The sequence below is a fragment of the Mauremys reevesii genome, linkage group 3, assembly GCF_016161935.1.
Source record: "Mauremys reevesii isolate NIE-2019 linkage group 3, ASM1616193v1, whole genome shotgun sequence".
Lineage (NCBI taxonomy): Eukaryota > Metazoa > Chordata > Testudines > Geoemydidae > Mauremys > Mauremys reevesii.
The window spans coordinates 182779377-182851465 of NC_052625.1; the positions used below are offsets into that span (position 1 = coordinate 182779377).

The following is a 72089-nucleotide window of genomic DNA, read 5'->3' on the forward strand; positions in this document are numbered from 1 at the left end:
ATGTCAACATGAATTATCTGTGAATCATGGTTGCATCTCATGGGAAGTGATCATTCCAAATTCACTTCAATCTCGGGTTTTGGAAGCTCTTCACAAAAGTTATTTTGGCATTATGTATGTAAGCAGAGTCAGGATGAGCTCTACCCTGACATCTGGTGGTAAATTATAAGGAGTGGGCAAAGGAATTTCAAGAATGTGCATTGGAGTGGGGAAAGGAATTTCAGGAATGTGCATTTGCATTGGCAAACCCACGCCACTTAGCATAGTACACAGCAGCCTGGGATGGTTATTTTCACAGCTGTGGGATCCCCAATTTCTTTGTTATTGGGGCAGGAGGAATAAAACGTTGTCACCCTGATTAAGTAAATGAGGAACTACAAAACTGTCTTATGATAAAGGGTTTCATTATCAACTAAATAGTACTTGCTAGACAAGGGACATGGGTTCCAAAACCCAGTGAATTGAGAGAGGCTGGGGACAGGTATCTGTACTTGTTGGTGCAGGCTCCTTGTGTGAGCTGGAAGCATCAGCCCCACCTATGTCTCTCTCCATTGTGGAATATCAAAGTTGATTTTTGATTCCTTTAAAGAATCTAGGTACAGGTTACTGAGCTGAACTCACTTTGGGCTAAATGGTGTACTAGCACTGGGGCTCCCCTACTGTGAGCTGAAATCACTAAAGAGCTGGAATTACTGAGCTGAGAGCACTGAGTACTGTGCTAACTAGTGGGGGAGCCTGAAGCTATACTGCAGAGCGGAGTGAGTGGAGCTGAGCAGTTTGTGGGGATGGCTGGTGGACCAGAGCAGCTGGCAGAGCGGAGCAGCTGTGGGATGGGTGGAGCGGCCCACAGAGCGAGCGGAGCGGAGCAGTTTGTGAGGACGGCTGGAGGAGCGGCACAGCTGGTGGAGTGGAGCCAGTCGTGGTGAAGGCTGCAGCAGAACTCCACAAAGAGGCAGAGCAGTCGGCTCTGGCCCACGTAAGGTGCCCCTTAACACCCTGTGTGTGCCCCCCCCATTTTCACCCACGCTGGGGGGGTAAAACTCTGCAGATAAACTTGTGAACTCTGGGGTGGCACTGACCAGAGACAGAGACTTTTGGGTTGTTGGACTTTGGGGTGATTGGACTTAAGACCCTAAGGGGTAAGGACAGTGCCAAATGTACTTGGAGGTGGGTTTTTTGCTTATGGTTTGTGTATAATCCTGTTTGTGGTGTCTCTCCAACGTGATGCCGCATTGTTTCCCTCCTTTATTAAAAGGATTTTGCTACACTCGGACTCTGTGCTTGCGAGTGGGGAAGTATTGCCTCCTAGAGGCGCCCAGGGGGGTGGTATGTAATCGTCCCAGGTCACTGGGTGGGGGCTCAAGCCGGTTTTGCATTGTGTTATTGACACGGAACCCCTGGATACTGAACCCGGCCCTTGTTGCTGCCAACTCAGGGGCAGAAGGGTTACATGTAGATGAAGGCCATAGCCTGGAGTCATGTCTAGTGTTCAGGGATCAACATAGACATTGAAAGGAAGGTGCAGTGCTGTATTACATGTCAGCAAATTTAGCATAATTCTGGCCCAGCTTAACTACACTGTTGGTCATGGCCTCAGACTCCATGGACACATATTCATGTGCACTTTGCTGGACCTTTAGAATGTTATTCGGTTTTGGTCATAGTTGATGCCCATTCAAAATAGCCAGAAGTTTTCAGAATGACTTCTACTACATTTGACCATTAGATAGAGAATAAAATGGAGAATATTTTATTGCCCTTATATAAATCCATGTTACACCCGCATCTTGAATACTGCTTACAGATGTGGTCTCCTCATCTCAAAAAAGATATACTGGCACTAGAAAAGGTTCAGAGAAGGGCAACTAAAATGATTAGGGGTTTGGAATGCATCCCATATGAGAAGAGAGTAAAGAGGCTAGGACTTTTCAGCTTGGAAAAGAGGAGATTAAGGGGGGATATGATAGAGATATACAAAATCATGAGTGATGTGGAGAAAGTGAATAAGGAAAAGTTATTTACTTGTTCCCATAATATAAGAACTAGGGGCCACCAAATGAAATTAATGGGAAGCAGGTTTAAAACAAATAAAAGGAAGTTCTTCTTCACACAGCACACAGTCAATCTGTGGAACTCCTTGCTTGAGGAGGTTGTGAAGGCTAGGAATATAACAGGGTTTAAAAGAGAACTAGATAAATTCATGGTGGTTAAGTCCATTAATGGCTATTAGCCAGGATGGGTAAGGAATGGTGTCCCTAGCCCCTGTTTGTCAGAGGGTGGAGATGGATGGCAGGAGAGAGATCACTTGATCATTGCCTGTTGGGTTCACTCCCTCTGGGGCACCTGGCATTGGCCACTGTCGGCAGACAGGATACTGGGCTGGATGGACCCTTGGTCTGACCCAGTATGGCCATTCTTATGTTCTTATGTTCATTGGACATCTTCATACCTTGCTTAGTCAGTTTGGTTTACTGTTACAGTAGGAGAGTGAGAGTGGACCTCAATTCTGTTCTGAGAAATTTCTGAAGTTCCTAGCTTCAAATGGAACTCAGCACGTATGTTCGGCTCTGTACCATCCTGTTACACAGAGACTAGCAGAACACTTTGTACAAACACTTAAGCATGACTTAGCTAACAAGTCTATTTTGAGTCATCAGCAGAAATTGGACAATGTTTTGCTTGTCTATAGAAACACACCACATGCTACTCCCCAGGAGTCAACTACAACTCTTCTTGAAGTGATCTTTGCATACTGGTTGGGTCCTTACATCCTTATATTGCTTCGCGAGTGGCCAAATCCCATGCTATGCAAACTGATTGACGTGAGTCTCGTTGTCCGTCTTTTCAAGTAGGAAACTTAGTGTGGACTCACAACTACAGCTGTGTAGTGAAATGGGTACCTGGAGAACTTGTAAAATGGACGGGACCTTTTCATTTGTGATAAAACTGTCGAATGATATTTTAAGGAAATGACACATGGATCAGTTGCAGCCTTGACAAGTGCCAGAGTGCAGGGATGCTCCAGTAGGACATTCTGTTCCTCTGGTTGAACCTCCTTCTGTTATAACTGATTTTGAAACTTGTTGGGAAAAACTGGTATTGGATTCCAGGGCAGACTAATCTCTTGCAATTCAAGGATCTGCAGGAGTCTACCCACAGCTTTTAGTTAAATTATGTAGTGGTTTTGGTAGCTGTGTAAATGATATGGAAAGTTTTTTTAAATAGGCTGGAGGAATGGGATGTCCTGTCCCTTTACATGTTTGAGCACTCCCCTCTCCCCAGTGCATAGATTTATTTTTGTGTTGCTTTCAGTTTTGATGCCTGAACAATAAAGCCAGCACAGCTGACAGCTGTGTTTCTATCAGTTCCCTCTGTGTCTGTCTCTCTGCTGGCTCCCAGTATAACAATCAGGCTCTTATGGAGCCTCAGCAGAGATTCAACCTTCCTTCCCCTAGCAAATGCCCTGGGGAAGCTCTCTCCAATCCCACCTCTAAATACCTGAGTCCTTTTTTGGCACAGCGAGGTTACAAGGGCATCTCCTTGCACAAATTGTGTGAATCTGATTCAAAATCTACTACACATTGGGGTGCATCTCAGTACATACCCAGCCCTAAAAGATATAGTTGTTTACCACCGTAATGAGCAATATCTATTAATATTACCGTATATTATGTGATTATCTAATACAGAAAATTCAAAACAAAACATTGGTTTATTAAAAATATATCTATAGTACAAATAGAAAATATGTAAATGAGGAATTTACAGTTAGTAAAGGATACTAGAGAAATTAAAATAAATGTCATCTAATCCAAATATCCAACAGGATCTGATTCATTTCTCATATTCCTGGAGAATTTGAATGTCTGAATATGTCATTATCCATCTACGTATACTGCCAAACTATACCTTAAAAATATATACATATAAATAAAAGATATGTACATTTTGAAATGTTCCATTTTAGCAGAAAGGATTTTCCCATTTTAGGACTGCTTATTGCATCTGGATTCCAAATACAGCAAGATACAAATTGGCCAAGTTGGTGACCTTTAACATGTTCATTTTGTAAGTAAATTAAAATAAAAAAGCATCTTAAAATGTTCTTTTAAATTATAATAGCGTCACACTCATAAATATCATTGCTAATGAAAAATAAGGGCAACTTGTAAAGCTGATAGTTAATCCTTTATCTGCTATAAATCCAATTCTCTTTTTCATATCTATCCACAGTGACATTTCTCCAATACAGCAAAAAATAATCTGGCAATTCAGGACTGGCAATTACACTAGACTAACCACCACTATTAAAACCATGGGGAAAAGTTTATAATACAGTAGTTACCACACACTGTTAGTTCTTGACATTTTATCACAGGAGATTAATTGATGTATCATTCTTACACCTTGGATGCATATTGCTGAGGTCAGCATCCACAATATTTGCCGTAACATCTTCAGGAGTACTTTGAAACTGCAAACTTTTACAACATGAAACAAAAACTCATGCTGAACTGATTCTGATCTCACTTCTGTCTCTTTTACTTTGATGTAACCCCACTAATTTCAATGGCCCTGATTTACGCCTATGTGAGATCAGAATCAGGGCATTATTATTTCTCATCATCCCATATGAACTAACCTAAGTTGAAATCCAGGCTAACTACTGGAGTCTTATTTTATTTACAGATTTACTATATTTTGAGCCATCTAGAAGCTACCGTCAAGCCATGAAGAACATGCCTTGCTGGGTTTCTACCATACAGGTGATGGTATATAACCACTTAGTTGATGTCAGACTTGGAAAAGACCTGCAGATATTTGTTCATCTAGTACAATCTTATGCCAATTTTTCTTACTTTGTACACCTGGTTTTCTAGGATTTTATGCAGTCTAGTTTTAAAGGTCACAAATGATGGGGGCTTTCATTTCTGCTTTTGGACTGTGGAATAACCTTCCAAAGGACCCAAACACTTCCAATGGAGCTTAGCACTTTGAAGATTTTCCTAAACTTATTAATTTCATTCCATTATTCTTTATTTTTCCCCACTGTGCCACCCCAAGAAATTCCTCTTCATCTTTAGTGTGCACACACTTGAAAAATGTTTTGTTCCCCCTTAAGACCATGTGGCCTCTTGGTTTTTGCAGCATAGAGTTCAGTGGTCTAAATCTCAGAGAAAGCGGGGAGGTTTAAACTACATTAATGGAAAAAGAAGCCTACATAGGAAAGACAGCTACCCCTTTGCCACAAGTTGGAGGCAGATATAGCAAGGGGCACCAGCAATAGCTCTTTCTTGAAAGTGCCCATTTATGACCAGGTGCACCCTCTGCTGGCCAAAGTATTCACCCACAGCTGCCCTCAGCAGGACTATTCTCTCTGTTGGTATCCTAGTAACCACCTCACAAACGCATACCAATGCTTCAAGCAATTCTGTTGCTGATTTTCATTTATTTATGCCACTCTATTTCTTCTGGCATAGGCTATTCAGGTCTTTAGTCACCTTTCCAGGGTGCAGTCCTCAGTTTTCTAGGATTAGCACAATCTTTTCAGCATTCATGTCTCAGTCCTCTCTAGGTCTATCTGGCCATCTCCTAGGGCTTACCCCTAGGGCAGAGTTTGTAATTCTACCCTTCCCAGTCCTACCTTCTTTGCAAAGGATTCAATTCCACTTCTCATTGCTGATTCTACTTCTTCTGCCCTCCCGTGACCTACCTCCCCGCTGAATGGTTTTGTCCTGCTTTTCTGTCCTCCCTAAGCCTACCTCCTTCCTGAAGGGTTTTGTGCTGTTTCAAACAGCTACAGCTTTTCACAGAGCCTTTCTTCCGGGCTCTTTTTCCCAGCTCACTCCGAGTTGTCTTTCTGGACTTTCATAGAGAAGGCAGAATTTCCCACCTCCTTCTCATGGACTCCCCCTAACTGAGTTCTCCCCTTTGTTTATGTAGTCATCTGTTACTCCCCCCATCCCCATCCCCAGAGCAGGCACCAGACATTATCCATATCACATTAATCAGCTACCCAGGTTACAGGAGGGTTGAGCCCGGCTCACCTTAAAGGGCCAGCCAGTCTGTGACATCTCTCCATAGATTTTATGCACATTGGAAGGGGTATTATTATTCCTATCATTCTATACAGCTACTGGGGGCCTTTTGGTATGGGTCTGAGGTGACATCTGGAAGGCTCACTAAGTGAGGTCCATTTATATTGAAAACATGAGGACCACAGTTTTCTCTAGGGCAGGTCTCAGCTTCCACAACTTTTGCTGACAATGCTCCCACTTTCAACCATTTTGCCATAAGCTCCACCTCTCATGTGGCACAATGTGTCCTTAGAGCTGCATCTGTGGACCTCAGCAAGTCTCTGAACATAGAATATGGAGAGTTTGCCCCACACTGGCTGTGATTTTCCTGATCCTGAAAAACTCACTTGCTGTTTTCTGAAAAAGCAAAAAGACAAAACCAACCAACCAAACACACAAACAAACAGCAACAAAAATACTGAAAACAGTGAAAAAAAGAACAAATAAAAAGGAAAAGGGGTTTTATGCAATAAACAAACCACACACTGTGTGGGTCACTTGTAACTCAAAATGGCACATGCATGCAAACTGTAATGCAAAACACCAGAACATACTAACTGAGTCTCCCATCTGCTAGCTCGTTAGGCTTACTATTCTTTTAAAGACCTTTAAAGACCACTACAATTTTATAAATGTATTTGGTTTTTTTCAGCACCTGCTACGCAGTTATGGCCAGAGCAATTTAAATGTGCTAAAAATACATTCACTTGAGGTTGAGCTGACTGGGCAGGAGTACAGACCTTTTAAAAATTGAAAACATTCTGAATTCAACTATTCTGTCTTCTGGGATTTTACTTCTGCAATTTCTCACCATTTTGATGCAACAAATTACAATGACATAAGCTCCCTTGCAAACATAGTCTTGGGAGAAAAATCTGAATTTTAAATGTTTGAAGAAAAAGGAGGAACTCTGGGTTATATTCCATCAGTCACATTTCAGCTTCTTCTTCCAGCTGTGGGCTCAGCCTATGACCTTTGTATGTAGAAACTGTTGGGTTGCCTAAATAATGGAAAATTTCCATAGCTACTCTGAATCATATTTTGTTTTTACTGCTTGTATGGCTTCACTTCTTTGTTGCTAATTAGATCAAACCAGATTTCCTCTGAGATTGTGACAGTAGTGCCATCAGCTTTTTAATCTGTCAAGTCCCCATGAAACTTCTTTCAATTGCTTTTGTAAGTTTAGTATCTTTTTTGTAGAAGCCTTTATTATGTAAATGCGTATTATGTTTTCATCAAAGTCCATTCATGCTCCATGCAAATTTCAACATGTCTATGGTTGTTGTATGCAAATGTACAGATGGGCCAAATTCTCTGCTAGTGTAAATTGGCACAGCTCCACAGTTTGGCCCACAATTTGTCAGTTTGACTAAATGTCACTGTGAACTTGGGACAGCAATCTTTTTTCAATCTACCGCCCGTGAGACTTCATACTATACTAGGTGTTACTATTTTCTCAACAGACTTTAAGTAGTGTGCCAAACACTATCAGACGTTTAGGATGATTGTACCTTTAAAATACTGGCATCTTTTTCACTCTGCTTTTGTTCTTGGACCAAAGGACAAAAGATTTCTTTGTGATACATCTCAAGATTTTTCTACTCTTTGCCATGTTAGCCTACAAAGGCACAATGGACCAAATTTTCAGCAGACGTCCATAACTGTGCCAACAAAATGTATGACTGTATCAATTGACTATTGTACAGGTATATAGCATTTTGCACATGCAATCTTGGTGCATAAAAAAAGCTGCATTCATGAATATATGACACAGAAGCAATTATGTAGACTTGCCTGAAAATTTGGGCTCCGACGATTAGGGTGATAATGAAGCCAGAGTCTATATTCCCAGACAAAAACTGAGAGTCCATATCAGTAATTTAGTGTAAAATACATTACAAAAATGTTGCAATTATCCCATAACCACATTATAATTCCAGGAAACTTATAATTAATGTTAAATGTAAAAGAAATCAAAATATGTTAAAATATGGAAATGCATAATTAGGGCACCCAAACAACCCTAACTCTGCCTGATAGTGACACCATATAATACCACATGGTTAAAATTTTAGCATTTGCTATCCCAGATTAAATTAAACTGATTTTTTTAAAGACTCATTAAAAATCGTCTCCTCCTCATTGTGTCATTCAGGAGGTTGCTTAAAACAGGTGTTTTTCTATTACAGGTGGAGAAGAACTGTATTCAATGCCTCTAAGATTATATTAAGATGGTATTTTAAGTCAGGAGGTTGGCTCATGAGAAATGGCTCCTCTACAAATGTCACTGTATTATACAATTGAAAGATGGGCCAGACAGATACTAAATTCTAAAAGGCTCTGCTGCCTTCCTTGCATTGTTATATACCATATTGTACAACATATATTCTGCCTTTAATATAGAATGCAATGCCTTCACAATTTTCTGTGTTTAATCCAAATGTATGTATTTGTAAATTTATAAATTTCTATTCCCAGCTCTGCCACTGACCTGCTGGATAACCTTGGGCCAGTTACATCCCTTGTGGGTGCATTAGTTTTTCCTTCTGTCAAACGGGGATAATGATCCTGACTGACCTCCTTTGTAAAGTACTTTGAGATCTATTGGTGAAAAGCACTATAATCGGAGCCAGGTAACATTATTATTAATAGTACTACAAAACAGTAACAAGCAATGAACAATTCTACATATACTGCAAATATGTATTCATTTTGGAGATTTTAACTCCTCTCCAGCTAACCTTATCTAACCTCCCCCCCCCTTTTTTTTTTTAAACACAGACTGTGCAGGTATAGTACTGAAAGATAGTGATGGAATATGCCTGAGGAGCACAGTGCTGACCACGAGCATTGTTTTTGTAAAAATAACAGTGCATTTAAACACCAGGGGCAAAGAATCTGCTAGAAAGATATTTATAATGTAATCAAATTTACCACCTGTAAGTACCCTGGTGTGAACTGCAGCAGCTATTACTCTCATTAAGAAGTGAATCTGCTTCATACACAATTTAATTTCAGCATGAGCACCTAAGTAAAATTAAACTGTTGTGTCATCATTTCTACTGGGCAGTAATCTATATCATAAAATCATCACATCTCATTATCTAGGATTAGTAGGCTGTAGTATACTGAAGCCCAGGCCTTAACTAACACAGGAATTGGAAAGTGTTTATTACTAGTTATTTCAAATCTTGGTCAGTAGCAGTATAAAGTGAACCATCTACATTACCTAACTGTGCATGGAAAGCTCAGTTCCCTTTCCATCATCACCACAAACAGAATGCACTGAACAATTAGGGGGAGCGGGAAATAAGTCACTTCCACCTACAATGTCAAATAATCAGGAATTCAATCAGTAATTATGGCCCACATTTTTAAAAGTGGCCTCTAATTTTTTAATGTCTCCATTTTTGAGTGTCCAATTTTAGACACCTTGGGCCTGATTGTGAGAGTCAACCACAGCTCCTATCAATGTGACTCACAATTCACCTTTTTGTATCTTCCTCTGGTACTGGCCACAGACAGGATAGTGGGCTAAGTGAACCACAGGTCTGATCTACTCTGGCAAGTCCTAAGTTCCTGTGTAAAATTAGGTCCAAGATGTCTAAAGTTGGTTGCCCTAAAATGGAAGGGCCCAGATTCAGAAGCCACTTTTGAATATATGAATCTATACAATGAAATGATTGTATCTATGTAATACTAGCATGTCCACTCTTTGATATGAGAACTAACTAAATTACATGAAGTGACTCTTGGTTAAAAACAATATATACTCTCAGATCCTCCCTCCTATTACATCACTAGAGTGAGAAGAATTTTCTAATTTTATGGAGGGGTGTTGCTACTCTCAAAGGAACAGTGTACACTAGCTTACTAGTTTTAACTCAGGATCACCACTCTGCTTAACACACAGCTATATTTATAGTGAAAACAAAAAAGTTCATTATCAAAGAACAGAGATACAAATGACAGAAAGAAAGAATATTGGAAACAAATGGTTATAAATAAAACAAAAACATAATATGCTTTCTAGAGTCTAAACTTAACTCACAGGACATTCCCTTGTCTTCTGCAGGATAGCTTACCCAGGAGTTTCAACCAATTTGGTTGAGTTCCCCCTTTTGTAAGGTCAAGCCTGCTGGCAGCTTGTCTTCACAGACTGGGTGTCTCTCTGTACCCGCAGATATACCAGACCAGACCTTTGAACTTCACCTCAAAATAATCATCCCCCCTGCTGTTTACCTCTTCCTGTTAATTTCCATCTGAAGTCTCCTCAAACTCTTCATTAACTTTTGACTCAGTATGCAGATAGACTTCTATTGTAAGACGCACAAAATGATGAAGTTTGTCTCCAGGCACATTACCTTTGAGAGAGAACTACCTTTGACTACAAGGCCTCGAGAACATAATTTCCAGCAGGCATATTATATATATATATATATATATACACACACACACAGAGATCATCATAACTATTGTGAGATGTATGTATAGAAAATATGCGAGGAATTAAATTATATATATAGTGATAAATTTAGGACAGACAGCTGCAAGGGGGTGTCAGAAAACAGTCCCAGAGGGTTAAAAGGCCCTCCTCCCTAACAACTGAGGAGGGGTGTCTACAGGTCAATCAGGTTCAGCTGAGAAGGCTGAACCTAATCAGCAATTAGAATTAGCTGGGAGGGAGTTACCTGAGGTCAATTAGGATCAGCTGATTCCAACTAAGGGCTGCCTGAGACCTTTTTAAACCCTCCCCTGTTAGGAGAAGAGAGAGAGAGAAGGAGTCAAGCTGCCAGTATGTTAGGAGCAGCAAGACAGCGAGCCTCACCAGGAGGGGCGGCTGCATTCCCTTCCATAAGGGAGAAAAACAAGCCCAAGAGACTGGTTGGGAGAAGGAACGGACTTCCCCGTGCAGCCAAGAGAGACTGTTTTACCCAAGCCCGTCTCACCAAGTCTAAAAACAGCTGAGGCTGGTGAGACCAAGAAGGTGCCTTGCCACTATATATATATTTTAACTCCTCGCATACTTTCTATACATATGTCTCACAATGGTTATGATGACCAGTGTGACACATGCTTTCAGCAGAGACCATAAATAACTACTTTTGATGAATCCCTGTACCCCTACGTACCACTGTGCCCTCTGCTAGTTGATATCAAGAGGTCCTTGGGTCAGCTGTTCTTTCAGTTATTCCTTCACATAGGTCTAGCAAATCCAGATGTGTCTACATATCCTTTATATCAACTCTAGAGCTGGGTGTTATCTTGGTATCTTTGGCGCTGAAATGTAAAATGTCTAACAATCTTCTCTGAAATGTTTAACATCCATATTCAATACAACAGGAGACAAGGCCTGATCCTTGTAGAATTGTATATGTGAGTGCTCTCTGGGAGGAGGAGAAGTTGCTCATCACAAACTCCTGAGTTCTACCTATCAGAGAATCCCAGCTTAGTGTTATTCCATTCACCTTGTTGGGTCACTCCCAAGAGGCAGCAGCACTGTATGACTAGTGGTGTTGAAAGCAGCTGACAGATCTATCAGTATTAGCATAGATGCATGACAGTTGTCCATGGCTAAGAATAGCTTATCCGTTTGCTCAATCAGGGAGTATAAGAGGCAAAACTCAAGCAAGACAGATAAAAAGGAAAAGTGTTATCTGAAATGCAGAACATTACTAAATGTGGAGAGTAATTGAATTCTACAGCATAGCATTTTACTTATGTGTTATGCTCAGAAAACATCTTTTTCCTTAACAGAGGTTATGTTGAATCTCAGTGTAGTTTCATTTGTTACCTTCACACTTCTAAATTCTGGGATCACAGAGCAAATAAACTACAGCAATCAGCAATATGGTGCCAGAAAAACTGATCTACTGCCAGAATTAATAATTGGTGTGTGCTGGGAAAGCAGTTTGTATTCACTTACTGTCATACAGTAATTAATCTTCAATCTCTTCCAAACCCTAATTCTATGCAAAGCATCATTTTGTGTAGGGATTATTTACCTAAATATTCTTTGTTGGGGTGTTTCACAGATTCCCTAGTCAAAAGAATTATCCAAAGTAGCATTTTTCATTGTAGGTTGTTTGTTTGTTTTTTTAATATAAATTCATGGCACAAAATAGCAGCACTGAGATATCAGCATAGTGTATGATGTGACTAATGTCTGTAGTATATGATCTTGAGTAAAAAGAGATTCATGTAAATGATTGTTCTTATTACCTTATCATTTTAAATCCCATATTTAATGTCATCTTATAATACTCCTGCAATACAACATGGAATTTGTAATAGGATCTAGAGAGCACACATCTGTATTCAGTGAAGGCAAATGTATGTTGAAATAATCATTTTTATGCACATAAACTGACAAATGGGATCTTCTGAGTCATAAAAGTGTAACATCTGAAGAGCGTCACAAAATTCTGCTACTGTAGTCATTTGAGTGTCTCATACCATGATGTCCCTTTAGAAAAACAGCAAAGCTGCAGCAGTTTTCTGTACCAGATCAGACAACGCAGAGAGTGTATTCAGTGTATTAAAGGAGTGTGGTGAACTAAATTGACTTTTTCAGTATTCTGTATCTACATAGTCTGGTCAGTTGGTGTTCCATTTCTCTGTTTCTCTCTCTCTCTCTTTTTGAAATCTTCTATTCTTCCTCCTTAGATGAGTTGACATACAGCAGAGAGCTCTAAGAGGCCAAGTGACATACGCGATCACTGCAAGCCACAATTTATCTCAAAAGGGTTCGATGGATTGAGCGGGATAGGAATTTCCAGGCTCCTGCTGTTCACACCAGGTAGAGCTGATCTGTTTCTAGGAGCCAGCTAATCTTTTTCCATTGCTGTAAAAATTGCCTATGTTCAGCACAAATTGGAGCTGTTTCTTTTATAGAACAAAGTTGTGCAGACTGTGGCTGGGGGCAGGGGTGGGAGACGGGGAAGGAGGCAGAAAAGGGAGAGAGGCTGGTCTAGTTGGCTTTGCTCCTCCTTAAAAAAAAAAGTTGAATATTCTGTCAATGCCTAATCATTTTGATATACTTATGATTGTCTGCCAACTCTGGAGAAGAGCACTTGTGCTCTGGGCATGGATCACTTGATTACCTGTTCTATTCATTCCCTCCAAAGCACCTGGCATTGGCCACTGTCAGAAGACAGGATACTGAGCTAAATGGACCTTTGGTCTGACCCAGTATGGCCGTTCTTGTGATGTCTTCTGAGCCAGGGCAGAGGACGTCCCCCTGTACATTGGTCTCTGAGCAAATCTGCTGCCTCCACAATATTAGAACCCCATACCTCCAGAGCATGTAAGAGAAAGACACAAGACTCCTGTCATAAGTCCTCAAAGGACAGTGCCCCTGGCTCACTAGGTAGGGAATCTACCTCTAACATACCAAGGTTGTTAATGTCTTCAGCCACTCTGTCACCATCTGCTCTCTAAACAGGTGCCCACAAGGCTGCTGGTTCCTCAGGTACCCAGGTACCATGAAACCAAAAGACAGTGAAGCCTCAGGCCTGGAGAGATCATCAGTATCTTTCTTTTGATGGGTTAAAATTGTTTGCAGACAGCATGGACAAATCTCTGAGAACATTAAAGAACTCTAGGGCTACCTTATGTTATCTTGGTATTTATACATCCACCTATATCTCAGCTGTCCACTTCTCAGCCTCCCACCTTGCACCCTTCCACCTCGAAGCAGCAATTTTGATGGGTTGGTTGAGGGCCTGAATTACCATCCTCATCAACTGCTCTGATTCACCTGCTTTCCTCCATTTGGTGACCACTTGGGAGTTAATCACTGCAGATGAGTGGGTTTTGGAGCTCATCTTCAGAGGATACACCATCCACTTTACTACACTTCCACCAACAAACACCCCTTTCCTATCCTTCTTCAGGGACCTCTCTCATGAAAGCATGCTTTGTCAAGAAATAGACATTCTCTTACACTTGAGAATTATAGAATCAGTCCCCAGGCAGCACAGAGGAAAGGGATATTATTCAAGGTATTTCCTGGTACCAAAAAAGGAGAGTGGAGGTTGGAGAACCATCCTAGATTTGAGGCTATTCAACACCTATGTGAAGGCACAAAAATTCAAAATGGTGACATATGTAGAGATAATTCCATCCCAAAGACAAGGGCATTGTTTCTCAGCCCTTCACCTATATTGTGATCCACCCATCTCACAAATGTTCCTGTATTTCACTGTCAGCCAGGACCACTTTCAATATCGAGTACTCCCCTTGGCCCTATCATCTGTCCCTAGGGTCTTTTCAATAGTCATATCAGTAGTAGCAGCAAAGCTCTACAGGAAAGGTATTTTAGTATTCCCTTACCTGGATGATTGGCTGCTGAAAGGCCACTCTCTGGAACTGACATCTCGGGCAACCTCCAGGGCCATAGATCTCCTCCTCAAATCAGGCCTGCAGTCAAACATCCAAAAATCCACTTTATGTTTTCCACAGGGGTCAAAGTTCATAGGGGTACATCTTGATTCAGTAACAGCAAAAGCCTACCTTCCTCTGCACAGGTTTGTGGCCCTTTCCAACATAGCCAACACAATTCAGATCAGCCCCCAAACTCTGGTCGGGAACTGTCTTCAGTTGCTGGGGCACGTGGCAGCCAGCGCCTTCATTAAAGAACGTGCAGGATCCAAATGCGCTGTCTTCAAGTAATAGAGGGGTAGCCGTGTTAGTCTGGATCTGTAAAAAGTGACAAAGAGTCCCGTGGCACCTTATAGACTAACAGACGTATTGGAGCATATGCTTTTGTGGGTGAATACCCACTTCGTCAGACACATGTCAAGTGTGGCTCAAAACTGTTTATTCACCAAACAGAGACAGTTTAAATATGCTTCTTTCCATACCCACCTGTGTAAAACAATCCCTCAACTGGTGGAAAGACCATCACAATGTGCGCACAGGAGTTCCATTTACAACTCCTCCCCCAATGGTCATCATAACAATGGACTAGGGTGGGGAGTTCATCTAGATACTCACACGACTCTGGGCAAGTGGACGCAATCAGATACATGTGTCCAGTTTCTACCACTAATTAGGGGCAAACACATAAAGGTCATGATGCGCATGTCATTTTTATAACCCTGTTATGACAACCATGTACACTGGAGGTGAAACCTAAAAAAAGGATGAAATAAGAGAATAACCATAAAATGAGCCTATAAACCAGAGATACAACCGACTGTTGAATCATTACAGGAGGATGACACAAGGTGGATGATGATTTACATCAATTGCCAAGGAGGAGCAAGATCCCACTCCCTCTGTGTCAAGGCTGTCAAGCTTTGGAATTGGTGCATATGCAACCAGATCATCATCACAGCAGCCTATCTCCCAAGGGTTGAGAATGTGACCACAGATAAACCCAGCAGGAACTTCTTTCAAGACCACAAGTGGGAAAAAGACCCCAGCATATTACACCACATATTCCAGCAACAGGGAGCCCCTTAAATAGACTTGTTAAACAAGAAATGTACCCAGTTTTGCTCGAGAGGTGGACTGGGTCGCCAATCCCTGGGGGATTCTTTTCACCTTCATTGGTCATCAACTCTCCTGTACGCATTCCCACCGACTCCCGTACTAGCCAAAGTTATGCTCAAAATAAAAAAAAAGACAAAGACAAAGACAGAGTCATCATATTTCCAATGTGGCCAAGACAAATTTGGTTTCCTTATCTGATACAGCTGGCCATTTGCTCACCAATCACACTCCACCCTGCTCCTCATCTCCTCTCCCAGAAAGGCAGGAAGATCCTTCAGCCCAATCTCACCGTGCTTCATCTCAAAGCATGGTTGGTCAGTTGTTCAAGGGATTAGAGGCAACCTGCTCAGAGCAAGTAAAAACAGTACTATTACACAGCAGGAAACAGTCTACTCCCTATGCATACTCTCGAAAATGGATAACATTTGTCTGTTGGTGTGACCTTAGACATATTCCACCAATGACCTCATTGCTGCCGGATATACTGGACTACATCCTAACTCTAAAAAGTTCTGGACTATTGATGAGCTCCATAAGAATCCACATGGCAACCATCACAGCTTTCCACCCCAATAGAGGGTTATTCCATTTTTGCCCATCCAACTACGGCAAGATTCCTCAGGAGACTTGGAAACCTCTATCTGCCAGTCTAATATCCTGCTCCTGTTTGGGACCTCAATCTGATCCTTGGATGCCTCAAAAGACCATTATTTGAACAAATGGCTACCTGCTCATTGCTCCATTTATCAATGAAGACAGCATTCCTGATAGCATCACATCAGCACAATGGGCCCTGACAGCATGTCCCCTTCACACAGTATTTTTTGAGGACAAGGTCATGCTTTGACTCCACCCAAAATTTTACCTAAAGTTTCTTCCAAGTTTCATATTAACCAACCCATTCACTTGCCTGTTTTCCACCCCAAACTGCATACAGATAACCAGGAGGCAATCCTGTACACCCTTGATATCAGGAGAGCCCTGGCCTTCTACTTGGATAGGAAAAAGTCCTTTAGAAAAACTCACAAGTTGTTTGTCTCACTAGCAGGTAGGTCAAAAGGGTCTGCAGTCTCTAATCAAAAACTTTCCAAGCAGATATCAGACTGCATTAATTATTGCTACAAATCTTGCAATATTCAAACACCTTCAAATATACATACTCATTCTACTAGGTCCAGTTCCACCTCTATGGTATTCCTAAAGAAGGTGCCCATTATTGAAATATGTAAGGCCTCTATTTGGACATCTATGCATTTGTTCACCAAACACTATGCTATAACTCACAACTCTGCTGCTGATACTGTGTTCGGCTCGGCGGTACTTTCTTCAGTACTGGACTCAATTCCAAAGCCCGCCTTAGAGGGAACTGTTTGGTAGTCACCTAGAGTGGAGCACACATAGGGACACTACTCGAAGAAGAAATGGTTACTCACCCTGCGAAGTAACTATGGTTCTTTGAGATGTGTATCCCGATGGGTGCTCCATTAGCCTCCCTCCTTCCCCTCTCCTTCAGAGTTCTCTGCTATGGAGCTAACGTGGTAGAGAAGGAACAGGGGACAGATCACCTATGCAGTGCTATATAAACAACATTATAGGGCACTAGCATGCAGGCGGAACGCAGGCAGAATGGACACTTTTATGAGAAATCCCTGATCAAAGGTACAACAGGTGCTAACACACCTAGAGTGGAGCCCCTGTAGGGGGACACATCTCGAAAAACCACAGTTACTGCACAGGGTGAATAAACATTTCTTCTTCTGCCCTTCTTGGGCTATTCTTCCACCCACTTCTGGGCTCAGTTCTCTGCCCTACAAGGCTATCTGCTCATTTACAGAGACCAGATCCCCTCACACCCAAGATACTTTCCCTGGATTTCCTCTTACAGCCTCTTACTCATTGGAGTTCCCTTCTCTTTGCCCCTACTCCCACAAGCCTGCAGAGTTCTTTGCTCCTTCAGCTGGGCTCCCAGGGCTTTCTCCTTGGAGGCTCTTTTCCTCCTAACAAGTTTCCCCCACTGCCTTTCCTCCCTGGGAACTCCTGCAGCTTCTCTTTCAGGTGCCGGGGATTACAAACCCAGGTCCACAGGGTTGCTGAATAAGAGCCTTATCCTTTGCACCACGACACTGCAAGGTCACATAAAAGGGAACTGCATCTAACACAGCACAACCAGAAGCTACACCGACTGATTCAGCTGGGTCAAGTGACTAGCAGCAGACTGCTGATTAGACATCACTGGGCATAAAGCTTCCTGTTCTTGTCCCACCTCCTGTCTGAGCAACTAGTTGCTAGGCCTGCTGCAACCCAGACCCCTGAAACCAGTTCTTGCCTCCTTGCCTGGTTCCCCCCTCCTTGCTTCTGTTGCCACACCTTGATTCTTGTTCCTACTTCCTGCCTCCTCACCTGGTTCCTGCTCCTTGCACCACTCCTGGTTCCTGCTTCCTTTTCCTAATTCCAGTGACTGACTCCAGCTTGACCCTTGGTGTGATTTTTGACTCCCATTCCATCTTAATCCTTGGCCAGGCCACCGACTCTGACACTGGCACTGATCTTCGGTGCAGCCTCTGACTCGACTCTGGATTGATCATTGGTGTGGCTTCAGATTCTGGCTCTGGCATTGACCTTCAGTGTGACTTCTAACTATGAACCTGACTCCGCCCAAGTTCTGACCACTAGGTCATACCTCCCCATTATAGCCCTGACATTCTCCCAGGGACCTCTCTACTTATTACAGACCCTACCTCAGGGCCTCCCACGGGAGATTAAGCTGCTCTCTTGGTTCCTTCTCTGCTGCTCCTTTGCTTTCTGCAGCCCTCCCTCCTCCTCCTCTCTCTCTTAAATGTGTTTAAAGAAGCCATTTGTGAAGGTGTGATGTCTCGCTAACAGCTGAGCAGCTTCTCCCTGCCTCCCTCTCCTCAGGCTGAGAGACAGCAAATTATGGCACAGGACAGGCAAATTTGACAGGGACCAGCCCCTCAGCTTCCCAGCCCTTTTAGCAGGCCAGTTTACAAACATCAACAAAACATCACTGTAGCCTTTTCCTTCTCTGTTTCTGGTCTCCCATCCCAGTACTGACAAGAACCTGATCCTGCTTTTAACAGGTCACGGCACACAAAACGTTTCCCTCCAAAATGTTAAGTTCAACTACATTCAACCCTTAAAACCAAGAAACGAAGAGTTAAGATAAAAGAAACTAAATTTCTGAAGATAATAAAAAGTTGAGTCATTTTTTGTGTTGTGTTGTGTTCCACTCCACAGATATGAATTGCAGCAGTCTCCAGAACTTAGTAAGGGGTAAGTGAAGGCAAAGTTTCAGAAGAAATCCGCTATGTGAGGGTGTAGGGATGGTAACATATCTCATGTCTGGGATGGTTTGTGTGGAGTGTTTGAGTGTAGGCCAGTTATAAGTAACTCTTGCTCACTACCCCTCAATTAAACCTGAGTTTTATCTTAACAAAGGGAAGGTGTTAGACTTTGTCCTGCACTGTTCATGTGGTCTGCTCTGTGTTCTTTACCTAAAATGCTAGTGTGTGTGTTATGGGTGTATTGAGGCATTACTCAAAAAGGGTAGAGTGAAGGTTGTGTTGCCGGAGTGGCATGTACCTTAACTTTGTATTCTGGTTTTCAGAGGTTCAAGCTTGCTTTACCTTAACATTTCATTTCCTGGTGTTCAGAGGTTTGAATTAGAGCTGGCAAAAACTTGAGATTTCTATTTCAAAATCTGGTTTTCATTCAAATTGGACTGAAACCAATTTTTAAAAAGGTTGCATGGGCTGGAAATTTCAAAAAAAATCATTTTGGAAACACTGACACATGGATGTCTGGGAGCTGGAGCTGGGAGCGAAGTGGGGAGGCTGAGCACGCTCGTTCTCTGATCTCCAGCTGCTGTAATTGGGAGAGGGAAGCAGAGAGGCTGTGTGCCCAGGCTCTGCCTCTTCAGTCAACCAGGCTGGGGGTAGGCGAGAGATGCAGAGAGCCAGGGAGGGGGAGAGTCAGGGTGCTCAGCCTCTGGCAGCCCACCTGGAAGGCTCTTGACCATTTCACTTCCTGCTGAGAAAAGGTTTGTAAGAATTGTTATAATATGGGCAAAACAATGTTTTTCTCTAACCTTATTCTGGGAAATGGCTGAACTGTTTTGGCTGAAACTTTCCAAAAACTTCTGTCTGAGGCAGACAGCTGGTGTGGAAATTTTTAGCCCTAACGGTTCAATTTTGGAAAATTATAAGCAACTGAAAACTGGGTCATATATTCACAAGTGCCAGGAAACCTTAATAACAGGTGGCGCTATGAGCTCTCTATATAATATAAAAGATAACAAGAGAAGGTAGAAAAGAACAGAAAGAAGGGAAGCAGGATTTTTTTTTTAATTTTAACTCAGACATGAGAAACATTTTGAAATCCACACAGGATCAGTTTAACCTCTGGGCAAAACCTAGTACTGTTGTGCAAAGGGAAAGAAAAATTTGTTCTTTCATCTTTATAATACTATGAACCAAGTTATAGCAAAAATCTAGAATAGGAGACATGGATGACTCAGGGAATTGGAAATGGGAGACAGAATCTTTCATTTCAAGGATGACGGTTCAAAACCAGATGAGGTTAGTAGTGACTTGAAAGTTGTTATCCTCTGATGGTTGTTTGGTGGCCTGTAAAAATGTTTAGTACTTATGCAGCACTTTTCATCTTCAAACACTAATTAGATAATACAACACCCAAGGAGTGGGCCCTCCAGTTAGAGCTCAGATACCTTGGCTGGGCTGTACTGGGAAATTTGCTCCATCCTCCTGGCTCTATTCCTCCATATTAATTGATCCTGGCTTACATGGTACAGAATATTTTCTGATATTTTCTCGGACACTCTAAAACAAGATGAGGGGGGAAATGAGAAGGAGAAAAGCAACAGAAAGCTGACAAGAAATAGAAAATATGACTGCATAGAGAGCTTTAGTGTACCCTCATTTGCAGTAGCATATTGAACTCTGGGCAGCATATTACCAGAAAGAAATTGGTGAGCTGGACGGAAGTATGAGAAATGCAACAACAGTAATCAGGGACTTGGAATGACTGATTTATCAGGAAAGACTGAAGGAGCTAAACATACATATCTTGAGTAAGAGACAGCTAAGTAGAGGGACATGATAACAGTCTATCTGTAAACACTAAGAATGAAGAGGAATTATATAGTATTACACTTGAGGGTATCAATAGGAGTAATAGGAGGAAATTAAGGTAAGGAAAAATTAGGCTGAATTTTAGAAAAAAAGTGGAAAGTAACATTGACTGGATGGTGGGAAAGGAGAGTGTGAGAAGCACCATCACTTGTGCCTTTATGGATATTCTGGACAAAAAAAAATTACTGTAAGGGAAACTACCACACTGGCTAATTATGATGAATTAGTGGGACCAAATATTCAGAACCGTGCAAGAATTTGTGAATATCAAATGTGTATTCCTTTGTCCACCTAGCTGGGTGTAAGTAGTTCCCATGATTCATAAACTCATTCACATTATTCACACATGGGAATGACATGTTACAAACTTAACTCCAATGTTATCTGAAGGGCTCACTTGTGCCACTCATCACTGTGGGTGGTGTGTGGTGGATGTTGGAAGGCAGGCTGGAGATCATCCTGTGAATGAGTGTCACCTGTTGGGGGGAGGAGAGTTCAGTGAGGGCATAGATTTAAATGGGAGGGAAAAGGTGCCAGTAGCATTGGTGTAAAGCAGTGGGTGACTGGACAAGGGATGTGAGAAATAGATTCAGTAAGGAAGATGGAATTATGGAACAAAAGCTATAGAGTGTCCGTGGGGGAGGCAGAAATATGACAGGTCTAAATGGATTGCTGGGGGGAAAAAAGTCTATAGACCATGATACAAACCCTACAATGGATATTGGCAGGACCCTTTAGCATTGGCTTCCTTTGAATATCTCCCTCTCACAGAGTTTGTTATTCTGACTTGCTGAGTCATGTCGATAGTTCGATTGTAAACTCTTTGTGTCTATTTACATTGCTTGAAAAGCACTTAGCACATTATGAATACTGAGGAACCAATAAGAACAGGCTGTTTGCATGTGCATAACACCATGTACAACCAATATAATTTCTTATGAAAATTGGGCACACAAATACCTCTCATTTCTATGGTTGCATAAAAGGAAGGAGGAAAAGAGACAGCAGGGAACATGAAAATATTAGGGAATAACAAGGTAAGAAAGAGAAAATCATACCTTGAGCTTGCTAAAGAGGACAGAAAAAAGATTTGAAGGGAAATAGGTGCGGAAGTTAGGTCTTTTTCATTCTGAACATTAAAAAAACCACTGGAATATATAATTCCCTAAATCACTAAGTATGAAATGTCAGCTAATTAATCTAATGAAACTGAGATGCTGCAGAGTAAATTTGCCTGTGCAAACACCAGTGCTGAATTTATTAGCTAAAATAATGGGTGACTGCTCTGGCAGAGGAAATAAAGTACATTCTTGACCTCCATCATGGCCTCTGTGAGGACTCAAGCTTGTGATACGTGATGTGATCCCACAAATAAAAGAAGGCATCTTTCAAGAAATAGTGTATTCCCAAACCCCATCCTGATGCAGGTGAATTCTGGGAGCTAGTAAAGAAAAATAAACATTCAAAACCTAGAGGAGTAAGTAGTAACTGCAAAGGTGGCATATTAGCACAAAATAACATTTTAGCACAAAAGTTATTTATCACTCAAAATCTACTTGTACACCTTTGCTGCACCATTGAACATAGGTCCAGCTTCTGTGCTAGGGAGGACTCGGCTGGGGGGGCGGGGAAAGGAACAGAATGTAATCAAAATAGGCAAATTGAAAAAAAGCATCACTTTCTCCTATGCAGAAAAAGAGAAAACAGTACAAGGAAAGAAAAAAAGATACAGAGCTAAACATGACTGGTTTGCAGCTCTTGATCTGAAGAATTGGTTAGGCAAACGCCTGTCAGGGATGGTCTGGGTTTACTTGGTCCTGCCTCTTGAAGTCTTTTTGAGCCCTACATTTCTATGAGTCTACGATAATGGGATGCATATGCAGAAATAAAAAGGTCAAGAGATGTAAGGTGAGAAGGAATTCAGCACTGGTGCCTCTGGCAGGCAGCATGGTCCAGTGGATCAGAAAACAGGACCAGATTCTCAGTGACACTGCTGCAGAACCTGATGCAGCTAAACAGAGGAGACAAAGGTGAGAGTTTACTATCTGGATACTTCTGTGATGCTATGGTAGACCAGGGTCAGTTCAGTCCAGTCCGTCACATAACTTAAAGCAACTGATTATAATAGTTCTCATCATCCAGGGATCATTGGAACCAATGGTGGTCCAGTTCTACCTGCTGTATCCCAGTCAATACCGCTCCCTCCATCCAAAATGTTCTATCTACATCAGACTGTGCAAGGGGTCACATAGGGCTAGGTAGACCATGGAGCAGCCATAGGTTGCATGGGAGCAATGGTCTGGTCCCCGCTTTCTATTCCTAATTGTGCCACTGAATCACCATGTGTTCTTCAGCAAGGACTTTAGGGAAGCACTATGCACAATTCTAAAGCATGGTGTAGCTGCACAGATGGCCACTTAAGCACAATCCCTCCCTGATCTTGTCCTCAGGCTCTACACAGATGCCAACTTAGGCTAGTGCCTAAATGGCCCTGTTTGACAGGAAGTTGTCTTTGTTAGTATTTTTGTCGTGTGTCTAAAAAGAAATGGCATGTTTAAGAAATAAAAAATGTCCTGCACTTATATAGAGTCTCAAAAGGCTGTCCTCAATGAGGCTGTTCTGAAATAACTGGTTAGGCCTCAGGACACCTTGGGAGGCACTGTGCAGTTATGCCTGGTCAAAGCTGTGCACTGTAGTGAGAGCACCCACGTCTTATAGGTGATCTGCAAATTAATTTTATAAACTATTGGGGTTGTGCCTAGGTTGGCTTTCTTGGGATGTATAAAGAAGGGCTTAAAAATCTGCTCTATTTTTAACTTAGAGGTTTCAAAAATATCTAAGACTGGTATTCCAGGAGTCTGAGATGCTTTTTGTGTGAAGTGACAGGAGTTCTGAATCACTAACAAAGACATCCTCTCTCCAAAGTGTCGATTACCTATTGGAATTAAATAAGTGTTAAAAAGAGTTTAAATAGTCTGACTCCCCCCTCAGACAAATCTTTTCTCCGCTCATTTCTTCAGATTTCAGTCTCTCTTTGCTGATGTCATAATTACACTTGCTGTCCAGTCACAACAGCATCGTCAAGAATAAACAGGACCTGAATTCTTAATGTAAAAACCAGAAATCCCTACCTCCCTCTCGTCAGCCTATTCAAAATTTTGCAGCTCAAATCCTCCTCCTCTCCCATTGCAGGCATTTTATTTACCTGTGAAAAGCTTGGTGTGACATTGACCAACTGGTCAACTTGGGTATGACCCATAACAACATAACAAGAACAACAAGGAGTCGGGTGGCACCTTAAAGACTAACAGATTTATTTGGGCATAAGCTTTCATGGATAAAAAAACCTCTCTTCTTCAGATGCATGGAGTGAAAATTACAGATGCAGGCATTATTATACTGACACATGAAGAGAAGGGAGTTACCTCACAAGTGGAGAACCAGTGTTGACAGGGCCAATTCGATCAGGGTGGATGTAGTCCACTCCCAATAATAGATGACGAAGTGTCAATTCCAGGGGAGGCAAAACTGCTTTTACAATGAGCCAGCCACTCCCTGTCCCTATTTGTGTCCATTTATTCTTTTACATAGGCACTGTCCAGTTGGCCAATGTACATGGCAGAGGGGCATTGCTGGCACATGATGGCATATATCACATTAGTAGATGGGCAGGTAAATGAGCCCTTGACGGTGTGGCTGATGTGGTTAGGTCCTCTGATGGTATCACTAGAGTAGATATGGGGACAGATTAAGTAACGAGGTTTGCTACAGGGATTGGTTCCTGGGTTAGTGTTTCTGTGGTGTGGTATGTAGTTGCTAGTGAGTATTTGCTTCAGGTTAGGGGGGCTGTCTATAAGTGAGGACTGGCCTGCCTCCCAAGGTCTGTGAGAGTGGAGGATCATTTTCCAGGATAGGTTGTAGATTGATGATGATGTGCTGGAAAGGTAAAATACATTTGCAAAGGAAGAAGTGTTTTTTTAACCCACGAAAGCTTATGCCCAAATAAATCTGTAAAAGCAGCAAAGAATCCCGTGGCACCTTATAGACTAACAGACGTTTTGCAGTTTCTCTTTGAAGTCTGGTCCTGAAGTTTTTTTGCTGCAGGATGGCCACCTTAAGATCTGCTATTGTGTGGCCAGGGAGGTTGAAGTGTTCTCCTACAGGTTTTTATATATTGCCATTCCTAATATCTGATTTGTGTCCATTTATCCTTTTCCTTAGAGACTGTCCAGTTTGGCCAATGTACATAGCAGAGGGACATTGCTGGCATATGATGGTGTATATTACATTGGTGGACGTGCAGGTGAATGAACCAGTGATGGTGTCGCTGGTGTAGATATGTGGGCAGAGTTGGCATCGAGGTTTGTTGCATGGATTGGTTCCTGAGCTAGAGTTACTATGGTGCGGTGTGCAGTTACTGGTGAGAATAAGCTTCAGGTTGGCAGGTTGTCTGTGGGCAAAGATTGGCCTGTCACCCAAGGCCTGTGAAAGTGTGGGATCATTGTCCAGGATGGGTTGTAGATCCCTGATGATGCGTTGGAGGGGTTTTAGCTGGGGACTGTATGTGATGGCCAGTGGAGTCCTGTTGGTTTCTTTCTTGGGTTTGTCTTGCAGTAGAAGGAGGAAACTGCTGAGCTTCAGTTCATCTGCAAATTTGATCCATCAGCTCAGGATTAAACAAAGACTGTGAATGGCTTGCCAACTACAGAACCAGTTTCTCCTCCCTTGGTTTTCACACCTCTACTGCTAGAACAGGGCCTCATCCTCCCTGATTGAACTAACCTCGTTATCTCTAGCTTGCTTCTTGTTGCATATATATACCTGCCCCTGGAAATTTCCACTACTTGCATCCAAAGAAGTGGGTATTCACCCACGAAAGCTCATGCTGCAAAACGTTTGTTAGTCTATAAGGTGCCACAGGATTCTTTGCTGCTTTTACAGATCCAGACTAACACGGCTACCCCTCTGATTCTTGACACCAAATAAATCTGTTAGTCTTTAAGGTGCCACTGGACTCCTTGTTGTTTTTTGGATACAGACTAACACCGCTACCCCCTGAAACTTAACAAGAGGTATTGAAATGTAATCAAAACAATCTACTTGTATGTGAATTTCAAAGAGATGTCCTAGACCAGGAATCATTAACCCATTTATTTATAGTAATAGAGATCAAGTGTAGATGCTAAGTGTATTTGTCTGTGTTTTCATGTATCTTGTTAGAAGTTTAACAATGGGATCTAATTAGCTTGCAGATGCTAAAATCCTGTTCCTGTTTTATAATGCTTCATTACTGTATTCTATTGACTCAAAGATCAAAAATGTAAGATACTACAGGAACAAATAATGTTATTTACATTGTCTTCATCTTAATTATCTATGCTATAATGAACTGCCTTGATAGCTTGAATGGCTAATTGCCTTATGTGAATAGATGCAGCTAGTTTACCCATGTATGCATAGGAAATAGAAGATTAGCTTCAAAGCAACAATATACACTGAGTAATCTTCATCCAGGAAAGGTCCTGCTGTGACAATGACTGTCATGAAGTTTATCAGTTTACTGGAGAAATATACAGAGAACGGTTCAGGACTGATCCATTTTATCTTAGGTCTGCTTAAACTTTGACAGGGAAGGTCTCAGCCACAAGACTGAGGTCTCCAGGTTTACTCTGGCTTTACCCTGTAATTCTCATGGAAGGATTTGAATAACCTCCACACCTGGATTGCCAACTGGACTATAACCTTTTAAATTGATTCCAAAGTCTTTTACTAATCAGCAGTCCCCCCATCTCTGATATGAAACTGACCTAAGGACTTTTCACTATATTGGACATGGATGTCTAGATGGGAATCAAGGGCTGTGGGATACTAAAAGGGGACTGGAGTACTTGTGGCACCTTAAAGACTAACAAATTTATTTCAGCATGAGCTTTCGTGAGCTACAGCTCACTTCTTCGGATGCATAGAATGGAACACACAGACAGGAGATATTTATACATACAGAGAACATGAAAAGGTGGAAGTATGCATAACAACAGGAAAAGTCTAATCAATTGAGATGAGCTATCATCAGCAGGAGGAAAAAAAACTTTTTGAAGTGATAATTAAGATGGCCCATAGAAGGTGTGAGGAGAACTTAACATAGGGAAATAGATTCAATTAGTGTAATGACCCAACCATTCCCAGTCTCTGTTTAGGTCAGTGTTAGTTGTATCTAATTTGCATATTAATTCGAGTTCAGCAGTTTCTCTTTGGAGTCTGTTTTTGAAGTTTTTTTGTTGCAAAATTGCCACCTTCAAGTCTGTCACTGAGTGGTTAGAGAGGTTGAAGTGTTCTCCCACTGGTTTTTGAATGTTATGATTCCTGATGTCAGATTTGTGTCCATTTATTCTTTTGCGTAGAGACTGTCCGGTTTGGCCAATGTACATGGCAGAGGGGCATTGCTGGCACATGATGGCATATATCACGTTGGTAGATGTGCAGGTGTACGAGCCCCTGATGGCGTGTCTGATGTGATTAGGTCCTATGATGGTGTCACTTGAATGGATATGTGGACAGAGCTGGCATCGGGCTTTGTTGCAAGGATAGGTTCCTGGGTTAGTGTTTATGTTGTATGGTGTGCGGTTGCTGGTGAGTATTTGCTTCAGGTTGGGAGGCTGTCTATAAGCGAGGACTGGCCTGTCTCCCAAGATCTGTGAGAGTGAGGGATCATCTTTAAGGATAGGTTGTAAATCTTTGATGATGTGCTGGAGAGGTTTTAGCTGGGGGCTGTAGGTGATGGCTAGTGGCGTTCTGTTATTTTCTTTTTTAGGCCTGTCCTGTAGTAGATGGCTACTGTGTAAGTTCAAATGCTTGTTTCTTTCACCAGCAGACGTTGGTCTGATAAAACATATTACCTCACTCACTTGGTCTCTCTGAAATCAATGTCATTTAGGAACCTAAATACCTTTTGAGGATCTGGACCTAAGTGTCTTGTACAAGTTCATACAGGAGGTCTGTGGCAGAACACAGACTTCAGACCAAGTGTCCCAAGCCCTAGGCTAGTGCCCAAACTGTCAAACCCTTATTCCTCACAAATCTGTAATTGGACACCTTGAATACTGATTGCTTCTACTTTATGGACCCAGTGCAAAAATCCTTACTCATTCAAAGTACCAAGTGACTGGTGATGTTGAGCACCACACTGTTTAACGTGTCAAGTTAACCGCCTTAACACTGAGGCAGCTCAACTTCCCAGTCACTTTTGAAAATCTTGGCCAATATCTGTATGAATAATCTATAAGAGCCTGTATAAAAAGAGCTTCAATTCCTCCTTTCTGGAACAAAGGTTCTGTAAAATGTTATATCGGCAGTCTGAAATAATTTCTATGACATGCCTATAAAATCTTGTAGTGTGAGTTGGCTGCCACTCTCTGAATGCCTGTGTTCAAGGAAGAAAATATTTCTGCATTTCACAGTGTGTTGCTGGTCTAAGGACCATGTTAAAAGCCACAAGTTTCAGTTAAATGAAACACCTTCCTAAATTTTTTAAGTGGTGTCTAGGTGTTCAGCTACATAATTCCTACTAAAATGTCAATGAGAATCATGCAGATAAATCTCCAGAAACTGCTTTGATAATTTAAGGGAATGGGTTAGACTGAGTCACTGGGGTAAAATGTTATTTATTTGGAAGTGAAATGCAATCAAGTGTCACACATTTGTATTCACCAACCTTTGTGAGTTGAGAGCATGTAAGGGTTAAATTATTGACAGCATTTAAGGATTAATTTGTTATTCTAAAATATAAACTATTGAGCTTTAGTGAGTTGCTAACTCTTAGACTTTCATTCTTTCTATTTAAAAACGTGTGTTTGTGAAGATTGTGCTATGTGACTTTGTTTTGCCTGGTTGCTCTGGAGACTGCCCAAGTAAGGTCCAGAGAGAGAGAGAGAGAGAGAGAGAGAGAGAGAGAGAATGTATTAGGGTAGAGGAGGATCTGGGCCATGGTTTTTGTGCATGGGAAACTAAGTTTCTCTGGGAGGCATCAAGAGAAGGGACTTGAAGTGTCCTTGAGGAGAAAAATAGTTTTGATGAGAGAAATCCATGCAAGAAGCAAAAAGCAGCTTTTATTTTGGGGACTAATAGAAGTCTCACAGTACCTGAAATGTTGCAAACCCATATTTATGCATGCAGTGCAACATACTCCTCTGCAAGAACAAGTACTGGATTGTATATGGGATTAAGACTCAAGAGCTCCTGAGTTTTAATCCTCACTCTGCTCCTCTTGCTGTGTTGCCTGGCCAAGTCACTTCACCCCTCACACACACTCTCTGAAAAAATGGGGATAAAAAATACTAAGCTATCTCAAAGGGTGTTGTACAGACTAACTGGTGACGGTTTCTGCAGTTTTGAAGTTGCAAAATTCTGTATGCAAAGATCAGAAAACACTGACTGTTTGCAGTATGGTGGTGTGGTATATGTACAGTAATTATATTGTTGTGCTCTATTAAAAATTTATATATCCTGGCATCATAGAATTGCATTCAAACTTTCAAGGCCATTTTTTTTTTCAATGTGCGTACAAGCCCACAAAAATCTGCAAAAAATCCCTGTCCTCCCGCCATATTTACTCGTTCAAGTGAGCATTTGTCCATATAAATCTAATCATTTTTTACCTAATCATTCATTTACATTCTTAGCTATGGGTTTTAGTTGATGCAACAGGGCAACCTCACTAGGGGTTTGGCTACACTTGCAGCTGTACAGCACTGGGATTTAAAGCTGTCTTCGTACAGCTGTGTAGGGAAAGTGCTGCAGTGTGGCCACATTGACAGCTACCAGCGCTGCAGTGTGGCCACATTTGCAGCATTTGCAGCGGTGTTGGGAGTGGTGCATTATGGGCAGCTATCCCAGCGTTCAAGTGGCTGCAACGTGCTTTTCAAAAGAGTGGGGCAGGGTGGAGTGTGACAGGGAGCGTGGGGGAGACAGAGAGTGGATTTTTGGAGCTGACACTGTGTCAGCTCCCTGCCTTGCAAGTTCTAAGGACTTGAAGATACACGGTATCAACCTTCAATTATTTTAAAAGTTTCAACCCCTTCCCCCACCCCTCTCTCGTTCACTAAATGCAATTCTCCTCAAGCAAACACTAGCTGTGGACATTCATCCCCCTGCCTGCCTCTGCTCGAGCAAACAGTAGCTGTGTTTGTTTTTTAGATAAGCAGCTCCGGGAGCCCCGAGTTCACAACAAAACAAAGAGAGGCATCACAAAAAAACAAAGAGTGTTATCTTTACTTAAAAAGCATTATGGGAAGGTTCTGGAGGTCAGTTACAGCATAGTAAGATTAATCACTGTTTACTCTGGCACCCTGGTGCTGCAAGAACAGCGCTGTTCTCTTTATTCCTCTTGTCGAGGTGGAGTACAGCCAGCGCTGTAGCCAGGGAGATACAGCGCTGTATGTGCCTTGCCAGTGTGGACAGGGAGTAAGTTACAGTGCTGTAAAGCCACTACCAGCGCTGTAACTCTCAAGTGTAGCCAAGCCCTAGGAAACCATAACCAGATTCAGATTTCGGTTATAGCGCTGTAATTCCAGAATAACTGAATTGCAATAAAATAATGCTACCTCAGATTTCAGAATGTGGCCTTTCATCCTGAATTTATTGTGCACAAAACATGTATCAGACTTACATTTTTGGCATGATTATATGAAAAGGAAAGGGTTGATTTGTGCTTTATTTAGGGTTAAGTTCCTTTTTGTGATAAAGGGTTTGATAAGTTCGATTTTCTCCCATTTTTGCATTGCTACTCCATATAGCTAGGCGTGCTATGGCTCCTTGCATAATCTTTGCACTATTATTTATTTGTATTGCAGTAGCACATAGGAGCCACTGTCAGGGACCAGGACTGTATGTGTGAGGCACTGTAAACATACAGAACAAAAGACTGTCCCTGAAATTGTGTTAATGGAACTTCTATGTTGCCTAGCTGTCAGGAAACTTGAAGTCAGGAGACTAGTGAGGCTAGGAAAATAATTGACAGTTGATAAAAGAGTTAAAAAAAAGACATTAAGTAGAGTAAATAGTTAAATACAGTTCAGTATAAAGAGTTAGATTCTGGCTCATTATGGTCTATAAAATGTCATGCAAACTTGCGTACAGTGTAGTTGTAGCTATGTTGGTCACAGGATATCAGAGACAAGGTGGGTGTGGTAATATCTTTTACCGGACCAACTTCTTTTGGTGAGAGAGACACCAACCAAAGCTTGTCTCTCTCACCAACAGAAGCTGGTCGAGTAAAAGATATTACTTCACCTACCTTGTCATGCAAACTTGTAGCATTCAATGTATATTAAGTAATTACAGTAACCAATGGATCAAATTTAGCTGTGATAAAGTATGATGGAAGTGATATAATGGGCATCAGTTTCTCAGAAAATGGCTGTATATGGTGGAGGACTGTAATTTGCACTGATTGTTATTCAGTGGCTATGCCAGGTAAGTGTAATTTGCACCAATATGATATGCTATGAGAACCAAATGCAGCCCTGTCACTCAGGTATGTTACCCTTTTACACACCCCATATCTTACCCAGTGCTTGATCCACAGAGGTTATAAGTGTTCTTTGCCAAGAGATCTTGTCCTTTAAACTCCAGCTGTAGACACTTATGCTTTTAGCTCTTGAGATCCACAGATCATTTCCTGGTGACATACAAGATGGGGGAGTAGCTACATGTGAACAACTGTCATTGAAGTAAATGGGAGCTGTGCTTGCCTATGCCATGATTAGATATAGTTCTTCTGGTTATAGAGGTTGAAGAGGGTTTTATCTCAAGTAGGAGGTTCCAGCTTTATCTTACATCCCGGATGGGACAAGGAGTCGTTGAGCAGATGTGCTACCGTACCATACACAAGCTTGTAATGGCACCTCAGTTGTAGTTTGCTCCAACCCCACCCTGATACACTCGTATACTGAGGGGAGGAAGCTGGTGGTGTATAGTGGGCTACACCTGCTGTTTTGCATCACAGAGATTCCCTTACATACTTCAGGGCAGCCCTTTGTGCCTGAGCAGCACAAAGCATCTGGGGAGACGGGGCTAAGGATCTGACCCATAATATCCTGTAGCATAGACATCAGATGTAGTTGAATCATAGAAAAAAAATCTGATGAATAATTTATTTGATGAAGAAAGCAAAGTTCAGTGAATAATGTATTTGCTCCATAATATTCAACAAGCTGCAGCTGACAAGGTTGCTTTGTTGCCCAGGGGCAGGCAGCTCAGTCTAGATCATTTGTATTTTCCTACCCTAGAATGCATCTGGTTGAATTTGAACTACTGACTCTTTACAATTATTGGCAATACCAAATTGGTTACACTGGTTAAAACAGTTTAAGATGGATGCGTCTCCTGTATAATTCACAGCATATTATCTTCCAAAAAAGAACCCCTTCGAAAAAAACCCGAAAAAAAACCCCAGGATGCTATAAAGAATCAGAAACCAGAGTTTCCTGCTGGAATGACTCTCCTAATTTATCAACACAGCTTTTACTGCGACACCCTACAGCCACTAGTTGCAATCTCCTGCACAAATTACTTCAGGTATTATTTTATTTCACCTAATACTTCCAGATTTATTTAAACATCTAGTCACTAGTATATCTGAAATGATGTATAAAGCATAAGGATAAGCAATTAAACCAGGGATTCTCAAACTGGGGGTCGGGAGCCCTCAGGGGGTCACAAGCTGTCAGCCTCCACCTCAAACCCTCTTTGCCTCCAGCATTTATAATGGTGTTAAATATATTAAAAGTGTTTTTTAATTTATAAGGGGGCTCTCACTCAGAGGCTTGCTATGTGAAAGGGGTCACCAATACAAAAGTTTGAGAACTGCTGAACTAAACAAATAAATCCTTGCTCATTAAAATCATCCCTGCCTCCCAAAATATAAATAGCCTTCAATATCACCATCCAAGTTCCCTAATCACCCTATCACCAAGAAAAAAAGATGGCTTTGCATCAAAGCCAGGATTTATTGGACCATGAGGAGGATTGCCAAGTATCAAGGACACTCATGGACCCCTACGTCCAGCTCCCTGTCATTTATACCCAAGGTCTGTACCTAGTCTGAAATTTTCTCTAAGGTAAGCAAGTTGCCAGGATCATCTTTATCACTCTGAAAGCTTCTATTAGGTCACCTTAATCGCTTAAGCCTGATCAGGGTCTTACTCTGGTTTAAACTGCAATAACTCCATAGACTTCATTGGCTAACTCCTGATTTACATCCCTATAACCGAGTACAAGAACCAGATCTGTTCTTTTCCCAAGAGATTAAAATTCACATTCCAAATTGAGAGGCAATATATTGAGAGGCAAGCAATAAAACCTCACCTCCTCTTGATGATAATATGCTGTATCCCTGCGAGATTAATCATATTGGGACAGATCCTCAGCTGGTATAAATGAACATAGCTCCCTTGACTTCAGTGGAGCTATGTCCATTTACACCAGTTGAGGATCTGTCCCATCCTTTCTATAGTATGGTACACAGCACACCAAAAGACGTATAATCAATTCCTTATATAATTAAATGAGGACAATAATACATTAATGGAATGCTATGGTTGCAATTTTAAGCACAAAAAAAGTCAGCATTTCAAAGTTATCGTTCCCAGAGAAATTGTAACTAAGCCAGCTTGTAAATATATATTAAAGCATTGACATTAACACCATATGCATTAATATAGAATACCACATATTTGCCAGGGCCTGAGGTATAGGTACTGTGGGAATTGTATCTTGTAATTTCCTGATTTTGATGGGAGATTAAAACCTTTATGTTATTGCCCATACATTCTTTTTATTTTATATTTTTGCATTTACTGTAATTATTTTTGCTTTACTAGAGAATTATCTGCTCAGTGGAATTAATATAGAGCTTTGCCCAATCCCAAAGAGCCTTAAGAAGGAAACACCTTGAGAGGATATAACATTCTTCAGCACATGTTCACTATGCCTGAGTGGAGTTATTCACACATCAGTAGTGTGTTGTATATGGGCAGAGAGGGTTTGCAGAACAGGCATTGTGTAACCTGGATCTATTGTAATCAAAGTATTACAAGTAGCAGATCCTACTTTCTTGAGATCGGTTCCTGAAAACATTTAGTTTCAAAGTCATGATTAGCCTCTGAGACAACCAAGCTGTGGGATATTCACTGCCAAAAGAAAAGCAATCATAATTTTATCTTTACAGACTCCTCAGAAAACATTTAAAGAGGCACAATAGATACATTTTCTGCAGTTTCTATAGCTACCTCTGAAAATGGATAGGGGTTATGCAGAGAATTGAAATACTGTATATTTAATAGATTTTCCATGAAATGTGCTTAAAAGCAGCCAGCTAACAGTTCAAATGTCTACATGTGAGTAGGAAGATACTTCTAAAGAGAGAACTATCCCTGCCACAATACGGTGGTGTGGTTACATTTGGTGATATCCTAGTAAACCACTAATCTCTGTAAACTCCATTTAAAATATTCTTCTGTGCCTAGATTTTTTTAAAGTGTTTGTAAACCACTGTAATATAAAATGATATAGCAGTCCTGCATGTTGAAGAAAATGTTACAGTAGATTTTTCCCCCTAAATGAATAGAAACAAGATAGTAATTGCAAAAGAATATATGTATTTTGTGTGCAGAATAAACTCTCTCAGGATCAGCACTTTTTTATACCCTTGTAGATTTATCCAAAGCAGCCGTAAGCAACAATAAACAACCTTTAAAAGTTAAAAAAGAAAAAAAAATCAGTTCAACAAAGTGATGGATGATAAAGGGCTACAAGGTAACTAATTGTTAACTGTAACATTGAACAAGTAGTTAACGAAGATTAATCTTCAAGTCAATGTACACAGTACACAGATAACTCATTCGATTACTAATTTTTCTCTTTGTGCCAGAACAATAAGTATGCTGCACACTTCTCATTAATAAGGATGTTATTTCCTGAAGACTTATGAACTTTTGTTTGAACATCATATTTGGTACACACACAAAAAAGTCTATGAAGCACGTTATTTTAATTGGACATGAAAACAGGCTGTAGTGTTAACATAGATTAATAATTAATCTTCCTTTTTAAGATAAACCTTTTTTTATAGTGCTCTTCTAAGTGTATAGTATTTTCATTTTAAAGTCACCATTTTCTCATGTTGTAAGAGAGAGTTCAATATTTGTTAAACAATTTGTTTTTAAATGTTAAACATAGAAATCCATCTAATGTCAAATAAAATATTTTCCTCTAATGCTGGATGCTGTACTTGAAAATTGGAACAAACTGTGGATAGGAAATGTAGTATCTTCAGAGACTTTTTTCTGTCAATTCATTAAATGAGTGCACAATGTTATCTAGGATTGCTTTTACACATTTTTAAGCTGGTCAGAAAAAACAGAATCACAGAAATGTAGGACCAGAAGGATGTTGATAGGTCATCTAGTCCAGTCCTCTGCACTGAGGCAGGACTAAGTATTATCTAGACCATCCCTGACAGGTGTTTGTCTAACTTATTCTTCGAAACTTCTAATGACAGAGATTCCACAAGGTAATTTATTCCAGTGCTTAACTACCCTTACAGTTAGGAAGTTTTCCCCTAATATCTAACCTAAATCTCCCTTGCTGCAATTTAAGCCCATTATTTCTTAGCCTGTCCTCAGTAGTTAAGGAGAACAATTTATCACCCTCCACTTTTGTCACTGTACTCATGGGCAGCAGGTATCAAAGGCAGGGGAAGGCCAAACTGCCTGCATGGCCCCGCCCAACGCCACCCCCAGGCTCCCTCATGCTTCCCACTGTGCTGTGCTGCAGTTCTTCCTTCCCATGTGGCCAGGGCCCTGGGCCAGCGGCGCCCGAACCGGGGGATGGGGCAGAGTGCCATAACCCTCCCACTTTTTGGAGGTGGACAGGACTGGCTTTTTGCCAAGGAGGACCCCTGCCTCTTCCCCTCCTCTTCCACACAAGGCCCCACCCCTGGCCAGGCCAGCATGGACTTGGAGCTCGCCTGGGGAGCCTGGACAGCTGTGGGGAGCTGTGGCAGACTCTCCACCTGCCCAGGGTGTGGGGGGGTCCCCGGCCCATGTCCTCTCCCCCTGGGCTCCCCCGGCTGCCTGGGTCAGGAGGAGGGTCCACAACTCTACACGGCTCCCCACAGCTGCCCATGCAGCTCTCCCTGACCCAGCTCTGGCCCTGGGGGTGGATCTTTGAGCTGCCGCCTGGCCATGGAAAGAGCCCCGTGGGCAGCTGGGAGAAGTCACAGAACCTCCACCTGTCCCAGGTGGGTGGGGAGCCCAGGGGGTGGGGACATGGCTCGGGGGCTGCTCGGACCCCTCACACTGTGGGTAGGTAGAGGTCCACTGTGGCTCCACACAGCTGCCCGCCTGGCTCTTATCATGGCCGGCCTGTGGCTCCGAGGGCCCCTCCTCCCACCGGCTGGAGCTGGGTCAGGAAAAGATGCATGGGCAGCAGTGGGGAGCCTGGGTCCCTCCATCTGCCCTGGGCGGGGGCCTGGGACACAGGCAGGGGACTGCTTTTGCCTCCACCTTGGGCAACTTCAGGCATCTGGAGCCAGTGCTTGTGCCACCCACCCACCCAGCGCTCTGGGGCTGGGGACTTGCTGCCCACCCACCTGCCACATGGAGGGCCATGTTCAGCTGCATGCCCACCCACCTGCCGGGCACTCTGGGGCTGAGGGGGGCAGGATGCTCTGGGACTTGTGGGGGACAGGTGCTTGGGCATCCTGGGGCTGGCAGGGGGAGGGAGCCTCTGGACTCTGGTGTGGGAAGCGGGATGGAGGGGCAGGCCCTAGGCAGAAGGGGAGGGCTGGCTGGGGGCTAGCCTCCCAAAGACCATGGTTCACCCACTAACCATGACCGTACCTCAGTGGTTCACAGTTGAGGATCCCAGATTCAGGACAAACTGCTGAGAAGTAGGGCAGGCTCACCCAAAATTGCTGATTATTCTACCATTAGATATACCAAGCCAGAAACAAAAGTAAACGTCAGTCTCACCACACTGATTAACAAGAAGCCAAAAATGGAGTCTCCTTAGGCATTCCAGCACTCATTTCACCACCCAGCAGGGCTGGTTTTAGGCCTATTCCACCAATTCCCCCGAATCGGGCCCCACGCCTAAGAGGGCCCTGCGCCCAGTGAGAATCCCTTTCCTGGCTAGAGGCGCCTTTTTAATTTTTACTCACCCGGCAGCACTTCGGGTCTTCGGCAGCACTTCGATGGTGGGTACTTCACCTGCTCCGGGTCTTCGGTGGTGGGTCCTTCAGTGCTGCCGAAGACCTGGAGTGAGTGAAGGACCTGCCACCAAAGACTTGGAGCACCACTTGGTGAGTACAAGCCCCATGTGTGGGTTTTTTTTAAGTCATCCCTGCTGGGGCCCCGTCAAAACTGTTCGAATTGAGCCCTGCACTTCCTAAAACCAGCCCTGCACCCAGGGGCGGCTCCAGGCCCCAGCACGCCAAGTGCGTGCTTGGGGCGGCATGCCGCAGGGGGCGCTCTGCCGGTCGCCGGGAGGGCAGCAAGCGGCTCCGGTGGACCTCCTGCAGGCGTGTCTGTGGAGGGTACGCTGGTCCCGCGGCTTCGGTGGAGCCACGGGACCAGTGGACCCTCCGCAGGCACGCCTGCGGGAGGTCCACTGAAGCTGCGGGACCAGTGGACCGTGGGACCAGTGGACCCTCCGCAGACATGCCTGCGGGAGCTCCATCAAAGCTGTGGGACCAGCGGACCGCGGGACCAGTGGACCCTCCGCAGGCATGCCTGCGGGAGGTCCACCGAAGCCGCGGGTCCGGCGACCGGCAGAGCGCCCCCCGCGGCATGCCGCCGTGCTTGGGGAGGCGAAATATCTAGAGCTGCCCCTGCCTGCACCCAGACACTGGACGTTATGATGAGTGGTTATTGAAAACTAATTTAATCAAACAAAGGGTTCTTCTGATCTCAAGAGACCAGCCACATAACCAGATCAATATATAACTCAGCTCTTACTCAATAATCACGCTGTTGCCAATCCTTTAGTAGCTAAAATCTAAAGGTTTGTTTTTAAGAGAAAAGAAATAGAAAGTTAAAATGGTTAAGGAAATCATATGCATGCAAGTGAATGCAAGTTCTTATATCAGCTTTGAAGCAGTGATGGAATAAACTGCTAGTATGAAAAAGTCTCTCAAATGGCTTTGGGGGGGGGTTACCCAAACAGCTTGGGGTTCATCAATTCTTGTTTAGCACTTCCTTGTTAGAAATCCAGTCCCAAGAAATGAAGCTGGAAATTAAGATAAAATGGAGATGATTCAAGGGTGTCACAGGATAGGTACATCCCATCATGGGGTATATGTATGGTCAAAAGAAAGGGGAAGGCTGTACTGCAGCCGGTTAGGTCCTATGCTGGTGACCATGACTATAAAGCAGGTGACTAGTGGCTGGAGTCAATGGAGAGGACCTTTCTCACCGGGCTGCATGGCCCAATGGCTGGAGGCAATGGAGCAGACCTTCCTCACTGGGCTCCATGGCCCAGCGTCCGGAGGCAATGGAGCAGCCCTTCCTCACTGGGATGCATGGACCAATGGCCGGAGTCAATGGAATGGCCGCCCATCCTCACCAGGCTGCGTGGCCCAATGGCTGGAGGCAATGGAGCAGCCCTTCCTCACTGGGCTGCATGGCCCAATGGCCAGAGGCAATGGAGCAGCCCTTCCTCACTGGGATGCATGGACCAATGGCTGGAGTCAATGGAATGGCCGCCCATCCTCACCGGGCTGTGTGGCCCAATGGCTGGAGTCAATAAAGCTGCCCACCTTTGTGTGGCTGTATTGACCTATTGGCCCTCTGGGGAAGTGGGGCGCCATGTAGGGGTATGTGGCACCTGGGATAAGGGGATTCGGGCTCTCTCTGCTCCTCATAGTCCCAGTCTGGGTCCCAGACAGTGGTGAGGGTGCTTGCCACTGAGTCAGCAGGGATCCTCCCGAAACACGATGACCTATTTCCCAGTCCTCCAAACAGAACAATGTCTAAATCCCCTTGGCTGCTTCCTACCCCATGTTCCGCAGCAGCGGTCCATGCTTCTCCTGGGTCTCTGGGGTCCTCAGCCAGTGCAGCTCCTGATGGCTCTCTGGGTTCCACAGGCAATCTGGGGCTTGGTACACCTTGGTTCTGTGGTTGGGGCCTGTAGCAGCTCCCGGAAGAGAGTTTGCAGTCTGCCTCTTTCCCCTTCAGCAGCCTGGCCAAACTGAGCTGGGCTGCTTCATTTTATATCCTGTCTCCAGGCTGAGCATGACAGCAGTGATGGAGGGGCATAGCCTTCTCGGCCTGCAATATGAAGTTAACCTTTTCTGAGCCAGGACAGGATAGGTACACAGGGTCTTTTATAACCTCTCCCATGTAGATGGAATTTTACAGTCCCAAAGTCCACACACAAACAAAGCACAGTTTGTGGAAAGTACAGGCACAAGATGGAGTCCAGGGTCACATGAGCAAGTCACATGTCCTGACATGGCTTGCTGTCTCACGGTGGCAAGTCATTGGCCACTTGAAGGCTAAGGCATCTTCAGGAAGAGCCATCTGGGTGGAATGAGTTTCTTCTGTGGCCGATTGTCAAAATCGATTGCCTCTGATGGGCCATCAACACAAAGCTATCTGGCTTCAATGTAGATTTTACCTGGTAGATGTTACCCCAGGAACAAACCCATTTGGGATACAGATCTGTAGCCAGTATTCACAACTTCAGATACAAAAATGATAAATGCATACAAACAGAATAATTATATTTGATAGATTGTAACTTTTCCATTGATGGCATACTTTGTATAAGATTTGTTGCAGTTGTATAACACTGATAGTAACAATGGTATACATGGTCATATTTCAATCATACAGCATCACAGCTTTATAACAACTTTTTAAGTACTTGAAGACTGTTATGTGCTCCCACAGTCTTCTCTTCTCCAGACTAAACAACCCAATTTTTTCAATCTCCCCTCGTAGATCAAGTTTGTAGACCTTTAAATCATTTTTATTGCTCTTTGCTGGACTTCCTACAATCTTTCCAAACTGTGGAGCCCAGAACTGTACACAGAATTCCAGTTGAGGCTTTATCAGTGCTGAGCAGAGTAGAAGAATTACTTCTCAGTTCTTGCTTACAACACTCCTGCTAATACATCCCAGAATGGTTTGCTTTTTTTGCAACAGTATTACATTGTTGACTCATCGTTTGTGATCCACTATAACCCAGATCCTTTTCTGCAGTACTCTTTCCTTTGCAGTCACTTCCTATTGTGTATTTGTGAAACTGATTATTCCTTCCTAAGTGTAGTACTTTGCATTTGTCCTTATTGAATTTCATCCTGATTATTTCAGATCATTTCTCCAGTTTGTAAAGATAGCTTTGAATTCTAACCCTTTCCTCCAAAGTGCTTGCAACCACATCCCAGCTTGGTTTCATCTGCAAATGTTATCCGTATACTCTCTATGCCATTATCCATTATGATGACCCCAATAAGGAAACACCATTGATATTTATATTATTTTTAAAGTATCAGATCTTTCCCTCAAGAAAGACCTTTGCAACTGTAAAATCCCATTAGCAGGAGGGGTTGATTGCATCCTGCTCTCCTGTCTTTCCCTAAATGAAGATATAAATTCATTGATATAACCCAGCTCATTGGTGTTAGCAAATGCCTTTTCAATTGTTCCTTCCTGGTGAGTTGTTTTGTTGCAATATGTTTAACCAGTACTTTGCCAGCTCTCACTCAAATTATTGTGCTGTTTTCTTGTTATTAAAGAAGAATCACACATCCTCATTTTCCCCTTCTGCAAACATTTGTCCTTAAAGATGTGACATCTCTGATCTGCCTGAATTACAAGAGTCTAGAAAATACTTAATATCCTTTAGGCTTTTACTGAATGGATTTTGAGTAATTTTTTAAGACACAAAAACTATGCACAGGGTAGCATTGCTCTAGGGATGTGTGACTTGGACAATTCAATTTGTTTCTTGGTTATATGGATGCTTTCCTGCCAAGTTTAAAATCTATTCTTGGAAGCTGCCTTTCATTTAAATTTCCACTTATTGGCCCTTAACCTCTAAGTCAAGCTGAGACAGGAGCCAAACTGGAAAAAATAGTGTGAGTAAGTCATGCATATTTCAGTAAGAAGACCACACTCTGAACATGAGGCACCTATTATCTAGAGGATTAAACTGAGCTGAGAGTCAGGAGACCTGGGATCTATATCTAGCTCGGCCACTGCCCTGCTCTGTGATCATACGCGAATCACTTAAACAAAGGGTACTTTTTTCACCAGCTGCAAAATGGGAATAAATATGTTTGTCACAGTCTGCTGTAGCTCCCAATCTGGGCCCATCACAACCAGCCTACCAACACATATAACTAAGTATAACTGAAGTCCTAGTCCAGCAACTCTGACCCCAGCAGTCTGCCATCAGCACTCCAGTCTGGCTTCCACCAGCCTTGGTTACAAACAGACAGATGATCCCAACACATACCCAGTGCTCAGGGGCGGCTCTAGAGGCCAGCGGGCACACGCCTGGGGGCGGCCCTTCCCTTCCCAGGCAGCAGCAGGCTGCGGCCCCGGACCATGGCCGCGTCATGCCTGGGAGGTCCAGCGGACCCCTGGGACGACTGGACCTGCCGCAGGCAGACTGGGGGCGGCTGTCGCGCTGGCGGCTGGCCCCGCAGGCATGCGCGGCCGCGCACCGGGCAGCCGCCGCCGCCCCGGGACCGCCCGCGCGCGCGCGCGAGTCTCAGCTGAGCGAGCGCCTAGCGGATTCTCCGCCCGCTCAGTCGCGGCCGCTCTGCGCTGGCGCTCCCCGCGCCTCATGGCGCCTGCTTGCTTGGGCAGGCAGCATGGCAAACCAGTGCTGAATTTCCCCAGACCCATGTGCTCTGATATGTTCAGTCCTTTCCTGCAACAGAGGAATAATAACATCCATGTACTCCTTTAAGGAGAAAAACACAACAGTTTGCCATATGAACTAGAGCTGGTGTTCATTTTAGTACAAACACAACACTGTTGGTTTAGATTAATAGAAGAAAAAGTTTATTAACAGAGGAAGATTGGATTTTAAGTGAATTCAAGAATAAGAGAGAAAGTAAGAAATGGTTACCAGGCAATAAAGGTGAAAACATGCATCTAAAAGCCAAACTTAATCTAGCAGGTTTTGGTTCAAGGCTTTGTTCAAGATGGCCACAGCCTTCCAGCAAGATGGTGATTGATCATCGCCTCAGTCCGGATCTCTCCCAGAGGCCCAAAATGCTAGTGCCTTTATCTCCTTAGGTAAAAGAGATAACTTGGGATTCTCTGCCCCCTTCTTTTACAGTCCACTGAATCTTTTGAAGTGAATTCTTCTGAAGAATACCCCTCAAAGTAAAGTTTAGTCAAGTTGTGAGAAAAGTGACAGAGTCTGGTGATGAAGGAAGCTCCGTGCTCTTTCTTCCCCTCACTTGCGTTTTCTCAAATGCACATTTTTCTGTTTCTTGCCATCTCCTCCCACTGCTGTCTTGCTGATCTTGTTTACTACTTAGATGTAAATTGAGGTGAACATACATTCCACCCATGAAAGCTTATGCTCCAATACTTCTGTTAGTCTATAAGGTGCCACCAGACTCTGTCACTTTTTACATTTCTTTGTTTAGGATAGATCTACTTAACAACTTTTGCGTAGGCAGGTCTGTCTGGTTTTAACATGTGCTAATAAAATACAGGGTGAAATTCTAACTTCATATATAATGTTGCTATATACATTTCATCATGATATTAATAACTCACTGGTCAATAGTTTTCATATGATACCTCAAAAGGCATATTCTGTACAAAGATTATTACAATAATGTGTAGGATGTGAGTACAGGGGTGCTTTGGGTCACAATGTTTAATTAACTTTCTGAGGTCCATAAGGCATTCCCACAATCTTATTCAATGTTTCATATTCACAGGAATATTTTTAGGACTGTTTCTGTGGTTCCAAGCAGCCAGAAAGGAAGGGCATCCACAGTACATTCACTCAGCATGAGGGGATCCCTCATTGGCACAAAGCTGGTGCAGCTGGCTTCTGTCACCTCAACCTCATGCTGAGCATGTGCTGGGGGCATGGCCAGAGCACTGCTGCACTCTAGCAGTATGACATGCTGGCCCCCTGGGACTATATTCAATCAGCATCCTTTAGATAAGATATGAGGCTGCTCTAAACCACACCAAGGACCAGGCAGGTTTCTAAACAGGCCCAGGATCAGGGAACTGCAAACAATTCCTTTTCAGCAACTTCCCTGCCCATCACCCTCCTAACTGCACCAAGCACATACTGAGTGCAGCTAAGGACCTGATACAAAGTATTGTCTGTTATTTCTTTGATTCAAAATTCCCTATCACACCTCCTAATTTCCTCCTAACCTTTTACCTGCCACAGTTAAAGCTCTTTTCTATCAGTTTTGCTAGCTGGCTTTCCATTTTCTGAAAGATGCCAATTTACTTGAAAAACTTCTATCACCCATGCTAGTTTATTTCTTCCTTCCATTCCTTTTTTGTTTAGTGGTTTGCATGCCCTCTAGGACTCTATTACAATAGGTTTAAGAAGCCTCCATGTTGAAGGGAAGGACTTTAATCTCCTTATTTTTGACTTTAGAAACTTTTCAGAGAAATGTCCTCATTTTTAAAAGTCATCCCTTTTAAACCTTAATGTCACTTTTCTGCCTTTTGATACCTTTCCTCCCCTGAGAATGTTCAACTTAATTATATTGTGGTCATTATTAGTAAGAGGCTCAGCTACAGTTATTTCTTTATCCATCATCTTCTGTGAAGTACTTAAGGCTAAGTCAAAAATAGCCTCTCCTTTCGTCTGCTAAAGAACAATGTGTTCCAAGAAGTAGTTGTTTAAAAGTGTTAAGAAATTGTTTCTCCTAACCTTGCTTTATTTGATCAGTTTGTGCGTGTGTAGTTGAAGTCACCCATTATTACTATTATTCTATTAGATTTTGTTCTCTTTTATCTATCTCAACATTTTGTACTCCTCCTGATCAGGAAGTTAGTAGCATAATTCTATTAGTATGTTTTATCAGGTTGCATTCTGTGGCCTGGATAGTTTAGGTATAATGCTACTCCTCCACCTCAATGACCCACTTTTTCTTTTCTGTATATTTTATAGCCAGGTTACAATATTTCATTGATAATTGTCATTGTATCATGTTTCAGTAATGCCTCTATAGCACAGTCCTCTTCCATTGTCAGTTTTTCTAGCTTGCCTATTTTTCTTTTAAGATTCTCTCATTGGTACGTACACCAAATATATGCTGCACTAAATGTTGGCTCCGATTGCTTAATCCCTTCATTCCTTTGGCATTGACAAACTGGAATATTCACTTCCTGCTTTGGAAACAAGAGCGTATGCTGTATATCCCAATCAATCATTTTCCAAATGGAATTAATCAATGTCAGAAACTCTTGCAGGTCTCCACTGGATGTTTTGGTCCAAGACAGCAGCACTGAAGAATTGAGTAGAGCATGCATTAGTTTGGAGTATGCTACTTTTTGACTCACTAGTCTTGGAAAAGGATATCTGTTCCTAATTGGTCTTTTCCACATGTAGCAGAAGTTCAACATTTATAACAGGGGTGGCCAAACTGTGGCTCGCGAGCCACATGTAGCTCTTTTACCATTAAAGTGTGACTCATGGAGCCCCAGCCCCCCCACGATGGGAGAAACTCGGGACCTCTGCCTTGCAGCTGGGTGGTGGAGTAGGAGCTTCTGCCCAGTAGGGAGCAGAGTTTGGGGGCTTCTGCCCAGCGGGGTGCACCCACCAGGGCTGGGGGCTTCAGCAGGAGTGGGGCTGAAGCCCCAATCCCCGGCTCCTGGCAGGTGTGCACTAGCTCTCAAACTTCTGAAGATTGTCATACGTGGCTCGGAAGGCTAGTAAGTTTGGCCATCCTTGATTTATAAGCAGATGTCCTCCATATAAATCCCCCCAATTTTCCAAATATCAATGTGAATTTCTAATGATCTCTGTGTAAATCTTACATTCCTTCAGGAGGAATGGAGTTATTTCCATAAGAGAAATCAAATACAGCAGATGACTTGCGGACAGACTCAAAACACGTCCTAGAATGTTCAAAAAAGCAAAGGCTCAAACCCCAATGTATAAGTCCAAGTATTATTATAGTCAGAATCCTAAAAACTAGCTGATCATAGATGCACAGTTTCTGATTCTCTTTTTTTTCCTCTGCTGATTGCACATTTATTTCCATTCATTTTCTTTTCTTTTTTAAATTGCAAACTATTATCACCTCTTGAATTTAGTGTTCTCATTTCCCTTTACAATTATTGCTTCATTCTGGTGTCTGGCTTATTTTCCTCATTCCTTTTTACCTTCTGTGAATGTAGTGCCAATTATTGTTTGTAGGTTTTTAACCATCCTAACAAAGCTTTCCATTCATCTTCTTTTATTGTTCTTGCTCAGCAGCACCTGCTACTTTTTATGACAGTGTAGTGTTCTGAAGGGTGATAAATGTATCGCATTGGAAGCTGAAGTCCTCTGTTTACCTACAACACAGACTTTGCACAGTACAAACTATGTCAATGTGCCTCAACTGCACAGGAGGGACCACTGCTAAGATATGCAGTCCATGATCTCTCTTTTAAGACTTCCCACAAGGATTTTCAGTGCTCGTTTGTGATCTGGACACCTGTCCACTGTGAGGTATAAATGACCAATTTATTTTATATAGGTTTCAGCTTGTAGTCCCTAACTATCATGACTAGATTCATACTAGCAACCCAGCAGTGGATGTTTCCTGCATCCAGTTACCAGTTGGACTCAAATCATTCCGTACATTGATGGATTTTATATTTTTGAAAAAAAAACAAGGAGTCCGGTGGCACCTTAAAGACTAACAGATTTATTTGGGCATAAGCTTTCATGGGTAAAAAAACTCACTTCTTTAGATGCATGGAGTGAAAATTACAGATGCAGCCATTATATAATGGCACATGAAGAGAAGAGAGTTAACTCCATGCATCTGAAGAAGTGAGTTTTTTTAACCCACGAAAGCTTATGCCCAAATAAATCTGTTAGTCTTTAAGGTGCCGCCTGAATCCTTGGTTGTTTTTTTTTGTGGATACACAGCTACTCCTGATACTTTATATTTTTGAACATCCAAGAGAATAAGGACACCTGATATGCACAAGAACATAAAAATGGGTATACTGCATCAGACCAAAGGTCCATCTACCCCAGTATCCTGTCTTCAGACAGTGGCTAATTCAAGATGCTTCAGAGGGAATGCACAGAACAAGGTAATGAATGTGTGATCCATCCTCTATCATCCACTCCTCGTTTCTGGCAGTCAAAGGCTAGGCACACCCGGACCATCACTGACCATCTTGGCTAATACTCATTGATGGACCTATCCTCCATGAACTTATCTAATTCTTTTTTGAACCCAGTTATAGTTTTGGCCTTCACAACATCCCTGGCTAGGAGTACCAAAGGTTCATTTTGTGTTGTCTGAACATTTAGTTGACTTTTTGTTTACTTGATTTTGTTTGTTTTAAAACCTGCTGCTTATTAATTTCATTGGGTGATCCCTGCTTCTTGTGTTATGTGAAGGAGTAAATAATACTTCTTTACTCACTTTCTCCACTATCTCCTCTTTCTCCACTATCATATCTGCTACTAGTTGTCTCTTTCCCATGATCAAAAGTCCCAGTCTTTTTACTCTCTCCTCATCTGAATACTGCTCCATACCCCTAATCATTTTTGTCAATCTTCTCTGTACCTTTTCCAATTCTAATATATATTTTTTAATTGAGGTGACCAGAACTGAACACAGTATTCAAGGTGCAGGCATACTATAGCTTTATATAGTGGCATTATGATATCTACTGTCTTATTATCTATCTCTTTCCTAATGGTTCCTAACATTTTGTTAGCTTTTGTTACTGGTGTTGCACATTAAGTGGATATTTTCAGAGAATTATCCACAGTGCCTCCAAGATCTCTTTCTTGAGAGGTAACAGCTAATTTAGATCCCATTATGTTGTACGTCTAGTTGGGATTATGTTTTCCAATGTGCATTACTTTGCATTTATCAACATTGAATTTCATCTGCCATTTTGTTGCCCAGTCACCTAGTTTTGTGAGATCCCTTTGTAACTCTTTGAAGTGTGCTTTGGACTTAACTATCTTAAGAAGTTTTGTATCATCTGCAAATTTTGCCACCTCACTGTTTACCCCTTTTTTCAGATCATTTATGAATATGTTGAACTGCTCTGGTCCCAGTGTAGATCCCTGGGGGACACTACTATTTACCTCTCTGCATTCTGAAAAGAGACCATTTGTTCCTACTCTTTATTTCCTGTCTTTTAACCAGTTAGCGATCCGTGCGAGGACCTTCTCTCTTATCCCATGACAGCTTACTATGCTTAAGATTCTTTGGTGAGAGACCTTGTCAAAGGCTTTCTAAAAGTCCAAATACACTAGATCCACTGGATCACCCTTGTCCACATGTTTGTTGGCCCACTCAAAGAATTATAAGATTGGTGAGGCATGATTTCCTTTTCAAATGCCATGTTGACTCTTCCCCAGTTATGTTCATCTATATTTCTGATAATTCTGTTCTTTACTATAGTTTCAACCAATTAGCCTGGTAGTGAAATTAGGTTTACTGGCCTGTAATTGACAGGATTGTCTCTGGAGCCTTTAAAAAAATGGTGTTACATTAGCTATCCTCACCTGGTACAGAAGCTGATTTAAGTGATCAGTTATATACCACAGTTAGTAGTTCTGCTATTTCATATGCGAGTTCCTTCAGAACTCTTGGGTGAATACCATCTGGTCCTGGTGATATATTTCTGTTCAATTTATCAATTTGTTCCAGCACCTTCTCCACTAACACTTCAATCTGGAACAGTTCCTCAGATTTGTCATGCAAAAATAATGGCTCAGGTGTGGAAATCTCCTTCACATGCTCTGTAGTGAGGACTAATGCAAAGAATTAATTTAACTTCTCTGCAATGGCCTTATCTTCCTTGAGTGTTCCTTTAGCACCTTGATCATCCAGTGGCCCCACTGATTGGTAGGCTTCCTGCTTCTGATGTACTTTAAAAAGTTTTTGTTGTTAGTTTTTGAGTCTCTCTCTAGTTGCTCTTCAAAACATTTTTTTTGCCTGCCTAATTATATTTTTATATGTGACTTGCCAGAGCTTATGCTCCTTTCTCTTTTCCTCTGCATTCATCTATTTTCCTCTTATTTCCAATTTTTAAAGGATGCCTTTTGCCTCTAACCTCTTCTTTTATTTGTTGTTTAGCCATGGTGGCACTTTTTTGGTCCTCACAATATTTTTTTAATTTGAGGCATATATTTAATTTGAGTCTCTAGTATGGTGTTTTTTAAAAGTTTCCATGCAGGTTGCCGGCATTTCACTTTTGTAACTGTACCTTTTCATTTCTAGTAAACTAGCTTGCTCATTTTGGTATAACAAATCCCAACCAAAGTTCAGATACAGACTCAGCTTTCACCAAACTTCATAGATGTTTGAATCAGAGGGATTTTAAAATATGTGAACAAAGAAATCAAAGCCACTGAAATGTTTAGCTGTCATAGTTTCCTCAAACAGCTAGAAAGTGTCAATGAGCATCACTTTGTATCTCACATATCTGAAATTTGGATGAAGGTGAATGGTGCAAGTCTTAATGTTAGCACCATACCATCAAGTCTCAATGATTTAACCAACAGATTTATTTTTAAATGAACAAGTACTTACAATTTCTTCTCAGAGAAGACCTGATCATAGACGCCTAGCTAGCCTCTTGTTATTCCAAAGTACAGTTCACACCAGTACAAAGGAGTTGCCAGCAGTTTTATCAATTCAACAATAGTTCCAATTTATTGGAACTATAAAGAATGACAAGAATGGTAAAAGAACAGCAGCCAGCGGTAAATTGATGGAAGGTTGTGATAGAATGTACCCCTGTTTCCACACCCTACACACTATTGTAATAATTTTTGTACAAGGCATGTCTTGTAAGGTATTATTTGAAAATTTGCTGGTCAGTATCATCCTGAGAAAATATGTGTAGCAACATTGTACGTAGCGTTATAAGCTTTCTCTGTATGGTGTTATTACCACATGTTCCAACCCCCACCCCCACCCCCCAGCCCTGGCAAACATGTCTGTCCTAAACAAAGGAAAGTGTGCTCTGCTTAATTTTCATTTAAGCAGTAAACAGGGTCATCAAGCAGGAAGGGAAACAAAGAAAGTTCAAACATGTGCCTTGAGGTGTATGTCCCTCCTTTTTATAGTTTCAGTTCCTCTCCTGAAAAACATTTCCAGCTGTGAACTAGGAGACAAAGAATCTGTGTGGAAGGATGTTCCCTGATACTGTCCAGGAGAAGGCAAGGCAGTACAGGACATACATTTCTGGGGGAAAAGCTGGGCCAGGGGGTGTATGGGGATCACCCTGCAGTTAGGGTGACCACCTTTTCAAAAGGCAAAAGAGGAAAACATGCAGGAGCCCCACCAACTCCCGTGGCCCTGCCCCTCCTCCTCCTCCTTTTCCCTGAAGCCCCACCCCCTCTCCTCTTCTTCCCCCTGAGGCCTCGCCCCCGGCCAAGCCAGAAGTCACAGACGGTCCATGATAAGAACCATCTAGACAGACCAGGCCACCGTGGGGAGCCCTGGACCCTTCACCTTCTCTGAGCAGGGGCCTGGGATGCCCAAGAGCAGCCCCCGGCCCATGTCCCTGCCCCTGGGGCACACCAACCAGATGGAGCGGGGGGGAACCTCACGGTGAAGGGGGGTCTGAGGCTCACTTCAGCCTTCCCTCCCTTCCCAGGAAGAGGCTGGCACTGCCCCTGAGCCTTGCACAGGCACAGAGCAGCGCCAAAGGGAATCCATGACAAATGCTGTCCCAGAGTTATTCAGCCCGGGACCAGGACTTGAACTCTGCATTTCGGGCCTCTCCTGCCTAATTTGGGATGGGTGGTCACCCAACCTGCAGGATAACCAAAGCTGGTGAGAGCCAGAGTGTAACCTAAGTGTGGCTGGCAGGCTGCAGCTACACGCAGACACTCAGGGTGTGGCTTGCATGCTGAAACACTGCTTTTGAGTGATGCAGGTGGGTGCTACTTCAGCAAGGCATTGTAAGGCACCCAAGGTTGCAGGGCAGGGTTGAGACAGCTGCTCATTAGTTTGGATTGTACCCTGAAATGTCACAAAGGTTTTAGTTCAAAGCAGGGGGGTTTAAACAGACTAGTGCTTGTTGGCTCAATCATTTTGATGCAAGGTTTAAATTAACAGAAATATTGAAGCATAAGCTTTCGTGGGTGAATACAAAACGTCTGACGAAGTGGGTATTCACCTACGAAAGCTTATATTCCAATACTTTTGTTAGTCTATAAGGTGTCACAGGACTCTGTCACTTTTTACAGATCCAGACTAACACGGCTACCCCTACGATACATGACAAGGTTTAAATTGTTTCTGTCTGTAGCCAAAGCCAAGATAGATCCAGTATTATACAAAGTGGGTACACAAGTTAGTCTTGTGTGGCAGACACATGTTGATCACCAGGAGGAGTTACAATACCTTCCCTGGATTAATCTGCTGATATTATAGAAGTTTCAGATCTGGAATGCGTGGACGAGACGCCCAAGTCAGAACCTTTCCATTCAAGAGTCATCTCAATTATCAATATCAGAAGCTGATATAGAGTCAGCTTATGTTTCCCCCACCAATAACTGATTTGTGATGTCCATTTCTTATGTACATATATGCTGATGAAAAATTCACTTCCAGTAAACCACAAACCAGGTGTTACTTAGCAAGTGTAAACCTCTTGAATGTTTCAATTTATAGTAACTTGCAGCAGCACCCATCTCAAGAACCAATAGTCCTTGGGTAAAAAATAATTTGAAGCAGTCAATCTAGATTTTTTTTTTAGATCATTTCTACTAGGAAGGAGAAAAATTATATTAAAGTGGTATTCTGTGTTGATTTGCACAGAATGAATAATCCACTTTATAAAACATGGGGATTGGAGCAAAGATAGTAAATGTGCAATTTCTGTACAGATCAAGAAGATTTTAATTGTTTTCCTGAAACCGGTATGTACTTTGAATTATGTGAGGTTCTAAACTAAATAGATGAGGATTTTTTGGAGGGGAGGACACTTGAAGGAAGGTCAGATGTCCCTCTCTTCACGTTCCTCCTCCTGAATGAATGAAAAAGGATAAGGATTGTTATCCCTTTACTGAGGAGAACCAGGAAAAGGCTTGTGTATTTTTTCAACCTTGAGTTTTTTGGTGGCACGAACTAGTATATATGAAGTGATTTTTTTTGTACTGCCCCCTTCTAATTGCTAAGGAGTCTACCTATCTCCAGATGCATCTGCCATTTCTGAGGCAGGGTTCAAGATGCAACATGTTACAGGAAAGCACACACTATGCTCTGTGATGGAGATTTTCCTTGTTCTCTCTATTAGTTGTTTCCCTTACTCTAAAATAAGACTAAGGTCAAAAGGGGGTCCATTATTTGTGTATGAAAAAATCTAAGCAGCTTCCCAAAACACACTCGTATTGTGAAATACCATTCTTTTAGGGGGGAAATGGTTTGAACCATAAGGTCCACAAGCTTTGCCCATTCCTAAATCAGTCCATCATCATAGACTCACCGTTTGTATTTCAAAAAGCACAAATATATACAGCAGAAGTACTTAAAATCCCTGGTAAAATACATACAGTACTTTTTCTGGGGTAAATTGTATGTGTCTTTGAATCTTGAATGATTTCTTTATAAAAAAAATTACGGTAACAAACATAAAAACTATATGTGGGACAGAAATTCCAGAATCCAAAGTTATTAAGGACACTTCGTACATTCACTCTCCTGAAGTGGTCACCGTTAAAATTCAGCATTTGATAACTTTTACTACAGTTATCCTCTGTATGTAGAATAGGTGATATCTGTGGTAATATTGGCAAATAGTGACTTTTTCTCCTTTTTTACTGCAAAAAAATGCCAGTTTACCTTTTCCTAATTCCACACCCTGTCCCTGACAATCAAAGGCTCAAACGCTTGCCCACTCTCTCCTTTTTTTCATCCAAGTACTAATTCAATCAAGGAACAGAAAACAACATGCAAAGTAAGGTGACCAGTCATAAAATGGTGATAACAAATACACGTGGTGAATGCAATTAATCCATACACTGAATTTTGTTCATTTAATTTAAAATAACATTTTCTAAAATTCAAAATCTGTTCATTAATAGAAAAAAAGATAAAATTAATCAAACAAATGTGTGCACATCTCTACAAAATATCTAATTAACACCCTCTTTGAAGCTTCTGGAGCTTAAAGTCATTTAAAGGAAATATAGTCCATTTGTTAACAAAACTTGATTAGGAACATAGTGAATAACCTTGATATTTTAGCCATCCTTGCCCAGTAAATACATGACCTTAGTTCTGCCCTTGCTCAAGGCACTGAGACCATTAGGAGTCCTCCTTACTCATTAACTGCTGCTGTGGAAGTAATATGAAAGTGCTGCTGGAAGTAATATAAGTCAAAGTTTTAGTCCCTTATGTTTTATTCTGATTAATTTATGAAAAACTAAAAAAGAAGTGGTGTAACAGATGTGATTGAACTGGAGATAGACTTACAGAGAAAACCATATTTATAAAAAAACTTTAAAGCATGACAAGCTATAGTACTGTGGTTCTTAACCACTGGCACTGAACTTGTATAGTACTGGTACTCCAAGGACTTGTGATCTGTACTCAGTGAGTATGTCTACACTGCGGTAAAAGACCTGTGGCATGGCCTGGCTGGCCCTGGTCAACCTATGGTACCGAGTCTCAGGGCTTGCTCGGGTCAGCTATAAAACTACAGCGTAGACATTTGAGCTCAGGCTGCAGCCTGGGCTCTGAGACCCCGCAATTGGGGGAGGGTCTCAGGGCTCTGGTCCAAGACTGAATATATACACTGCCACCTTACAGCCCCGCAGCCCAAGTCTCGCAAGTCCAAGTCAGCTGACCCAGGCTCTGAGACTCATGCTATGGGGGTTTTATCACAGTGTAGACATACCTAGTGAGACCTACCACTTAAACAGATATATTACTCATAGCAGATACATCAACAACCACATTTCCATCCATGACCCAAGAAGACAGAATCACTTTTCTGGGACAAGACAGATACCAAAACCCAGAACAAAAACTCCAATTCAGCAAGGTACTTAAGCACATGCATAAGAGTAGTCACAATAAAAGAGGATCAAAGTTTTTTGGACAAATAGTTTATTTGCTGAAAAACGCAGCTTCAGTCAACCCGTAACTGTTCATAAATTCGATACAAATTCTCCTAATAATTTTAGCAAAATGGCCATAGAGCCCCCTTATAACCTTTAGCCCAGTGACCTAGGATGTGACAGATCCAGGTTTAAATTCCCACTCTGGATCTGGGACTTGAACTGCAGTCTCACACGTGAGTGCCCTGAGCATTAGGCTACAGGCTTTTCTGAGGCGGGTCTCTCTGCTATTGAAACTGTTCCATTTTATATAAAATACTTGCATAGCCAAGAGGTCAGAGTGAGACTGACTCTAAAGTCTGATTGTTTGGGCACATATCTGTGGAGTTCAAGTCCCTAACCCAGTAACTTTAATTAATTATACAAAGTCAAACCACCTTACCTCAGAGTAGCCACTAGCTTAGTGGTTAGGCCACTCACCTGCAAATGGGGAAGACCTGCTCAAGAATGGGGATTTGAACCTGGGTCTCCTATATTCCAGGTGAGTATCTAAAGGATATTGGGGGGAGCACCACCACCAACTAAGGCTGTTTTGTTAATTTGGCCCTTTGAAAATGCCCAGAAACAAAATATTTTGTACAATCTGAAATGAATTTTTTCGATTTGCCAAAAAATCCAAAATATTTCAGATTCAGTTCAGATCAAATCAGTTTAATTTCTCAGTTTCCAAAAAAATCAGTTATTCTCCCAGCTCTAGTCCCACTCAGGACAATGGGAATACCGACATGCTTAAATGTTATACACAATCTCAAGTAACTTGTTGAATCAGCACACAAATATATAAGAATTGAAGATGAAGTGTTCCCACTCAAGGTTGCTCAGCTGTGGAATGAGCTGCCAAAGGAGATTTGATTACTCCAAAATCTGACAGCTTTTAGAATGTGCTGTTACACCAGTTTTGATAAAGCTTTCGCACCATAGCTGGAATCAAAAAGTAGAGATGGGATCAGAGAGGGGGTAAATTATTTTAGAATCCAGGAAAATAGAGGAGCAAAATACTCCTCTGAATTCACAATCGATCTCATCATGCAGCCCCAAATTATTACACATCAATATTACAGAGATGAGCACTCTAGAAAACTGTAAGATAGGTAGATACTGTACAGAATTAGTAACTCTTTCCTTGAGCGTTTAAGCTGTTGATATTTTTGCAGAGGCTCAAGGTCAAATTCACCCTGAAGTACTCCAGAGATATAATGGGTGCATGGTGTTCAGCAAACAGGTCTATACAATGCTTATTATAGCAAGATGAGTAAGGCTAGTAAAACACAGAGATTAAAATGTTATGACATACAGCTCATAATTACAGTGAAAACTTTGCTCTAATTGTGTTATAGCTAAGACAGCAATCCATCAAGGCTAGAAATTATTGTTTCAAATTTATTTTCTATCTTAGTTTGTAGAAAACCAAAGAGATAATTGCTCCATGCTGCCCAGATAAATTTGTGTTTACATTTGTACTTAGGATATGGCTCTTATTGCTGTAGGTCTGCATTAGTAATTTCATCCACACTACAAATAATACAATACATGGGAGCAGCACTGAGTTGGAAGCAAACTCTCTAAGAAAAACACTTTCTGGGCCTTTCACCTGCATGCATACTCAAGGGCATTTAAACAATTGGTGTTGTGCTGGACTCACCATGTCTGTCTTGTGGCAGCCATATATACTGCTAACTGGGATGTACCAAGACTCCCCTCTAAATGCTGATCACAACCTCTCCTGCTTGTCCCTGTGTGTGTCTCTCTCCCTCCTGTAGCAGTTATCTGAGCACAGCACAGCCATGTGTGGCAGCCAGCAGGGAGAAGCCTGGAAAAAGAAGAAGGAATATGAGATCTGAAACAGCGTGGGGAGTGTGAGGGAGGTGAGAATAGGGTAAATAGGGGCCTTGGAAGATGGGAGAAGAGGAGAATGCTGTCTTTAGTGCCAAAAAGTTAGAAGGCATTCAGTAAAAAGAGCTCCTGCTTCTTCCCAAGGGCTTAGTTTGTTACAGCATATGAGTGTCTGCTGGCTGCTCATTTGCAGCAGATTAAGCAACCCATGAGGAATGGCATCAGGCCAGGAAAATAAAAGAAAGCTATCAATGAAGTACACAATGAATATGATTTAAGTCCCCAGGAGCCCTGAAGATTAGAGGAAACATGGAGAGCAATGGTATTTAAGCAGACATTTTTACTGCATCTAAAGCCATGGGAGCAAAAAGGTGTGGTGAATAAAGGGTTGCCTTAGTAATAAGTACAGTAGGTGCTCAAGCAGCTGAAATAGCAAACTGAAACATATTTTCTGTGGAAGGTAATTGAGGCAATCTAGACAACTAGATGCACATTAGTCTCTGGAGGCAAAAGGAACTATATGAGTGCTAAATGGTTTACTGCCAAATATAGAAGTCTGGAGAAATGTTTGATACTTGTGTCAGAGTCATAAGATTTAAAAAGATCAATCTTGCAGTGGTGTGATCATGAAAATCTCTTTGATCACATGGTCTATAGCATGAACAGCAAAAAGATAAGGGAGGATCACAGTTAACCCTGGAAGATACAGTTAAAATCTATCAGGCTAATGCACTAACAGAAAATCATATGAGAACCTCTGAATAAAGTCTTGGCCAGTAACTGGAACAATAATACTTAACAGGGGCATCATCTCAGTGTAATCAACAAATAAATATATACAGCAAAATACACACAAAAAAACTATAGAAATTATATATGCACACACAGAGAGCTAGATCTTCAGGGTTTGAAAACAACTCAGTTCCTTCATACATTGAGCTAAAGAAAAACTCCCTTAGTTAAATTGCAGTGGTAGGTGTTGTGTATTTGGTTGTCATGGTTTCTGTTGCTATGGCAACTGAGTTAGAGTATTATGGTCTGTAAATAAAATGGTGGTTTTGTTAGCTGTCTGCTCTCTGGCCTCAAGTGATTTCTTCCTAAACTGGCTGCCCCCAAGGATATAACAAGTGGCGACGAGGGTGAGACTCCGGTGCTGCTCCAGTAACAGAAGGAAGTAGAAGTCAAGGTAAAGAACAAACAAACAAAAAAGCTGCTTCTTTGCACTGACTGTGAAAGTGAAACTAAAATCATGGCTACTCTGACCAGGCCTCTGGAGCCTTTTGATGAGAATACAGAGCAGTGGCATGTGTATACTGAGCGTTTTGAGCTTTTTTGTATTGCAAATGACATTACAGAAGCAAAGAAGGTGCCAATATTCTTAAGTGTTGTAGGAGCTAAAACCTACTCCCTGCTACACAGCTTACTACACCCTGTTAAGCCAGCAACTAAACCTTACAGTGACATTGTGGAAATCCTGGGGTCCCATTTTTCCCCAAAACCACTGGTAATTGCTGAAAGATATAGGTTCCACAAAAGAGACCAAAAGGAAGATGAAACAGTTGTACAATTTGTAGCCATTCTAAAAAAGCTAGCAGAACACTGTGAATTTAAAGAAATGTTACATGATGCCCTGCGTGACAGGTTAGTGTGTGGCCTGTACAGTGAAGCTATACGGAAGCGCCTACTGACAGAGGCTCAGCTTACCTTACAGAAAGCTGTTGATATTGCTGTCTCCATGGAACTGGCTACAAGGGAGGCACAATACATCGGTGCACCCCCTAGGGTGCAAAAAGTGTCACAAGAACCGACCCACAAAACTGTGCAGAGTCAAGAATGTTACCGCTGTGGTAAGCCAGGACACCAGGCATCAGAATGCTGGTGTAAGGACCTGGTATGTCGACACTGTGGCAAAAAGGGACACATTGAGTGTGCCTGTAAACAAAAGAAAAAGAGGCCTGTGGTCTGGCCGACAAAAAGAGGAACCTTGCATACTCTAGAGCAGACCCAGGATGATCAAGGAGACACCTCATCACAAGAGGAAGTGCCACTGCATGTTTTGTCTTTGGCAGTGGGCTCACATGAATACTGGGTAACCCCCTTATTGGAGGGCAAACCTATACGCATGGAACTGGACACCGGTGCAGCTGTCTCGCTGGTCTCTGAGACTGTGTATAAAGAAAAGCTACAGCATCTTCCACTTAAGGCAACAAAACTGTTCTGAAGACGATATCGGAGAAGCTGTGCCCATGGTCGGCACTATTGATGTTAAGGTGGAGCTCAATGGACAGGCGCTAGATTGCCACTGTTTGTGGTGAGTGGTAACTACCCTGCCTTATTGGGTTGGTTTTGGATTGGTAAGATTCGACTGAAATGGGCATAAGTGCACCGTTTGACTAAAGAATAAACCTGTCTAACCCTATACTAAGGAAACATGCTGCTGTTTTTGGAGATGATTTGGGAAGTATGAAGGGAATCACTGTGACATTGAACATTAAACCTGGCAGTCCACCAAAATATCTGAAAGCCCGAACTGTGCCATATGCCATCAGGCCAAAGGTTGAAGCAGACCTGGAGCGCCTGGTCACCAATGGAGTCCTAATACCAGTTACCCATAGCTCATGGGCCACTCCTATCGTTCCAATAGTGAAGAAAGATGGCTCTCTCCGGATTTGCGGTGAGTCACTGTCAACCCAGTGTTGTGTGCAGAGCAATACCCGCTTCCCCGCATCGATGACCTCTTCGCAGGCCTGGCTGGGGGACAAAAGTTCAGTAAGATTGATCTGAGTCAAGCATATTTACAGATGCACGTCGATGAAAAGTCCCAAGAGCTGTTGACTATTGTGACTCATAAGGGGCTTTATCGATACTGTCGCCTACCCTTCGGAATAACATCGGCTCCCGCCCTGTTCCAGAGAGCTATGGACCAGATCTTGTGTGGCTTGTCAGGAGTTCAGTGCTATCTGGATGACATCCTGGTCACTGGAAGAAATGAAGAGGGTCACTTAAAGAATTTAGAGGCTACCCTACAAAGATTGGAAGAGTATGGCCTACGAGTTCGCAAAGACAAGTGTGAATTCTTCAAGCCCTCCGTTGAATATTTGGGACACATCATCGATTCTGCAGGTCTTCATAAGGCCCCTGCAAAAGTTAAAGCTATTGTGGAGGCTCCCCCACCACGAAATGTAAGCCAGCTGCACTCGTTTCTAGGACTACTGAACTATTATGGAAAGTTCATCTCACAGTTAGCCACACTGCTAAAACCACTTCATGAGCTCCTTGGGCAGAACAAGGCCTGGAAGTGGACTGAAGCCTGTGATGTTGCATTTAACAAAGCTAAGGATGCATTGTTAAATTCTGAAGTTCTAACGCACTTTGATCCATCCTTACCCCTGCAATTGGCCTGCGATGCCTCCCCTTATGGAGTGGGAGCAGTCATGTCACACATTATGCCTTCGGGAGAAGAGAGACCTATTGCTTTTGCTTCACGCACTCTAAGCAAAGCAGAAACTAACTACGCCCAAATCGAACGGGAGGCATTAGGAATTGTTTTTGGAATTCGGAAGTTTCATCAGTACCTCTTTGGGCGAAAGTTTACTCTTCTTACAGACCATCGACCTCTGACGTCAATTTTTGGACCCTACACAGGCATTCCCCCATTAGCTGCTAGTCGTATGCAACGTTGGGCATTGTTACTTTCAGCACACACATATGAAATTAAATATCGGAAATCCACTCTGCACGGCAATGCAGATGGCCTCTCGAGGTTGCCTTTGCCGGTCAAACATCAAGATAGCGCCCAAAAGGAAATCTTCTACTTTGAACAGGTAGAGAATACACCCATCACTGCTACTCAGATAAAGAAAGCAACTCGCGTTGACCCAGTATTGTCCCAAGTTATGGACCTGGTGATGCATGGAAAATCTCGACAAACCTCCCCGGTCTCATCCGACCTTGTTCCCTACATGTCCAAACGGATGGAGTTATCGGTCCAATCTGGTTGTTTGTTGTGGGGGAGACGTGTCATTATTCCACCACCACTGAGATCACAGATGTTAGAACAGCTACATTCCGGTCACTGTGGAATAGTGCGCATGAAGGAAATTGCACGAAGCTATTTTTGGTGGCCTGGATTGGACAGCGCTATTGAAGAGAAGGCAAAAGCTTGTATGTCATGTCAGGGTGTGAGGAATGCACCCCAGTGGGCACCCCTACACCCATGGGACTGGCCTGAAAACCCGTGGCAACGTATTCATGTTGACTTTGCTGGCCCCCTTGAAGGAAGCATGTTCTTGGTGGCAATAGATGCCCATTCTAAATGGCCAGAAGTCTCTATAATGCAGTCCACGTCTCCAGAGAGTACTATCCACAATCTACGAGGACTCTTTAGTCGTTTTGGTCTGCCAGAACAACTTGTGAGCGACAACGGACCGCAGTTCGTTTCTCAGGAGTTTCAAAATTTTATGAAGGCAAATGGGATACACCACATCACGTCAGCACCATATCATCCGTCCACCAACGGATTAGCTGAAAGATTTGTGCAGACAATGAAAACGCTTTGAAATCAGCAAGGGGACAACACTCCATTCAAAAGTGTCTTGATATCTTCTTACTTTCCTACAGAAACACCCCTCATGCTACGACCCAGGCATCCCCAGCCTTTCTAATGTTGGGACGACAGCTGCACTTGCTTTGATCTGCTGAAACCTTCTGCACCCCGACAACCCGTGCATCATCAGCAGCAATATCAAGTCATCAGACGGGCACCCAGAGCAAAAGACCGAACCTTTAGCCCGGGACAGCCAGTTTTGGCTCGGAATTATACTTCCAGAGCTAAATGGGTCCCAGCCACAGTCATCACTCAAACAGGACCTGTTTCCTACACAGTCCGGACTGCAGAGAATGTTACCTGGAGGCGACATGTAGATCAGCTGTTGCCAGGTCATGCCAGTCCTCAGGACCCATCTGCAGTTGAGGGGTCTGACTTCACCTCTTCTGGTGAGGCACCGAATCACGAGTCACCTGTTCCTGACTGTTCTCCTCCATTACTGCCGGCGGCTGAGATACCCCTTTGCCCAGCACGAGCTGATACCACCTCCTCACCCGTTCGTGCTGCGGACCCTGAGCCCCTAGTGCTTTCGGGTGCAATAACACCAGAAGTTCGCCGTAATCCACCTAGAGACAGAAGGCCTCCTCATCGGCTGGATCTCTAGCTAGGGCGAACCCACGGTTATGGGGCAAAATAATCCCCAGGGTTTAGCCGGGAATGGAGGCAGTCTACCCTCCTTCTCTAGTCTAGTGTGTGTTTGTTTTTTTTTATTTAGGGGATGTTCTTATTAGGGGGGGAGGAATATGTTGTGTATTTGGTTGTCATGGTTTCTGTTGCTATGGCAACTGAGTTAGAGTATTATGGTCTGTAAATAAAATGGTGGTTTTGTTAGCTGTCTGCTCTCTGGCCTCAAGTGATTTCTTCCTAAACTGGCTGCCCCCAAGGATATAACAGTAGGTCCCATAGCCTCTGTGGCTCAGCCACTAGAGAGCAACGTTATATAACACCACAACTACATACAGCTACTGCACAACATCAGGAGTGGGAAAACAGAGTATACACTGCTCCCTCAGGTCATAATACAGCAGGAAATAACAGATCCAGAAATTATAGTACGGTATAGTACGGTATAGCACAATATCCAGAATATGGGAATGTGGGTAAAATCTATATGGAGAAAGGCCGTTGTCAAGAGGGAATAGCAGAAGGGTTATTAAAGAGCTCTGGGCCCTTTAAATCCCTGCCCCAGTCCCGCAAAGCTCGGGGTTCCCCCCGGCGGCCAGAGCCCTGGGGAGCGCCCCAGCCACCTCTGCAGCTGGGAGCCCCTGGTTTATTTAAAGGCCCTGGGTCTCCCAGCCACAGCTGGTGCCCCAGGGCATTTACATCTTGAGAGGTCACGCATCTTCCGGATGAGGCCACGCCTCTTCTGGATGAGGCCACGCCCTCTTCAGGACTCCAGCAGTACCGGTAAATCCTGTAAGTTACTTTCACCCCTGGATGTGGGTGTACCATGGATTTATATAAGGGCAATAATATATTCTCAGTCTTATTCTCTAGCCCCTTTTTAATGATTCCTAACATCCTGTTTGCTTTTTTGACCGCCTCTGCACACTGCGTGGACATCTTCAGAGAACTGTCCACGATGACTCCAAGATCTTTTTCCTGACTCGTTGTAGCTAAATTAGCCCCCATCATGTTGTATGTATAGTTGGGGTTATTTTTTCCAATGTGCATTACTTTACATTTATCCACATTAAATTTAATTTGCCATTTTGTTGCTCAATCACTTAGTTTTGTGAGATCTTTTTGAAGTTCTTCACAGTCTGCTTTGGTCTTAACTATCTTGAGCAGTTTAGTATCATCTGCAAACTTTGCCACCTCACTGTTTACCCCTTTCTCCAGATCATTTATGAATAAATTGAATAGGATTGGTCCTAGGACTGACCCTTGGGGAACACCACTAGTTACCCCTCTCCATTCTGAGAATTTACCATTAATTTCTACCCTTTGTTCCCTGTCTTTTAACCAGTTCTCAATCCATGAAAGGACCTTTCTTTTTATCCCATGACAGTTTAATTTATGTAACAGCCTTTGGTGAGGGACTTGGTCAAAGGCTTTCTGGAAATCTAAGTATCCTATGTCCACTGGATCCCCCTTTTTCCTTTGTTGACCCCTTCAAAGAACTCTAATAGATTAGTAAGACACGATTTCCCTTTACAGAAACCATGTTGACTATTGCTCAACAGTTTATGTTTTTCTATGTGTCTGACAATTTTATTCTTAACTATTGTTTCGACTAATTTGCCAGGTACCAACGTTAGACTTACCAGTCTGTAATTGCCGGGATCACCTCTAGAGCCCTTTTTAAATATTGATGTTACATTAGCTAACTTCCAGTCATTGGGTACCGAAGCCGATTTAATGGATAGGTTACAAATCTTAGTTAATAGTTCCGCAACTTCACATTTGAGTTCTTTCAGAACTCTTGGGTGACTGCCATCTGGTCCCGGTGACTTGTTAATGTTGAGTTTATCAATTAATTCCAAAACCTCCTCTAGTGACACTTTAATCTGTGACAGTTCCTCAGATTTGTCACCTACAAAAGCCAGCTCAGGTTTGGGAATCTCCCTAACATCCTCAGCCGTGATAAGTCCACACCTTAAGTCCTGGCAAGACCCTGCACCCCAACATTTTTTTTACTTTTTTTTATAAAGCACTCTTATCCAAAGTGCTTTATAATAGTTAGCTAACAGTACAAACAATATTTGGAAAAATCATTAAGTGGTCCACCGACACTCTCAACAATTTTCAAGTGGCCTGTGGAAAAATAAGTTAGACTACAAAAACAATCAAGGTATCTCACTTTATTTTCATTTACTTCCTATTACTTATAGGAGGAGGATGAAGAAAAAATAATGAAAAACAGGGGCAGGGAGGAGGTAAGAGGAGGGTCCCTAGGAGGGGCCCCAAAAATGGAGTTAAGTACAGGGCCCCACTAACGCTAAATCTGCCACTAAGAACAGGTGTTCGTATGGCACTGTTGTAGCTGGCACTGCAAGATATTTATGTGCCAGATGTGCTGAAGATTCATATGTCCCTTCATGCTTCGACCACCATTCCAGAGGACATGCATCTATGCTGATGATGGGTTCTGCTCGATAACAATCCAAAGCAGTATGGACTGATGCATGTTCATTTTCAGCTGCCACCAGCAGAAGGTTGAACTTCTGTTTTGGTGGTTTGGGTCCTGCAGTTTCTGCATCAGACTGTTGCTCTTTTAAGACTTCTAAAAGCATGCTCCACACCTCGTCCCTCTCAGATTTTGGGCAGCACTTCAGATTCTTAAACCTTGGCTCGAGTACTGTAGCTATTTTTAGAAATCTCACATAGGTACCCACGTCTTAAAACAAACGTGCTGGGACATCATCCGAGCTGCTATAACAAGAAATATGTGCAGAATGCGGGTAAAACAGAGCAGGAGACATAAAATTCTCCCCCCAAGGAGTACAGTCACAATTTAATTGGCACATTTTTTTTGACGAGCTGATTGATGAGCATCATCAGCATGGAAGCATGCCCTCTGGATTGGTGGCCAAAGTATGAAGGGGCATACAAATGTTTAGCATATCTGGCATGTGAATGCCTTGCAACTCCAGCTACAAAAGTGCCATGGCAACGCCTGTTCTCACTTTCAGGTGACATTGTAATTAAGAAGTAGGCAGCAGTATCACCCATCAATGTAAACAAAGCTGTTTGTCTGAGTGATTGGCTGACCAAGAAGTAGGACTGAGTAGACTTGTAGGCTCCAAAGTTTTACAGTGTTTTGTTTTTGAGTGTAGTTATGTAACCAAAAAAAAAAATCTGCATTTGTAAGCTACACTTTCACAATAAAGAGATTGCACTTCAGTACTTGTATGAGGTGAACTGAAAAATACTATTTCTTTTATCATTTTTACAGTGCATATATTTGTAATAAAAAATAATAATATAAAGTGAGCACTGTACACTTTGTATTCTGTGTTGTAATTAAAATCAATATTGAAAATGTAGCAAAACATTCAAAAATATTTAATAAATTTCAATTGGTATTCTATTGTTATAAGAGTGATTAATCATGATTTTTTTTAAATTGCGATTAATTTTTTTAGTTAATCACGTGAGTTAACTGCAATTAATTGACAGCCCTAAGATAGATGGATAGATAGATAGATAACCAGGATTTGAACTTCTTGGGGCCAGAGTCTTAGTTATCCTGGTGTAACTCAAGAAAACTCCATTGGCTTTACTAGAGATATTCCAAATTTGTCACTGCAATCAGTCTGGATCTTAGATTTTAATATTATTTTAGATAATAACTTGGGCCTAATTCAGATTCACTGGTGTAAGTGAACCAATGTCTTTGAAGCTATTGAAATTGATAAAACGGCAATAACTTCTGGAACTATTTTGGTATAGTATCTTAGAATTAATAGGTTTGTTCAAATTTTAAAAAATATTTAAAAGATGTAGCAAAATTTATAGGCAAATAGTAAGAAAGGTTTATCTGCTTTCAATCTTTCTTGTGAAGAAGTAAAAAAAAAAAGTCAGAATTAAGTTTGCCATTAACTTTATCATGCATGTAGCTCAAGAAAGTGAGTAATTTGCTTTGGATGCTGAATACTTAAAATGCTTAATTATTTTTGCCAAGTGATGGTATGCTGCTGTATTAATCATGGCTATAATTCCTTCTTCCCTCCAAACACTATTCTGTATGAAGCAGAAAAAAAAAAGATTTATCTTGATTTTTGACTTACTTCTTCCAATTACGCTCTATGGCTCAGAAATCAGCCCTTTGTAGTGACAACAATGAATTGGGTGCACTATTCTAGATATCTTCCTGAACTTCGTTGTTCTTCAATACTAACAGCATCCCAAATTGACAAGTTGTGGGTGTTTTACTGGACCTCAAAAGCTGCTCCATTTCAATATAATGAGGCCTAATAGCAAAGCTAATTCTTTTTCTATTTCTTTTTAAGAAATGAAATTTTGCAGGTCATTAGTTCATAATTTCAACACTGAGTATAACAGTTTAATGGAGATTAATGTAGCGAGAGGAGCCTTTTAGTTGTAATGATAAATGCAGGATTTAGATGAATAGCAACAACATGTGGAATTGTTCATCTCTTAAAAACTTTCCAATGCCAAGGCTCTAGAAACCATTTCTGAAATATTTTCACCTAGCTTTTCACCTTTGTTTGTTGATTCAAACCTTTTCATTCCTCCCACCTTCAACTTGCCAACTGTTAATACTAGGAATACTTGTTAAACATCAATTCCAAAGTAAAAGAAAATAATGGAATTTTAAGTTCATACCGAGAAGTCCTTCCTTTGACATAAAATCACATAACTAGCCTGCACAATTAAATCCTGAGACAAGCAAAGTCAAGACCTTGGGTAGGTTCTCCAACCTCCTATTTCACTCCTAGAATTGAACAGTCTATAAGTCACAACAAAATATTGTAGCTGGAAAAATCTGTTGGAGGAAAATTCTACCATCCTGTTTGACTCAATAGTGACTGTCTGTGTTTACTAAGGGTAGAATTTGGCACTTGATTCTTAACTAGAAGTATTAGGGTACTCATGTGATTCTCAGTTCTGTCAACAGAATGTGTTCCATTGATTTCAGCAGGAGAGGGATATAATCTTACCTCACCTCTTCCTCCCTTTGAAAAGGGAAGATTAAGAGAACTGTTGTTTAAGCCATGGTACCAGTGTTCTCATCCTGAGCAGAATATGTGCTATCTGTAATGTCAGAGGAAAACCACTGGACAAAAAGTAAATAGCTATTGCTTTAAATATTCAGTGTTCCAATGGGAGGAAACCAGTAGAGCCCAGATCCAGCTCCCATTGAAATCAACAGAGACTGTTTGGTGGGATCTGGATCAGAACCTAGAACAGTGCACTTCCCTGCAGCAAGACAACCAAAGCTTAGTTGTTAAGAACCCAAGGTGTCAGGATCAGCAGTCAAACTGCTGAAGTTAAAACACTCTTAAAAATTAATTTCAGACTTCAAAAGTACCATCAGGTAACAAAATTAATCTTTATTATTTTCTAAGCATCTATAGTGTGTTCAGTGTGATGTTATGTTCCATGGCATACAACAGAGAAGTTAGATAAAATCTTCTTGCTGGAAGACTGGAACATAACACTAGTTTTTTTCTGAGAATTCAGAATAATAATAGCAGCAAAGAGTCCTGTGGTACCTTATAGACTAACAGACACACTAATGTCTGTTAGTCTATAAGGTGCCACAGGACTCTTTGCTGCTTTTACAGATCCAGACTAACACGGCGACCCCTCTGATACGAGAATGATAATAGACACACAAAAACTTCAACACTCTGAGAGACAAAGCAGGCTGCTCCCTACAGAGCCCTCCCCAGCCTGCAAGCAGGACCAGGAAAAAACCCTGAAATTTAAAATGAGTGCCTACAATTTTAACACAGCTTTAATATGTTACACATAGTACAAAACACAGAGGAAGATGTGGCCCATGGAATTTATAATCTGAATGGGAAGAAAAAATGATACTGTTGCCCCTTTTTACCCAAGCAGTTACAGGGCCGCCCGGGGGGGGGCAAGAGGGGCAATTTGCCCCAGGCTCTGAGCCCCGCAGGGGCCCCCACGAGAGTTTTTCAGGGTCCCTGGAGTGGGGTCCGTCACTCGCTCCAGGGGCCCTGGAAAACTCTCGCGGGGCCTGGGGCCCCAGAGCTTCTTCCGCTCCGGGTCATCGTCATCAATTTGGCAGCGGGGACCCCTTCCACTCCGGGACCTGTCGCTGAAGTGCCTTGAAGACCCGTGGTGCGGGGGTCCTTCCAGCACTTCAGTGGCAGGTCCCGGGGCGGGTCTTCGGCGGCAATTTGGCGGCGGGGATCCCCCGCCACCGAAGACCCCAGGCCCCTTGAATCCTCTGGGCGGCCCTGAGCAGTTATCCAAAGTTTGGGGCCATACGAGTTGTTTCCGATAGGATGAACAATTGATAATGGAATCAAGAATCTCTGATGCTATCCTGTTTATTTACAAAGACTATATGAAGTCCTGTTTCCCTGAAATCAAACAACAGGAGTTTCTTTGCTCACTGTTCCAAGCCCCTTCAGCCAGCACGCAACACAAAAGCTCTCTCTAGGCTTTTCGCAGGGCCGTGCTAACAGTGCTTGTTCAGGCCGTGTCCGGCTTGCTGCTCCTTCTCTGTGTCTTTCTGTAGTATTTCTCCTGCTTCTCTCTCTCTCTCTCTCTCACACACACACTCTATCCAGGCACATCTCTCTCCCACATATTTTAAATTCCTGAGCAGCCTCACATGCTCCTTTGTTTGGGGTGGTGACATGGGCCTGAGTTTGAAGTGGAGGCTGCTATTGTTTCAGAAAGAACCTTAAGTGTTTCTTACATATCTTTTAAATGAAGGGCAGTGGTTACCCCGGTGATGCTGGTAAACCAGGTGCCAGCTCTTGCCACGTCTGTAGGTGCCGGCTGCGCATTACAAATTCATAGCTGGAAACCAGACCAGCTCAGCTATATGTTAATATTGTTCAAGACAAGTGTTAGACTCGTAAGGAATGTGTTTAGTGTTTAGACTCTATAAAATGCTTGTAAATTGCTGCATGCATTAATCTAACTTGTAATGTCTATATCCCATGCTACAAGGTACAATATAAGTTTGTTTTATAATTGTAAAAATGCCTGCTCTGAACTTGTGAACTCAGACAGGAAGAATGGTTCCCTGCACCCATCCAGTAGGGCTAGCAAAATTAAATAGTTCATCATAAGACAAAAGCTTTGTTGATGACCTCATCCTCCCAGGGAGAAGTATGCTCAAAAGGCCTCATTGCATTGGTTTGAATGCTGAAAGAGGGAAATAAAGATAGTGGACATCTCTTTGCTGTTAGGACTCTTACAAGGACTGAAGCTAAGAAACAAAAAGCTGAGACCCCTGGGATCAACTCGGGTTAGCCCTGAAAAGATATTAGATGCTGACAGATTACTATATCTCTGTCACCTTTTAGAACCAAGGATTGAAACTCATTTGTGCATATATGGTGCCTGCTTTAATCTGTAAATAACTCTAGTTTCTTTTTCCTAGTTAATAAATCTTTAATTAATTTACTATAGGATTGGCTACCAGCATTGCCTTTGGTCTGAGATCTAAGGTACATATTGATCTAGGGTAAGTAGGGCAAGTGACTGGTCTCTTGGGTCTGGAAGCAACCTGAATATTTTGTGATTTTTGGTGTAAGTGCCATTTATCACTAAGTCCAGCTTGCCTGGGTGACAAGATAGATGGGAGAGGCCAAGGGGACTGTCTGTGACTCCATGGTAAGATTTTACAGTGACCCAGAAGTTCACATTTGTTACTGGGTTGGTGAAATCTATTTATAGAACATACCACCAGTTTGGGGTGTCTGTCCTGCTCTCGACAGTCTGCCTGAGGTAGCCACTCATGGTCATGAACCAATCCAAGCAGCATGACAATCCCCACAAGCTTCAATGACATGTTCCCCAATCCAGAACACCACGAATGCAAAGTGCCATGAACTCCCAGAGAAAGGTTATCATATCATAAAGTTATCATATTTTTCCTCTCTTTTCTGCCATAGATCATGTCCACTGAATCTGAATGAAAAATTCTCATGGATGCCAGTAACAGCAGGACTGGACCCACTATGGGTTGGCAACAGAACTTCTAATTTAGGCTTGGCAGAAGAAATGTGTCTTCAGTAGGAATTTGAATGAAGAGTGGGTGGCAACCATATGTCTCAGACACCAAGATAATTTAGTCAGAGCATGGCATAATGTTGCCACCCTCTCTTTATTCAAATTCCTACTAAAGCCACTTCCTTGGAGCTCTCAGTTCTCTGAGCTGCCCGTTTCAAAAAAGTTGATAACATCAGACAAACCAAGAAGTTTCCTTACAGGGAATTAAAAGCAGTTTTCACTCCATCAAGCAGCAGTAGTAGCCCTTTTATAACAGTAGCCTTTAAATATCTACTTTAGTAAATTGAGTGTATATTTAGCCTGCCTTTTTCCCTTCCACTCCTGAGGGGATTCCACTGGGTCAATCATCCCCTCACTTTCAGACACTGCTTTACTTTGTTAGGGAAACGGTGCTATGGGAAAACCAAAGCCAAAACCACTCCCGTCCTGCATCCCATGACAGCCAGTCACACACACTGTGTGTGAGTGTGTGTGTGTGTGTGTAATTCTGAATATCACGTGTACTATTAACACAAGAACTACAGTATAAATTTATATTGGAAAACTAATCTCCACACGGGGACTCTGAATAAAATCTACTGCCAACACTTAACTGCCCTTACTCATCAGCACCAACTTGTCTTTTCTGAAGATTAATTTATCTAAACATTCTGAGTTGTTTACCATCTGTGAAAACTATTCTGTGTATACAAATCCCCATTCTTTGAATCTCCTGTAAGATTTATAATCAATTCACGGACATTGCATCAGACTTCCTCCACATCAGTGATTTTTCTCTCCTAATAAGCTTTTGGAGACTTCCACCTAGAACTAAACTAAGAGAAAGAGACTTAACCACATGCACGACATTATGATGGGAATTTACCGTGTTTAATACATGTACAACATGTGCCAATACTCTGCATGCCAATCTGTTAAAACCTCTGACTGGTAGATTAATATAGCATACAATGTAAAAGGCATGTTTATAGAGTGTAGAATTATGCTAAAAATTGTATTTTATCTTTGGCCTCTTTATTTGGGATTTTAATTTATTCAAGCAGGCAGTGCAGTTATAGCATAGGATGGTAAATAATGAAAATGCATTCTGTATTTCCAATTCCTTGCAAATATATACCATAACATTAATGTAAATCTCACTGTAATATGAATTGGAAATTAATGGGAATGAGATATTTTAAAATGGTTGGTATGGTAATGTTCCTGTGAAAATGATTTGCATATTCCATAATATGATCCTATAATCATTATTTTCACCTCTCTGTACTCCTTGTTACACATACTCTGAACACTGCAGTAAATAGTTCTTCAGAGATGTCTGTGAAGTAGTCGTCATGAATAACAAATGAAGATGTAAGTCTGAAAATATCTATAACTGGAAAGTGGTGTGGTTATTCTGTACATATTTTTCAGAGCACTGCATGCCTTTCATTTTTTCTCTGCAGAAATAGACAACAGTCATGGTAAATGCAAATGTCTGCACAGTTTGATTGATTTTGCCTTACGCTGAAAACACCTCATTTTAAAACTTACTTTGAATGACCTGTTTTCATACCCACTTTGAGTTTTAATTTAAATTGATTTTCTCTAACATTGAAAATACCCAATATTAAAATCTACTTTGAATGAGAGAATAATAGAAAACCAAGAAAACAAAATAGCAATTTAAATCACCATTTTAACACCAGCAGTAATGAAGCCCTCTAATTACTTCTTGGGGCCTGAATCAATTTTAAAAAACATTTCCAGGTTTCAATGATTCTGGGGTACAGAAATGGGACATTTTTTTCACATTAACATTTTTAGGTGAATTTATTGCTGTGAAAAGGGTCTGTGTTGACAGACCTGGAGACTGAAGAATTCTGTTTATCCACGACACTAGGTGTGAGCCAGGCAGTACAAGCTTCCCTACATTTTCTTAGGCATTGTATCTCAAACCTGGTACCATGTTCCCATTGGGGTAAGATAATGCATGAAATCTTGGCTCTCATTGACTTCAAGATTTCACTAAATAAGTCCAGACTTCGTAGCCATTACATGTTAACCTCTTTTGAAACTGTCAACAAGCATTCTTTTTGTGTTACCCTCAACTTATTCCACCTGTAAGGACTGATCTCGCACTCCTTACAACGGCAAACAGCTCAGCCGATTGTAATTTTGGCCTGGGCTGCATTCAAATAGCCCAGTGAATTAAAGATGATGCCTCTTCAGAATATTCTTATACCTCGATTTAGGAAAGTATTTAGGACTAGATTCACAAAGGTTCTTAAGTGCCCTGCCATTGAGAGGGAATAGCCCTAATTTAGGCACTCAGGTTCTCCATGCATTATATGGGGTAACTTTTAGGCACCTAAGAAAAAGATTCTCAGAACCCAGCAAGCTGAGCTGGGAGCCATCTAAGCTAGTGAAATGCAGAAGGATGAGGTTTAGTGCCCAGATTCACAAAGGCACATAGGCACCTAACTCCCCAATCTGGGCTGTTGGCACCTCTCTCCATTAGGGATTCTCAGCCATGAGCCTTCTCCTGGAGTTAGGGTCCTAAACCAGGTTCTCCCTTTCTCACAGAAAAAAACCTCTCAAAACAAACCAAGAGAGAGGCATCCATGTGGCTGGTAGTGGAGAGTGAAGGTTTTAAGTCACTGTTCCAAACCAGGCACAGCAGAGATTTAAACCCCGTGCTCTCAAGCCCCAAGTGAGTACACTAACTCCTAGACTATCAGATGTTCTGAGCTACTCACTCTTGCTTTTGTACAAGACCCAGTCCTGTAGGTGTGCTCTGAGAACAGTAACAGGGTCAGGCCCTGCTGATGAGACTGGCAGGGGAACACTTAGTTTGAGAATTCTGCTGGGGCTTCACCTTGTAGAAGGGCTCTGAGCAGAGCTTTAGCTTTGAGACATCATCAAGACTTGGGTGGCTTTGCACATGATTATTAGCCAAAATTAGGCCCTAGGGAACTTTAAGTGGCAGCTGAGCTGTGGTTTTGAGAATGTCAGTGGCACCTAAATGTTAGATTTAGGTGCCCAAGTACCTTTGTGAATCTCTCTCTTAGTCACTGGCATTTAAAGGCATTCCGCTTCAGTATAGTACTTGACCACTTCAGTTCCACTGACTTCAGTGTTTAAGGCTAATTACATTCTTAAGGGCTTTCCTTAACTGGACCTCAGAGCACAGTCTTGCAAGCATCTGAGAGTTGGAGTTAGGGTGCTCATTAGTGTAGGAACAGTTCCTTAGGGCGTACTCCTGCTCCTGCTGAAGTCAATAGAAAGGCTCCCATTTACTAGAAAGGGCCTGGCCTGACAAATTATTTTGCAGGACTCTGCCCTGTCTGTCAAAGGTATAACATGATGTAATGGCTGGAAGTTGAGCTAGACAAATCAAACCGGAAAGAAGGCATAAATGTTTAATAGCGAGAGTAATTAACCATTGCAACAATTTATCAAGGATTGTGGTGGGTTCTATATCACTGATCATTTTAAAATCCAGATTGGATGTTTTTCTAAACTATATGCTTCTAGGATTTATTTTGAGGAAGTATCACCTGTGTTGTACAGGAGATCATACTAGATCACAGTGGTCCCTTTTGGCCTTGGAATGTATGAATCATAGAATCATAGACTTTAAGGTCAGAAGGGACCATTATGATCATCTAGTCTGACCTCCTGCACAATGCAAGACACAGAATCTACCAACACACTCCTGTATCAAACTTGTGTCTGAGCCACTGAAGTCCTCAAATCATGGTTTAAAGACTTCAAGGTGCAGAGAACCTTTCAGCAAGTGACCCGTGCCCCATGCTGCAGAGGAAGGAGAACCCCCACCAGGGCTTCTCCCAATCTGCCCTGGAGGAAAATTCCTTCCCAACCCCAAATATGCTAAACCCTGAA

General features: G+C 42.3%; 1 long non-coding RNA gene across 1 annotated transcript; it reads right to left on the bottom strand.

The window, feature by feature from the left end:
• Nucleotides 1–12353: 12353 nt before the first annotated feature.
• On the bottom strand, nucleotides 12354–55880 carry LOC120402153. Its single transcript, XR_005597022.1, has 6 exons — nucleotides 55794–55880; nucleotides 54717–54884; nucleotides 31308–31418; nucleotides 14592–14777; nucleotides 14412–14498; nucleotides 12354–13066 (listed from the first exon to the last, which is right to left on the bottom strand). It is a non-coding gene; the product is annotated as an uncharacterized LOC120402153 (long non-coding RNA).
• Nucleotides 55881–72089: the final 16209 nt, after the last annotated feature.